General features: G+C 48.7%; 2 protein-coding genes across 2 annotated transcripts; one reads left to right on the forward strand and one right to left on the reverse strand.

The window, feature by feature from the left end:
- Positions 1-9,631: 9,631 nt before the first annotated feature.
- Mrpl41 (mitochondrial ribosomal protein L41) lies at positions 9,632-31,759 on the forward strand. Its single transcript, XM_077708104.1, has 4 exons — positions 9,632-9,903; positions 12,097-12,191; positions 14,815-14,948; positions 31,574-31,759. Exons 1-4 carry the CDS (start codon positions 9,741-9,743, stop codon positions 31,686-31,688), a joined length of 507 nt encoding a protein of 168 aa, XP_077564230.1. The 5' UTR covers positions 9,632-9,740; the 3' UTR covers positions 31,689-31,759.
- Positions 31,760-39,866: 8,107 nt separating this feature from the next.
- On the reverse strand, positions 39,867-52,439 carry LOC144178089 (uncharacterized). The gene is made up of 2 exons (XM_077705617.1): positions 50,939-52,439; positions 39,867-40,611 (listed from the first exon to the last, which is right to left on the reverse strand). The coding sequence occupies exons 1-2, from the start codon at positions 51,866-51,868 to the stop codon at positions 39,982-39,984; spliced, it is 1,560 nt and encodes a 519-aa protein (XP_077561743.1). The 5' UTR covers positions 51,869-52,439; the 3' UTR covers positions 39,867-39,981.
- Positions 52,440-71,489: the final 19,050 nt, after the last annotated feature.

A 71,489-nucleotide genomic window follows, 5' to 3' on the forward strand; every position in this document is an offset into this window, starting at 1 on the left:
CGAAGTTGATGGTACGTGAAAGAAAAAAAGACCTGAATTGCATTGACTGTGCAATATCAACAACAAAAGGTCGAACCGTTTCGGCATGAACCGGTAACCGTTATTTCTTTTTCCGGTTCAGTTCCGGTTCGGGTTCAGCGTGCTCAAAAAATAACGGTTCGGGTTCTGGTTCAGTTCCGGAAAAAATACCGGTTCGGTTCCGGTTTTCGGTTCGGTTCGGTTCCGGTTCGACACCCTGATATATATATATATATATATATATATATATATATATATATATATATATATATATATATATATATATATATATATATATATATATATATATATATATATATATATATATATAGGAAATGAGGGGCTCGTTGAAAATAACACAGAAATAAGGGTTGGCAGTCGAGAAAACCTCGGAAAGCAAAGGGGAGGATGTGGTAGATCATTGAAACAGATTAAGAATTTGGAAAGAAAGAAAGAAAGTGAAGAAAAAATGCCCGCCAGGTGGGATCCGAACCAGGTGGGATTCGCTACATGCATAGCGAGGGCCTCTGTTCTGGCAGTCTTGTTGCCAAAGGGAGCTTAAGAGGGTTCAAAGCTGGTCGACCACTCTGGACATGTCGTAGACACTCGAGTCACGACCCGGGGGTTAAAAAAGAAGGTCCCCTTCACCCCGATTAGTCCGAATGGCGCTGGCTACCACCCCCAAGCATAGGAAACAAACATACCTAACATAAATACCCCAGAAAGTGAATGGGAAAATCGCCCCGCCGGTAGCGTAGTGGTTATCGCACCAGACCGGTATTCTGGAGGTCGTGGGTTCGGATCCCACCTGGCGGGCATTTTTTCTTCACTTTCTTTCTTTCTTTCCAAATTCTTAATCTGTTTCAATGATCTACCACATCCTCCCCTTTGCTTTCCGAGGTTTTCTCGACTGCCAACCCTTATTTCTGTGTTATTTTCAACGAGCCCCTCATTTCCTATTCTGATTCGCTACATGCATAGCGAGGGCCTCTGTTCTGGCAGTCTTGTTGCCAAAGGGAGCTTAAGAGGGTTCAAAGCTGGTCGACCACTCTGGACATGTCGTAGACACTCGAGTCACGACCCGGGGGTTAAAAAAGAAGGTCCCCTTCACCCCGATTAGTCCGAATGGCGCTGGCTACCACCCCCAAGCATAGGAAACAAACATACCTAACATAAATACCCCAGAAAGTGAATGGGAAAATCGCCCCGCCGGTAGCGTAGTGGTTATCGCACCAGACCGGTATTCTGGAGGTCGTGGGTTCGGATCCCACCTGGCGGGCATTTTTTCTTCACTTTCTTTCTTTCTTTCCAAATTCTTAATCTGTTTCAATGATCTACCACATCCTCCCCTTTGCTTTCCGAGGTTTTCTCGACTGCCAACCCTTATTTCTGTGTTATTTTCAACGAGCCCCTCATTTCCTATTCTGATTCGCTACATGCATAGCGAGGGCCTCTGTTCTGGCAGTCTTGTTGCCAAAGGGAGCTTAAGAGGGTTCAAAGCTGGTCGACCACTCTGGACATGTCGTAGACACTCGAGTCACGACCCGGGGGTTAAAAAAGAAGGTCCCCTTCACCCCGATTAGTCCGAATGGCGCTGGCTACCACCCCCAAGCATAGGAAACAAACATACCTAACATAAATACCCCAGAAAGTGAATGGGAAAATCGCCCCGCCGGTAGCGTAGTGGTTATCGCACCAGACCGGTATTCTGGAGGTCGTGGGTTCGGATCCCACCTGGCGGGCATTTTTTCTTCACTTTCTTTCTTTCTTTCCAAATTCTTAATCTGTTTCAATGATCTACCACATCCTCCCCTTTGCTTTCCGAGGTTTTCTCGACTGCCAACCCTTATTTCTGTGTTATTTTCAACGAGCCCCTCATTTCCTATTCTGATTCGCTACATGCATAGCGAGGGCCTCTGTTCTGGCAGTCTTGTTGCCAAAGGGAGCTTAAGAGGGTTCAAAGCTGGTCGACCACTCTGGACATGTCGTAGACACTCGAGTCACGACCCGGGGGTTAAAAAAGAAGGTCCCCTTCACCCCGATTAGTCCGAATGGCGCTGGCTACCACCCCCAAGCATAGGAAACAAACATACCTAACATAAATACCCCAGAAAGTGAATGGGAAAATCGCCCCGCCGGTAGCGTAGTGGTATCGCACCAGACCGGTATTCTGGAGGTCGTGGGTTCGGATCCCACCTGGCGGGCATTTTTTCTTCACTTTCTTTCTTTCTTTCCAAATTCTTAATCTGTTTCAATGATCTACCACATCCTCCCCTTTGCTTTCCGAGGTTTTCTCGACTGCCAACCCTTATTTCTGTGTTATTTTCAACGAGCCCCTCATTTCCTATTCTGATTCGCTACATGCATAGCGAGGGCCTCTGTTCTGGCAGTCTTGTTGCCAAAGGGAGCTTAAGAGGGTTCAAAGCTGGTCGACCACTCTGGACATGTCGTAGACACTCGAGTCACGACCCGGGGGTTAAAAAAGAAGGTCCCCTTCACCCCGATTAGTCCGAATGGCGCTGGCTACCACCCCCAAGCATAGGAAACAAACATACCTAACATAAATACCCCAGAAAGTGAATGGGAAAATCGCCCCGCCGGTAGCGTAGTGGTTATCGCACCAGACCGGTATTCTGGAGGTCGTGGGTTCGGATCCCACCTGGCGGGCATTTTTTCTTCACTTTCTTTCTTTCTTTCCAAATTCTTAATCTGTTTCAATGATCTACCACATCCTCCCCTTTGCTTTCCGAGGTTTTCTCGACTGCCAACCCTTATTTCTGTGTTATATATATATATATATATATATATATATATATATATATATATATATATATATATATATATATATATACACAGGGTGTCCCAGCTATCATGCACCAAGATTTAAAAAAAGAGTAAAGGCGTAACTCGAAGAAAACCTAGTGCATAATGTTCGCAGTACTGTGAAGAAGCGGAGAGTAATTTTTTCGTTAATGAGACTTAATTAATTAAGTGTAATTAAATATCTAACTCGAAAAATACTGTCCTAATCCCTAAAGTGTCAATGAGGCACTTGTAGGTAACCATGAGGGGCATCTAACTGCGCTATTTTCAGCAACGAACTAATTGCGTACTCATTTATTCTGACTGATAAAGGAAACCCGCGAAATATGAAAAATACCACGTGACGACGCTTACGCGCGCATTGTGAAGCAGCGTCCCCAAACAAAGCTGATTGAAAGCAACTGCTTTGCGTGTTACCCGCCCGAAGAGACAGCGCATCACCTTGATAATAGCATGCATGGAAGGAGCAGCAGCAGCAAGATTCGCGGGACGCGTGTGCAGATAAGGAACAAACTCGGTCGCGATTTCTTCTTTCTTTCTTTTATCTATTTCATTCTGGCTAACTCAGAGGCAGCCTGTTTGAGGGCGTTGCTTTACGGTGCGCGCGGAGGCGCCGTCACGTGGTATTTTTCATATTTCGCGGGTTTTCTTTATCAGTCAGAATAAATGTGTACGCAATTAGTTCATCGCTGAAAATACCGCAGTTAGATGCCCCTCGTGGTTACCTACAAGTGCCTCATTGACACTTTAGTGATTAGGACAGTATTTCTCGAGTTAGATAATTAATTACAATTAGTTAATTAAGTCTCATTAACGAAAAAATTACTCTCCGCTTCTTCACAGTACTGCGAACATTATGCACTAGGTTTTCTTCGAGTTACGCCTTTACTCTTTTTTTAAATCTTGGTGCATGATAGCTGGGACACCCTGTATATATATATATATATATATATATATATATATATATATATATATATATATATATATATATATATATATGTATATATATATACATATATATAGTGCTTTTTGATAACGCTGGCGATGCTAAGCCGGATAAAAAAACGCTTAGCTCGCTGCAGCCCTTCAGGTGTTCGCCAAGGGGATTTTCGCAACACACGGCCTTGCCCTTGAGCTACTCCGCGGAGAACGGGTTTGCACGACTTCCCTTTCTACCGGCACAGCCTCGCTGATGTGGAGTACAAATGCGGCGACAAAGGTCTACGGGACGCCGGACCTGCAGCTACAGACGTTAATTAATCCGCAAACTGGTGGCGTACGATTGCTAAACCAGCAAGGAAAAAATGGAGACAGCTGATGGCTGACAGCGTAGACATGTCAATCAGACGTACGTGTGTGAATTTGGGGGGTATGCACATATCGACGTAGCATTTTTATTCTATGAACCCAAATGAAACACTATACCACGCTCAGGTTTTGCAAGAGTCGCTACAAAACTATAAAAGTGGGCGACCAAGCTATGCGAGATGGAGGCACACGATACGGTCGAACCCGCCGCGGTGGCTCAGTGGCTAAGGCGTTGCGCTGCTGAGCACGAGGTCGCGGGTTCGATTCCCGGCCGCGGCGGCCGCTTTTCTGATGGAGGCGAAAAGCAAAAACGCCCGTGTGTACGAGATTTCGGCGCACGATAAAGATCCCCAGGTGGTCAAAATTAATCCGGAGCCCTCCACTACGGCGAGCCTCATCGCCTGCGTTGCGTCGGCGCGTTAAACCCCACAATCAATCAATCAACGATACGGTCGATCTGTTCAGCCCTCTAAGTAAGGCGGTTCTGTGCACATTAACTCGGAACCAGGCGTTTTTGAACACAAGAAATTATCATACGCCACTTTTTTTCTCTCTCTCTATCACAGATCTATGAGCTCTTCCTTACCTCGTTTTAACTATACACTGTGCTAAGACTCTAATCATCCGCCCTTGTTCTGCGCAACAAACTATGAGTGCACGAATTATGTCAATTTCTACTGCCCCGCCATTCACAGGCGTCTTTTACTACCGACTATATGTATGCCTTTGTTAAGGGCACTAACAGGCCGACATGAGGATGATAATGCCCCGCTCGCAGCAAAAGTGTGTTTGTATACTGAGCTCGATCACGATGATGAACAACTTTATTTGGCACAAAACTAAGAAAGGGAGGACAAAGAGTGGGAGATGGAAACGCCTCTCCTCCTTAGACGGCGGCCGGCCCGTAGCCCTTGACTATTTGTACGAGCAAGCTTTTAAGTTTCACGTCGAAGCTGAGCAGGCATGTCTCACAGGCGATCTAAGTGTGGATGGTTTAGAAGAACATTTCCACATATTATGACTAAGGGATGCACGGTTCTCGCTCTATTTGCACGATTCTTTAACTTGGTATACCTCGTGACGGATCGTGAGGACACACTCCACGGCTGGTATCCCCAAAACGTAGATCAGTAGCAAGATATCCTGCTCCCATGGCGCAAGCGACGAGCGGATCGTATACCCGCGAGAGACAGGGGCAGATGAGTAAACGGAGTAAAACGACACCCCTCGTAAGGGGTATAAATCACTCCTCGCGAGTGTCGTGTGTCAACGCGACGGGCGCATCCAGGTGAAATGTGCGGGTGTACGATTACGCGCCTATGAATATACAAACCATCGAATATCGTCGCTTGTTCTTACCAGTCACCTCGAAATTGGATTAAGACCCGATTTTTTACGATACTATGTTTCATAGAGTATGACAGTGTAATTTACTTGCACTAATTTCTTGGCTTACACAACGACATAGTAAACTTGTCAGAAGCTTTAAACTTCTCCAAGCATTACAGGTACGTTATAGTAAACATTGCTGCAGCAATGTCTATACAGTTTAACATCGTTATAACAAACATTGATATAGCGAATTATCTGCTACGGTGAACTAAATACGAGCTTAGGTTGCTCACGCTTTATTGCAGTGACACTTTTTATAACAAAAACGAAACCATAAGAGCTGCGCCCGAAGTCGGCTCTAAAGAAGAAATTTTTTGTTCGCGCGAGGCTGCAAACTCGAAAGCTAGCGCCGCAGACGAAGATTCCATACTAAATAAATAAGAATACAGAACTGTAATGTCAAACAAACGAGATTTATTGTGTAGTAATTTCACGTTCTCATGTACCGGTCCATTTAGTTTGAAATGCCATTAGGAGACAGGTAAGGATTCCCTCGTTTAGGGGGGGTTCGAAGAATAGGATAATGAGTTTTTGTTTGAGCAAGCCAGATTGCCGATAAGAGTCGATTTTCCCCTCTACGGTTACAACGAATATCGGATATAACGAACTAATTTACTGCCACGATACTACTTCGCTACAACGAGGTTCGGCTGTACTCAGTCCCCTCACTCATACAGCTGAGCAGCACAGCCACGAATTTCCTCCTCCGGTTCAGCCCCTGATCGTCCCTATAAACCCCTCTCGTCCGCGCACTCCGCAGAAATGAATACATGAAGTTGGCAGTAATCCAGCCGCCGGTCCTCGGATTTAAACGCCTCCCGCGGAGCCAACTTCTGTGACCCGCAGGATGGCACGTGTAGCATGAACCGCAGCACGCAGGGCTTGTCATAAACAGCGCTTGCAGCGGCCCCACTGTCTAGCAACCTCGACATTGCAACGTCCAAAACTGCGGGTCGGTTTTCCTCCTTTTGAGGATGAATGGTTAGAGCGCGGAATATGACGACACAGCCGTATTCCTTCACGCATGCGCACAAGGGGGGTTCACCGACCTCCTGGGGATGACATACCCCGATCGATCAATCGACGCTGAATGGAGATGAATCTTAGTTGGCGCTGTCGACTCCCGTTAATACGAAGTACACGGGGACCGCGAAACACTTCAAATGAACCGAACTTTCAATTAAACAAAAAGCACAACAGCAGCATTGTAATTAGACCGCAGCACGTTTCCCTTCGTGACTTCGTTTGGAATCTAGACTTTCGCCGCCAAGTCGAGCGTACCACACGGGTTGCCGTGATAGTTGAGACTTATCACTAAAAGCGAAGCTGAATCGTCGAAACTGCTTACACGGCGCTCTGCTCAATAAAGAAGGTTGCGAGCCTCAAAACAGGGAGATGTGTACTCTCACGCGAGTGTCAACTGGCCTGCTGCTCCGTCAACTGTGCGCTGCGTCAGTTGCGACGGCGCCGCCATAGTAGAAAGCTCTGCGCTGTTTTTTCGTTTAAAAACTTTCAATTTCATCCAGAAAGCATGGTCGCCTCGATCTTCTTTTTTTTTTATCTTCCAATTTCGATTGCATGTAAAATTTCTGGGACCCTCGCATCCCTTCCAATTAACCGAAAATTCCCATTAAGCGACTTCGAATTATTGAGAGTCGACCGTATTTGTCAATTGTCTAACCTTTTACCGCGATTCCAGTCATCCTCTTGCCACTAACGTTTGCCAGGCTCGGTACCTACGGATTGAAGTTCACTTTGTGCATCGAAGCCTATGATAAGTTGTAGTAAGCACCTCCTTATAAAGAAGTCCGCGAAATACCACAAAAAAAAACTTCGTTACAAGCGATACTTTGTCAAAAGTGGACATTGGATCTCAGCGCACAGCAGTGGAGACAATGAAAAACTTCGAATAAAGCAGGATTTCGTTATGGCCATGCATAGCATTCGAATATAAAATGTGATTTCTCTTCTGGCGTGAGCTTGCTGCAATCGTTTGACAACCAATTGCAACTCGATGAGCTGGGTCACTTTGTTGAAGATAGAAAACACCGCCTCCTCCTGGCTATACCTGGATATCCTTGAGATACCTCCTTTTTGTTCGTATTCAAAGCTGATTTCAAGTATGTTCCGAAACTCTGTTTGTAAGGCTGGATTCCACAACGACCGCAAATTGCTTCATTATTCACAGTTTCTTGTTTTGTTCGGGTGTTTTCCACGCCGGTCACGAGCGCAGCACACCCTGGCTTTCGGGTTTCATGACAGAGCGCACGCAACGGCATTGAAACACCGGCGCGCACGAAGTTTCACCACTTTCGTCACATATGTTCGCTGAAATGCGTGCCGAATTGAGCCCGAAAACATGTTGATAATTTCGCACTGGTCTTTTAAACAACACCTCGCTCCTCCGCAAGAACACGATCGTCTCCAGCGAATTAACTACCGCCCCTCGAGGTTCAGACGAAGTTGTTACATTCCGACCTGTGTTCAAACACGCAGTTGGCACGCGGCCCAAGGTAACCCCTGGCCAACGCGCTTCTTTGCGGGGGCAACAAAAGCAAGCCTGGTGTTTGATTTACGACGAAAATGCACCAAACATCAGCACTGCCGCCACTACCGTTGGTCAGCACTGTGACCGGCGGGTTTCGCCGTTATCGCCGCGACTTCGATAGCGGTCGACTGTCTCACGGACCCTTCCGAACACAGTGTATGCTCCGATGGAAGGGCACGAAAAACCAGCCACGCCATAGCTTAGCCAGACAGACGCGTCGAACTGGGCCGTCCGCGCGACTGCTTGTAAGCCAAGGACGTGAGCGACCGGTCAGCTGGCGGCCGTTCGCGGAGCCCGCGTGCGCCCTTGGCAGCCGTCGCACGTGCGCTGACGATCGACGTCGTCCCAGCTGCCGCTGCCGCAGCTCACCGCGGCTCGTTCACCCCAGCCGCGGTCGCGGTACTTGGAAGCCGTTGTACCCCCGACACGGGTGCCGAACACTCACGTTTCCTGCGCGATGCGCTTGAGAGGGTGGCCGCCACTGCCGCTGCTGCTGCTGCTCTCGGATGACCGGTCGCCGCCGCCTCCTCGGGGAGCCATCACTTCGGCCGCAGACATGGCCCCGTCGCCGATCACAAGCCGCTCATGATCGCCGCACGACACACTGTGGAAAACAATCAGCTCCGAAGCGAGTGACCGCGGTCCGAACAGGCACCGCGATTCAGACTTCGCTGGATGATAGACGTACCGCTTGCCACAACGCTAGCCGCGCAGCGAGTGCTCGAATGGCAAATTCAAATTCCCCATACTAGGGAAAATAAATCCCTGTGTTAGTCGGGCTCGCGCATTCAGTCTGCTGCGACTTCGTTTGTCTGATTGTGTCGATGCTCCTCAATTTGCTGGACCGAGGTAGCAGAATAGTAACACTGTTTGAGCCAAAACTATCTCGTGACAGCTAAAACAATAAAAAAAAACTTAACGGCAAGTATTTAACGATTGGACGGGAAGGACTGGTCTTTGATTCATGTGTAGCTGTTCTCCCTCAGCCTGTTATACCGTTATTTTCACCACGAAATGACACGCTCCGAAACGGTATTAGGAAGCCTTGTAACTTCCTTGGTTCCGCTCTGATGACGTGACAATGCCCTTCTAACAATTGTACTTTCTTTCTCTCGCTCTCTCCCGTCTGCTTCAAATCCTAGGGAATGCAAGGCTACTCTAGGGACATTATTATTCGAAAAAAAAATGAATGAATAGTGTTCCTCCATGGAATAGTGTACGTGATAGCCTCTATTACTTTAGGAATAAGCTGAGCTTAGCAATAAACTGTTTTTTTAATCAAATTTGGAGAAAAAAAAGTATTAGCTTACACTTTCAAATTAGTTTTCTTTTGTATTTTGATCAACACTTATTTCATATAATTTATTGTTGCTTTTATTTTTTGAAGCTAAGTAGTTTTTAACTTATTTTGAAGGCTTTTTGTTATTGTTTTTGGCAGGACTCTAATTCGCCAGGAATAGCCATTTATCTATTTCATGTCGGGTACACTGGTTGAAACAGGGTGCGAATTACTGGAATTTGCGGCGGTTGATGGTAGCTTTTAGTTGCTACTTTTATTTTGTGCTAGCCCGTCACAATTTTCGCATAGCAAACTGTATGAAATAGCTCCTTAATATACGTTCACTGGCGCGTGTGTTCAAGAATCCTCGCAATGAATTCATCGTTGAAGCAGGCTGCCAGCGTCGCCCTATCACAAATCCGTTGTCTCTCCACAACGGGACCATGTGCAGGGAAGAGGAACTTCCGCAAGTTTCCAGTCCATAACATCCGAGGGACGTTCAGTGACCGTGCGCGCAAAGATCGGGTGATTGAGAGTGAGTCTCTCTGTTCCGTCCCGTCCTGCGTCTCCACTGCGTGGCTTGCCAGAGTTTGTATTCGGGGTCAACTCTGTGTCGCCCTTGAAGACTAGAACGTCGCACGCTGTGTGGGAGAATGAGTTGCACTGCGTAGCACGAGTGTTGTATTCGTAGGGCGTAGACTGCGCACCCAATCGCATTGTGGCACTCACTCTTACAACCGAGCCATTGCAACTTCGAAACGCCTGAACTTGTAGAACGAGTAACGGAGCTCAGTTCAAGCGGTGACTACCCGTGCTACACGAGCGTTTCGAAGTCTTTGAGTCGAATGTCATTTGACTGAAATGACACCTTTGAGCTGTCACAAGACGTTTCTCAAAGGCCTTTGGTTGAAATGTCCTTTGATTCAAAAGAGCACCACCTTTGAGGTTCTCAAAGGCCTCTGAAACTTAAACGGTCGTACTCTCTGGCGCTGTTTCTGTATGCACTAATTACAAAACAATTATTTGCGAGTAAAACAAGGTGTTGAAGTGCACGATCTTCATAATTTTTAACTTGTTTTTGTTTTCTATCACTCGTTGTACGATTACAAGGTAACTTGGTACTCTCAAACACCGGCCGTGAAAAATGAATAAATAAATAAATAAAATACTGGCTGTTAGTGCATGATTTGTGTGCTTGTAGTTGCCTATTTTACCTATAAAATTGTTTTTTTTTTTTGTTACAGAACAAAACAAGGCAGCAGTAGCGACACAAAAACATGACACGCGAATGCAGAAACTTTCAACTGCCCTTGAGAATTGTCGTGTATATCGACAGAGGTCATTCCAGTTCGAATGGCATTTGAAATTTTGAAGACCATTCGGCTCAAATTTCCTTTCAAACGCTCGTGTAGCACAGGTACACTTGCAGTATGTGTTCAAATGCTAGTCGCTTTGATCGCCCACAGAAGCCCTACTGAGTGTGTTTGGGTTATAGGGTTTTACCGTAACGTTCCTAATAGCTGCACTGTTTTGCTGACACAGAGGGAATTCGAAGAAGCAGTTAAGTGTGTCTTTAGGTGCATACTCCAGGCTGGTTGAATCTGGAGCATCTGTGCGCTGTGCCAGTATCCCTGTCAGCGCTCACATTAATGCAAAGCCTTTTCACCTCAAAAAGTGGTGCATCTCGTGTGCACCTTTCGTTGGGCTCTGCCGTAGAATGGCAGTGCTTCGTTGTGAACAGTTACGTAAGTGTTTCTTGCGCGAACACCTGAGGCAGTACTCGCTTGATTGATCACCTCAAAGGCAACAGTGTGGGACTGAACAAGCACCCATAGTCCAAACCGGCAGTTAATGTGCCAGAAAAGGCTATGTGGGGTTCAGACATAATTGCGATTAAAATATCCTTTTATCGTAGTACAGGATGTGTTATTGTCTTCAAGCCAAAATTTGTGTGTATGTATGTATGTTTGAATGCACATACATCCAAGCTCTTTACTCGCTGTCCAATGATTGCTACTAACTGACGGGAAGAGTCGTATGTCAAGTGAGGTCTTGCTCCTTATAAAAGAGAGTTCCAGGTCATCCGGGGTGACAGTATTGAATGAGCAGACATCACAGTAGAGTGACGCACCCCTGTGTCTCTTGAAACGACGGTGTCGTGATCTACCTGATCATGAGGAAGGGATGTGGCCTCTGGTGGAATAGAATCATGATTGGTGTCTGTGAAATGGGCTGTTGTCGGTCACTCACGCTAATGAGGAATGTATGCTTTCGTATGAACACAGCATTTGTCGTCACGCTGAAACACCGAGGGTAGCTACTTTGGATAAGCCCGCAGGGTGCAAAGCTGCCCTATGTACAGTCTTTGTCAAAATTCTCTAGGCCATAGGCCACAAAAACATCAAAATACAAGGTTACCCCTCAAGTGGGGCCAAAACATTTTATGCCAAAGCCAAAAAAAAAGAAAAGCGAAGACACCTTTCTTTCTTACTGTCATGAAATTGTTTAGTCACAGTTAAACATGAAGCTTGCATTTTCATTTCTGTTTGGCTTGTCCTAGAAAATTTCAACGAAGGCTATATGTGCACTTTTCGCAGCAGGTGAATCAAACTAGCTGGCTTAACACGGCTGCTCTGTTTGTTCAGTCAAGGTTGTGCATCCGCGCTCGATTTGTGTGCTTCGCAATCAGAGTGAGCCGCGGTTGTCTGATGCTGAGACGTGCGTGCAGCGTACGGTCTGCGGCCTCCCCGTGTGGCTCCAAGGGGACCCCCGATTCCCGAGATGATCCCCGAGCTGGTGGTGCCTGACCTGACTGACTGCCAGGTGAGCCCCCCGGTCGTCTGGAGTGTGAAGGGACGAATGCGGGAAGAAAGTCTAACACCTATTCAAAGGTTATTGAGACGAAAGCCCCAAGTTCCCCACCGTGCAGAGAAAGAAACAAAACAATGTTGTTGTCATTATCTGGTACAGTACCAGTCCGGCATCATACCTTACCGGTCTGGTACCAGTACGTTACCCGGTATGTTATCCCCTGTGAAGAGTAAAAAAAGTTAGAAAAGCATATTTGAGTTCATGTGGGAATCGAACCCCAATCTCCAGAGTAGGAGCCAAGTGTGTTACCACCATGGCAGCTCAGCATGTTGCCAATGCTAGAACAAGGGTCGGCATAGTGTGCAGAGTGCTGTCAAGTGAGCTTGAGTGTACATGAGAAGCCATGGAGAACTTTGTTTCTTGGGCAGCTGTGGTGTACAGTGACGCCAGTCTGCCTTTCGAAGTAATTTCCCCCAAAAGACAAAGAAGAAAACCGAAAGAAGGCGGGCAAACATGATGTAGAAATCTGATCCGTATCCCCAGGGGAAGCCGTAAGGCACTCAGAACACATAAGCAGACCTAGATGCCCTGGGGAATCGGTCACGGGAGTAGCTCTGCTAATGTCCTCCTATAGCCAATGCCCTCCTTTCTGTGGGAGGTTGGTGCCTAGGGCATTGCTGAAATGGTGAAAATATGGGAACCTTTGCTGCTCCGTTTGGTACTGTCACTCGAGACCCGTAGTTTGAGTGCGTTATTAGTCTGCCATTGCAATGCCATCGTCGCATCTCACTACTCTGGTGTCATCACTCTGCGGATACCCGCTGTGGTAGTTCAGCGGCTAAGGCGTTGTGCTTGGGACATGAGGGTATAGGTTCCATCCTGACTACGGGGGCTGCTTTTCTGATGGGGGAGGAAAACAGAAACGCCCATCTGTCGGTATTGAAGCGCTCATTAAAGACCCCGTTTGCGTAGATTCCCTCATGCTGCACACCTCGTTACCCTGGTCTAGGTTAGGCATGTAATCCCCCAATTTATTTTTTTGACCCGTCTTCAAAAGAGAAGTCTAGGCAATGGTACGCGCGAGACAAGTAAAACTTAAGGGCAACATAGGAAGAAGATATCTATATTAAGGATGTATCAGGCTTCGATGTCGTTGCATATATTTTGTGCAGTGATGAATTTCCTCATTAAAACGCCTCCTTCGTGTTTGTTTATCTTTTGTGCTTCATTTTGTCCCGTAATATGTTCGGAGCTCTTTTATCGAAAATTCCTATCTGTATCGTCATCAGCAGCAGCCGCAGCCTGTTGAAGTCCACTGCAGGACGAAGGCGGCCTCCCCCAGTGGCCTCCAGCCACTCCTGTCCTGGGCTGATCGACTCCTATCCCTGCCTCTGAATTTCCTTATTTCGTCTTTCAGTGTGTCATTTTGTCGCACTACATGGCCAGCCCAAGTCCCTGTCTTTTTTAAAGCGAAGATCTAGGGTTCTCACCGATGCCGCTGTACGCCATTGCGCCCTGCAGGAAAGCCAGCTTTCTCTGACGATGATGATGAATGATTGGGGGTGAAGGGAAAAAAGAAAACGCTTCCCGTCACCGGAACTGAACCTGGGTCTCTCACATTATAAAGCAGGCGTCTATCTGATTACTCCATTTCGACATGCTCCAAGTGAACGCCAAGCAGCAGGTACCGATTTGCGCCATACACCCCAAGCCCAGACGTTAGGCCGTATACGGAGTGCAGTGCCTGCCCGAGAGTTGCCGTGGGTATTCGAGAAAAGTTGTGCGTACCTCCAGAATAGCACGTACTCGCAGTGTGGGATTGGCTAAACAAAGAATCCACTGCGAGAAATCTCCACGTTTAACCATTGTAGTCATTAGACGGAGGGGTGCATGATTTCTTTATATGAAACTCCCGTGACTGACCAGTGCAACCATGGGGATCAGCTTGTTTTGTATTACTGAACAGAAGGTCGGCAAGAGAGAGAAAGGCGCCTGACTTTATTCGAACCGGAATACAGTGTGATGATAACTGGTGCACCAGTAGCGTAGTAACACAAAGGTTAGCGATCGAATGCGCTTGTTAGCTGACAGACTGTGGCTGATTTATATACAGCGTTGCATGTTCACTGTGGAGATGTATTGGCTGGGACGTAACTGCTGCACTACTCACCCAGTGTTTGCCGACTTTGTCCTTTGCCTCTTGTGTTGTTTAACCTTTGCTCTGCTGTTGATTGCAAGTCCCAAAGGGGCGTATGTGCATCTTTCTCCTTGCTGCCATTGGCACATTTGGATTGTAGCCTTCAGTGCTTACGGAGGATGCTCCCTTAGAGTTTTAAGTTCCCTTTTTTTGATAAAATATGCTCTTGGCAAGTGGCTTCATACTTTAAAAAGAAGTGCCACAAAGGAAAGGGTGAGAGATGTGGATGGGACTGGTGCTCAGTTGAAACTAATTTCGTTCAGAAAAACCATACAGTATGCTTACTGGCCAAAGGCAGGGCAGAAAAATTCGTGGGTAATCCTGAATTTCCGCAATTGCTCTTGCCATGGTGGGTTCTTGATGTTGTTTGCCATGTAGGGTAAAAGAGTGTGCCGCAAACTGACGGACTCGCATTTGCCCCGCTACCCTCGCCCGCAGCTGCGGCCGTACGTGTCGTACCGTGCCCCCGAAGTGACCCAGGGCCCCTTCACGGCAAGGGACCTGTTCGATGCCTGCTACTCGGAAGCCATTGCCAAGGACTTCCAGGCCAAAGAACATGCCAACAGCATCAGGTAGTACCGGTGTCAGCGGCGTCTGCCGGGAATTTCGGGGGGAGAGAAAATTTTACCGTGGTTAAATGAAGTTTGTCGAGCGATAGTGCATCTGTGTCTCAGCGAGAGAGCAATGCACATAGTGCAATAGCGCGTTTGTGCCTCAGCGCGTGTAGAGCGCCGTGAACGCACACACAATTGCACCACACCGCTGCTTGGCGCAGTCGACGATGTAGGCAGTAGCTCACAATGAACGTCAATGCGCCCCCTTGTGTGATTTTCCGGTGGCACGCGCCCGGACTCTTCCTCCTAGTCCACTTTCTACACCTCTCACTTTGGAACAAATAAGTGCTTAGACAATTTTACTGCATAAGCACACGAGGTGCTGGCTTGACCTTGTCTGAGCTTGAAGGTCAGGTTGACCCTACCGCGAACGATCCATTTTCTGGGTGTGTACCTGGATTAATAGAGCTTTTGTCCTAAAAGCAAGAGCAATCAGGCTATGGGAACGTCCTCTACTTTGCATGAGAGGAGGGTGAGAATTTTTTTTTTTTTTTTACTGCTTCGCAGCAGCACTCTGTTTCAGGATGTACGACGTCTCAATTGTTTGTCTCTGTGAACAGGACTTCTTAGCATTGCACAAGACTAACAAAAACTTTCAGAGGTCCCTTCGTGGTTTGCTTGAGTAGGTCCGGATTTATAACAGAGTACAGCTGGAGGGAAGTAACGGCTTTGGGTTCCAGCAGGTACGTTTTGCAGCGCTGTCACCAGTAATTTTTCTTTTTGCTTTGGAAGAGGCAAATTAATATGACCAACAGACCTTTGTCATTCCAAAACAGCATTAGCAGTGGGGCAAGAAGTGAGAGCACACTGCACTGACTAGCAATGGAAAGTTTATTTCACAGGCTTGTGTAATATACTGAGGCAGGGCGGAAGCAAAAAAGATGAAAGCGCGAAATATAAAACACTGCATGTTGCAGGGAACATTGGGGGCGGGGGGGGGGGGGGGGGGGGGTTGCACTAAAAGCAGTCACATGCAGCTAAATCAAGGGGTAAAGTCGCCCTATGCCCTAATATTACGTGGGCAATAGATGGGGCATATTGGCAAAATTTTTGTATCTTCCTGTGTCACTCTGTAACGAAGTTTTACATTGGTGAAGGCATCCCTTAACCAACCTCCGTTGCCTCCATCATCTAGTGGTAGCGTGGTGGATGAGCGGCAGGCAGATGAGCTGCCTCGTTTCCAGACAATGAAGAGCCGGGAGGAGAACTTAACCATTTAATGCATGGAAATATGAGAGTAGCGATGATACAGTAACAGCAGCCCACTGTCAAGCTTACAAGAAGACTCGGACGTAGCAGCGTTTTTTACAAGAGCTTGAAGCGATCTCTTCTGGGTCACTGAAAGGGCGATATTTATAACCAGAGTCTCCCCAACGGCCAGCAGCCTTTCAGCGCTTTGCGCACCACCGTAAGAAAGTAACATCCTCGACGGATCTTGTAATAGCTGTCATCCGTAGCCGGCCGACGGCATCCGGATCCGGCCGGTTTGCAACCGCCGCAGGGTGAATCATCGGCTCGAGGGCTTGTGTGATAAAGGGGCTCCGTCGTGTCGACACCGTTATGATGTGCTGGCTTCACCACAATACACATGAAACTTCTTGGCCACCCACACCGGCATGCCACGCACGCACACAGTGGCGGGGAATTGCACCGAATTGTAGCAGAAGCAAATGACAGAAAACGCTGACCAATGGAGCGGGAAGAGTGGGTAGAGAGAGTTGCCTTTGAGAGTGGAGAGAGTGAGTGACGTTGCCCGGGAGGCATCAGTTGCAGTGTGGCTGGGTCTCTGCCAACACGCCGATTCAGTCATGCGATGTTGCGATGGGTCTCATGACTCCTGCCACAGCTTGTGCGGGTTGTAGAAGAGAGTGTGCAGCCAGGGGAGGGTAGCAAAAGTGGAAGGAATGGGACGGACAGCGATGAACTGCCGGTACTGGTGGACAGCAAAAGGAGTGACAGGGCAGCCAATACTGCTGCAAAAGCGAGCAGATGGGACCACCGAAGTGGTTTGGGTGCTAAACACGATTGATACGGTGTACGGAGGGGCAACATACTTGTCTATAATACAGTTTTTATATTTCCAGCCTTGTCCTGCCTTGCCTGGGAAGGGTTTTGAAGAGAGCTACTGTGGCATTCTGAAGTCTAAGTGCACTCCTGTGGTCCCCAACATTTTTGTAAAGAGGCAGTTTTAAAATGTAACTAGTTGAAGTTAAACTTGCCGTTGTAAACAAGTGTGACGGGCACTGTACAAGGGGTGTGCAAGAAATGCTGCAGTGTAGGAATTTTGAAGCCAGAGCAAGGCGGGTGCATTGGGCGTAGCCTCAAGTTTACGAGGAAGACAGACAAAATGTTCACGCATTCTGTAGATCCACCAATGTATCTTCAGATTATTCTTTTTTTTTTTTTTTTTTCAAGTTTATAGACGCATGCTTACAAAAGTGTCTCCTGTTTTATGTAAAACGTCACGTATTTATCACTCACACTGCCCTTTGTACACATTTGCAGCTTGCGTGTTTTGAAGATAAGTGAGCAACTGTACTCTGCTTGGGCCAGTTTTGAGGGAGCTTACATGCTCAAGCAAACGATCGTTTAAGCAACGCCCTACCTCACCTGCATGGGTCTTTCACACTGGTGTGCAGATTGTTGTACACAACACCACACTGGCAGCAAAAACAAAGGGTTCTGTGTGGTTTTTCGCACAAATGGTGCCTCTCGGCTTTTCAGGGTTCATGTGTTGGCCAGGACCGCAAAGTTTTTCGGCGCAGTGAACAACACGCAGGAGCTGGCATCATGCCGCCTTTTTGAGCATGTGGGACAACCTTTGTACATACTGAATAACAGCTGTGGAAACAGGATTTCGTAGTTGACTCGCTGGCATTTGCCTTTGTGAAGTTCACTGAGCGAAGCCTCTGCCAAGTCATTTAGCGAGGCATAAAAAAAAAAACCTGCCGATCAGAGCTGCTGGAATTACAACACGAAACTCGAATTACAAGGAAGGCTTTTTTCAAAGCATTTCTTAAAACGGCCAGGGAAATGTTCCGTTTCATGATTTCCGAGTGTGCGGTTGTTAATGGAAGCAGGCGCATGCTGCTTCCAACACACATGGGTTGGGTAAAAAATGTGAAGTAGGTCCAAAAACCGAAGTTGCTAGCAGCATCAGACCGGCAAAGGCAGACTTAAAGGCATGCAAAAAAAAACTGGCCAAGCTTGCGCTAAGTCGTGCAAGGCTTGAACCATAGCAAAGCTGGGATTTCTTTCTATGTAAGCACTGAAGGACACACCACCACGCATTGCATTAGGTTTGAAATTGTTTATTTACATGTTTCGTCGTCGCTATCCGCTGTGGTAGTAATAGTCATCGTCATATCGATCTATATCGTCGTCTCCGTCATGCACAACTGGCGAGCCCGGATCGTTTTGTCCGTAGGCTTTCACATTTCTTCAAAGTGGAGCGCGTTAGCACATGCTGGAACCAGCAGCAACTGGCTTCACGAACTGTGCATCTGTAGCGCGAGGTGTCTTGTGCTCCCCCGTTGAAGCGCGGATGCATGTGAACTGTTTTCTTGCTATTTTTCACGAGCGTTACGCACTAGCCTGGATGATGCAGAGCACTCCTTGTAAGGCGCATGCTCAAAAATGTGGTAAACGGCAGAAGTAACTGTGGCCAGGTTTTTTGGTGATGCCGCACACATTGCAGCCAGCAGCAACAGCTCTGCTGTTAAAAAATGAAATGGGTTGCATTTTCTCATTGACATCCCTTTGTGCATGCACTCCATAATAATAGAAAAAAGAAGTAGCAAAAGACTCGCACATTCTTGGTGACAAAGGACGACCTCAAGCTTCCTGGGATGGCATGCCAACTGTAGGTCACCTATAATAGGTGTCGGGCTATAAACTCCCCAACTTCTCTCCCCTCCTTTGAACAAAAAACTCACTCTTGAATTGTACGAGCAAAATATGGAGGTATAGGTTTAGAAGACCGAAGAAAGTGCCAGTGGACATTCTGCAGGCATTCTCAATGTGTTTGGGTCTGTAGCAGTCTATTCCCTCAGTGTTGACTTCCGTGAGCACGGTGTGTAATAGAAAATAGCAGACATTCTCAGCACCTTTAAAGGAACCCTGCTACGCTTCTCGTGCAGGTACTTTTCTGGCCCTAGATCAGTTCTTCGTGTCGTTCAGATACAGACGCAGAAATAATTATCAGGATCGGTGAACAAATAAGAAAGTTATCCAATATCTAATGTCTACAAATACAAGCAAATGCGGCACTGGCTACTTCACGCCTGAAGCCTCCGGGCATGACAATGCAATGCGGGGACCCTACGCACCCTACGATTGGCTTAGCTTCCAATATTTTGTATATGCCATTGTATCGACCAAGTGAGCCTGCATTTTTTTTTTTTTCTTAAAAGAAGCATAAAACTTTAACCACGGATAGTAACAAGTGCGTACACTACTCCCCGCTTCGAGCGCTTGTGTACCCTTTCAAGCCGTGTTGCGATGAGGCACTTTCTATGCTCTCAGCATCGCCCGATGCCTGGCGTCTGTGCGCTTCGCTAAAGTGCATGTCAAATTGTCTGTCTGTGTTCCATATGACGATGTCTATGGTGGCCGGATATCAGTGTCAATGCCAGGAGCGGCACTGTTGGTGAGCTTTGCGAAGTGGACGGCAGACTCGGTGTTTACAGTCCGGCTTGAGCGTCTAGACGTTCAGGGACGTGCGCTCGCACAGGAAGCGCCATTCCGTTCACCGAAAAGCAGACACACCGTGTTCTTTTCTGTAGCAGCAATCGGCTGCCATGGGACAAATGCAACCAAGCTATTACCCGCCGCGGTGGCTCAGTGGCTAAGGTGTTGCGCTGCTGAGCACGAGGTCGCAGGTGTGATTCCCGACCGCGGCGGCCGCTTTTCTGATGGAGGCGAAAAGCAAAAACGCCCGTGTGTACAAGATATCGGCGCACGTTAAAGATCCCCAGGTGGTCAAATTTAATGCGGAGCCCTCCACTACGGCGCGCCTCATCGCCTGCGTTGCGTTGGTGCGTTAAACCCTACAATCAATCAATCAAAACCAAGCTATTTTTGTTGGAAAGCTGTTACCAAAGACAACTGCAATTCTATAGTGGGGCCTGCTTTGGTAATATCATGACCATGCGATGGCTTTTTATGAGTTAAACAAGGGAGTTCCCTCCTTCATTTCTTGTAGCATCAGCATGACGGGGCTCATCTGCAAGATCAGTTTGGGATGAACAAACGTTATCATAGCCAGAATGTCTGAAAAACGACCAGAACTACGTCACACATAGATAGTTGACGCCCAGGCATTGCATGCCAAGTGCTCGCACCTTTCCCACTGCTGGAATGGCTGAGTGGTTAGCACATCAGACTTTGCTTTTTAAGGTCGATAGCTCGACCCCACAGAAGCTTAGTTTCTTTTTTTTTTTTTTTGCATCATTTCACAAGTTTTTTTTTTTTTTTTTAAAGCAGTATATGCAACTGTTTCTTGCCCTTCTGTGAATCTACAAATGGCGATCACATCAAGCCTCAGTGGCAAGGTGGCGCAGAATCACCCAGGGCATTCTTCATGGTTGCTCTTGTTAAGAACAGTGTCACTGTTAACCAAACATAGCTCGAACAGTATGGTAGAGTTCAGAAAAGTAAGCCTAGAACACACATCAACGCAGCGACAGGCAGGCGACTTCGGCGGTCTCCACTTTCTACTTGTTGGCGCTGTATCGGCGCGGTTGTCACGGCGCCGCCGAACAACACCGTCAAGAAGTCTGGAAAGGAGCTTCCCAGGACAGACAACCGTGGCTTTGAAACTTCCGGGGTGTGGTGTTTTTCGCTGCCCTCATTTGTCCCGTAATGCATCGTCATCGGGGAGAGTATGAAGCGCGCAGCAAGCCTAGAACACACATCAACGCAGCGACAGGCAGGCGACTTCGGCGGTCTCCACTTTCTACTTGTTGGCGCTGTATCGGCGCGGTTGTCACGGCGCCGCCGAACAACACCGTCAAGAAGTCTGGAAAGGAGCTTCCCAGGACAGACAACCGTGGCTTTGAAACTTCCGGGGTGTGGTGTTTTTCGCTGCCCTCATTTGTCCCGTAATGCATCGTCATCGGGGAGAGTATGAAGCGCGCAGCAGTCCCCTGTTTTTTGAGAAAGAGCAACCTTGCATATGCTTGTATTTATAAATTTAATAATGGAATAACTTGCTCATTTCTGCACGGATCTGGATCATTCTTTTTGCGTCTATCTCTGCGTGACACGAAGAACAGATGTAAAGCCTGAAAAGTACCTCAATGAAAGCATTGCAAGGGTCCTTTAATGGAAACACAAGTTCCCAATGCATCACTCTTTTCATATCGAGCCAACTACTTCCATGTGCATTATACTAATTACATGAATGATAAAAATGTCATGTATTTATTACTTTGTGAAAAACTGTCGACAAGAGTCCCCCTTAATTACTTGCTTGTGGCATTGCCTTCTTGTAATATCTCAAGTATTATTTCATAACCCATGCACTCCATAAAAAGACAGTACCTTGTGTGATATACAGTGGAATCTTGTTGATACGAGAGAGAGAGAGAGAATAAACGTTTATTTAAATCAACAGGGAGGGATTGTACTGAAGCTTGAAGGAGGCGTCCTCAGTCCAGGATGCCTTGAGCGCGGGCAGCATCGACAGCCCTTTGAGCCAGCCGAAGCTGGTCGTCCAGGCTGGTGCTCGTCAAGGCGCTCTCCCAAAGCTCGACAGTGGAAAGTTGCAGGTTGGGAGGAATCAGTGGAGATTGGTCACATCCTCCGACCATATGGCGTAGCGTTCCGGGTTCTCCGCAAAATCGGCAAAGCGGGGACTTCTGTCGGTCGAAAAGGTGAAGCCGGATAGGATGGGGGAATGTATTAGTCTGGAGAGCACGTAAATGACGTTCGTGCTCTCGGGGTAGAGATTTATGGGGGGGAGCGAGTGTCTGACGCGACAGCCTGTAGTGCTGCGTGATCTCTGCGTAAGATGTCAAGGGCTGCATGCGCTCGGGTTCGGCAACGCTGCTCTCGGCGCCCGCTCGGTGGGTCAATTCTCGAGCGATGGCGTCCGCCGCCTCATTTCCAGGGATGCCGTGATGTGCGGGAGCCCATACAATCCTGATTAGCCTCTTCAGGGGCTGCTGCTGAATGATGCGTAGAGTTGTTGTGTGAAGGCGTCCCCTAGCGAAATTCCGACAAGCCTGCTGCGAGTCGGTGACAATGACCGCTGCATTAGTTTGTACGACGGCGAGGGCGATTGCTACTTCCTCTGCTTGTATAGTATTGTCGCCGGCAAGCGAGAGGCTGCTACGGGGCTTGTTTTCGACGACTACGGTGGAAACCGCCGCGGACCTACCCGGATAAGACGCCGCGTCCGTATACGCTGTTGTTGGTTGATTGCCATAGATCTTGTATATGGCTTTTGCTCTGGCTTCCCTCCTGTCGACGTGGTACACGGGGTGCATATTACGGGGCAGGGGGTTTACCGTGATGTTCTTACGGACTTCGTGCGGTAGGTTTCCCGTGAGTGCAGGCGGGTGGTCGAGTGGAGCCGAGAGCCTCAGGCGTGAGAGGATCGCCCTCCCCGTTTCCGTAACCCCCAGCCTCGCTCTTTGGTTGGTTAGATGAGCCTCAATTAGCTCCTCGGCAGTGTTGTGAATGTCGAGCCGAAGAAGTCTTTCGGTGGAGGTGGAGACCGGAAGTCCAAGGGCTTGTTTATAGGCCTTGCGGATCATCGTGTTGACCTTCTGTGTCTCGGTGATGTTGAGCAGAGCGTATGGCAACACGTATATCATCCTCGACACGACAAAGGCCTGGACGAGCCGAAGCAAGTCCACCTCTCCCATGCCACGGGTTTTCGTGGCAATCCGGCGTATCATGTGAGTCACCTGATCCGTCATTGTCTTGAGTTTGGCAATGAGTAATGAGTTGGTCTTGTTTGCTTGAAAGGTCATTCCGAGAATCTTTATATGCTGTGATGGAGTGATGGTGTGGCCATCCAACTTGAGGCAGATGGTGGGTGTGCCTGGGACATGTTTCTGGTGTGGCGAAACGACTAGCAACTCCGATTTTTGCGGAGCGCAGCAGAGGCCGCAAGACTTCGCATATTCGCTTACCACATCCGCTGCTTCTTGCAAGCGATCCTGCATTGCCCCAATTGACCCCGTGGACGTCCAGATGGTAATGTCATCCGCCCTAATACGTTTTTCTTTTCGTTCTTGGCCAACGTCCAATAGAATTAATGCATTTTCATGCGTTTATTACGATCACGTTTTTGCCGAAGATTGGATAATACGATCGCGAAAGCAGATCTCAACCGATTCGCTCAAACCGCATTCCAACAAGCCACGACCTGCACGTTGCAGAGACCCCGAGGGAGCGGAAGCACCAGTTCTGCGGGAAATACGTTACTGCAGCGCGTGGCCGTTCCGTGCAAGGCTGATGATAAGTCAGGTGATGCGCTCCGCCATGTAGCAAATCGTATCATAATCAAGGAAGAAGGCGTGCAATGCTCATGGCAGGCGCGACTTCCCTTCCTGACTTCTCCCATTGACCATGCGCAGTGATTTGTTCTCTTTTTGCCTTGTTGCTCACTGACGTGTTTCCGGGCTTGTGACAGCGTCAAAGAAATGCAAGGCGCAAGTGGAAATTGTGCGCCAACTCAATTGTACACCAATTCAAAGGAAGCGCGTGGAACGGGTAGACGAGCTTACTTTGCTAGTGTCAATGCCCAACACTATTGTATGTCAGCAAGAGTAACTCCTAAAAAAGATGCAAATTTTTGGACATGGTTTAAAACAAACACGAGTTGCGAAGCATGAGTAAAAGGAAAACATCCTGCTTACATGGTTCAAGGAAGTTAGAGCGACAGGAGTGAACTTCAAGGGGTCAGTTTTACGCGAAGCAGTTGAAAACATTGCACTATCCTCAGGTATTCAAAACTTCCAAGAATCCGGAGGCTGCCTTCACCGATTTACGGCACGACGCGGATTGTCCTACAAGGCAGTGTCTGGCAAAGCAACAAATACTGGCAGCTTCTTTTTAAACGTTTTAGAAGAATTTACTCCTAGAAATTTAGAAGAAGAAAGGGCAGCCCAAATTGAGCAGTTACGTCAATGTTGCTCCGTAAAAGTGAGTTGCTGACAGAGCGTGCGTATTTTTCTTCTTTTTTTTAAACCTATTTGGGTAATGCGATTTTCCGATAATACGTTTTATTTTCCGGTTCCTGTAAAAAAAAACGTACATACGAGATTTCACTGTACACTGCGTGGTGTACTTCTTAGCAGTGTATCAGAAATCCCTTTCAATGTGCATGTAGCTTACTGCTTCTGTTCGTTATTTTTGACAATTCACAGTTACCGTTGGGCTATAAAGCTTTACTGAAAGTGGTCACTCAAAATGGAAGAAAAGCTCTAACACAAAACTTCACGAAACAGCGCTATTCAGGGATTGCTCCGCTTGCTCACAGGCATAAGATTGGCACATTGCCCTTGTCACTTGCTTTTCACTGGAGAAATAAAGTTTAAAGGTAGGAGGGCGGGGAAGTCTAGTAGCTGAAGTCAGTTGAGCCCAAGTCGATTACAGAAACGTTCCTGCTTGGTGGTCCTCTTGGGGCAAAAACAAAAACAAAAAACAAGAAAAAAGGGGTGACCCAAAGGTTCCCAAAGGTTTTGCTTTTTTTTTTTTATCAGAATGGTCGCTGTATGCTCACGTTTGCGCTTTCATTTCATTTGAATAGTGGAGCTATTGTTGTTGGCCGTAATGTGCGCGATGTCATAAAAAAATCTCTACGTCATAGTTACCGTATTTACTCGATTCTAAGCACCCCCTTTTTTTCAAGGTCCCGGTACTCAAAGTGAGGGGGGGCTTAGATTCAAAAAATCCAAAAACCCACCTCCTTTCGGCGGCAATATTTCGACAAAATTGGCATGGGAAGTAACATTTTATTTGACATTTACGAAAAGAAAACTAAAGGGTAACCACATGGACCCTTTTAGACAGCGAACCCACCGTTTGGGTCCGATAGTCCCTCACTCGCTCTCCCCATCGCTCTCACTTGAGTCCATGGCACTACGCGAGCCGCCACTCTCTGTGTCCCACAGCAAATCGTTCTCCATTCCACCCATGGTGTTTGTGATAGAACACTTCTTGAACGACTTCGTGATGGTGTCCACTTCAATTCGCTTCCACGCATTGGAAATCCAGGTTGCTATCATCGACGGGGACGCTTTCTGAAACTTTCCCGTTGGCGTCTTCTTCCGGTCGGGGTCCCGCACCCACTCTTCCTACTCCTGGCGAAGGTACGCCTTAAACGGTTTATTCACCGAGACATCCAGGGGTTGCAACACTGGCGTCATTCCACCTGGAATGACGACTTGGAATCGTCATTCGTCACTCCAAGTCGTCACTCCAAGTCGTCATTCGTCACTCTGTTGCGCCTCCCTCGCCATCTCTCCCCTACGTCCGTTCAAAGAGCAGCTGATAAAAGTTGGCGCGCGCGAACGCCGAAAATCAGCCGTAGTCGCCTTTTTCCGTGCCCATTTTATTCACACTCAGAACTACTTGCTAGTGGCCTCTTTGATGCCCGAACTAGATACTAGTGGCATCTTTGGAGCAAGCGCGCTTGGCGGCATTGGCTATGCGTGCGTCCTTGAAAACAAAGGGGTGCCTAGATTCGCAGGCAAACTTTTTTTTCTGAATTTTTTCCCCCGTACGCCCGACGACTTCTGAAGAACATGTCCAACACGTCAGAAACAACCCCCAAATTTTACAGAAGATTACAGAATTCGGTCTCAAAACAGGTCTCTATAAAGTAGTATGATGGCGGATCGTTCACCCTCTCTCTAGATGTACCCCCAAACACACCCCTTGTGGCTCCTGAACGGCTCCTTTTGGATACCCCAATCATGGTCGTAGTAGAGTGCCCTCGTCACAACTTCACCTGTGCATATCGTGCTAAGTGAACGCTCACAGTGCAGTGCAGACTTTATATGAACAATCTTCCCCTCCCCTTTTCCCCGTCCCCCACACCAGGGCCTATTGGCCTCCTCCTGTAATAAAGTCATCCATTCCATTCCCCAATGTTAGGGGGGGGGGGGGGGTGCTTAGAATCGCGAAAATACGGTACTCCTGCATTCACCAGGAATGTGAGCACGTGTTTTATGAGGAGCACACGGCGTCGTTAGGCTTGCGTGTGGCGCTCACAAAAAATAGAAAGACAACAGTTCACGTGCGTCCACGCTTCAAGGGAGGAGCACAGGACACCTCGCGCAACAGACGCCCGGTTCGCAAAGCCGGTTGCCACTGCTTCTAGCTCGTGCTGACGAGTTCCACTTTGGGAGAAATGTGAAAGCCTGCGGACAAAATCAGTCATGCATGGGGAAGATGACGATATAGATGGATATGACGATGACCACTACTACCGCAGTGGAACTGGAAAGCGACGATGGAACATGTAAATAAACAATTTCAAACCTAATGCAATGCGTGGTGGTGCGTCCTTCAGTGCTTACATAGAAAAAAATCATCCAGCATCGCTGTGGTTCAAGCTTGGGCGACTTAGTGCAAGCTTCACCAATTTTTATTGCATTCCTTCCTACCTTCCTTCCTTCCTTCCTTTGTACACCTCCCAATCTTTTTGTACACCATTGTGCACCTCCCCGGACTAGAAGAAGAATGTGAGAGTGAGAGATTAGGCAAGATCCTGTGTGAGCCTCGGTAGTGCTGACAACAGCTCTCCCTTATGATAATAGCATTCCACTTGAGCATGCGACGCTGCACTAGGACCAATGAGGCTGTCGGGGTTCAATGGCGCAGTGTTGGTCGGAAGGAAGCTTGTTCCGTCAAACGGAATTGCATATTGCACGTCCTTCCCGATCATTGGAATTGAGTCAACCCTGCCGCAGAGGGAGGGAGGGAGGGAGGGAGGGAGGGAGGAGAGAGAGAGAGAGAGAGAGAGAGAGAGAGAGAGAGAGAGAGAGAGAGAGAGAGAGAGAGAGAGAGAGAGAGAGAGAGAGAGAGTTTTTTTTCAAGATAGCTAGAAGGGGAAGGGGTAAAAGTACCCTGACCCTTGTTTCAGTCATCGGCCAGGAGTGCTTGGCGTCTGGTGGCTTCTCCAGTTTCTTGGATCACAAGTTGCTGTAGTAGTTCTTGGGACACTGCCATGGAAAAGCTGGCTCTGCTGCACTACCTGCAAGCTTTCGAGCTTCCCCACACGGCATGCTCCCGCGGGTTGGCTTTGTTACACGACGCTGAAGCTATGCAAGAAAGCCGAGTGCGAGTGTAGCGCGAATCAACTGTATGCTAACTCTGGTTAGCTGGAGTGGAACACTACTTGAGTAAAATTGATAAGCCAAAAGGAAGTTTGCAATGATATCGTGGCATGAGGTAGGAAGTGCTATTACTTGTTGGCTAGAAGTAAGGGCCGTACCATCCACTACCATGCCTGACGTCTTTAATGAGTGGAGGGACCAGTCGTATACTTCATGTTGAGGCACGCGCACTTCTTCATGGCACCGTATGCCAAATTGTTGTGCACAAAAACTGGTGGCTGCTACTGTGGTTTCATGCCGGCGTTGTAACCGAGTGAACGATGGGAAGAAAGAACACTGAAAGAAAATGGAGGTGGAGAGAGCCGCGAAATTGTGAGGGGAACGGCCGTTTGTGGGGGCAGCGCGAGACGCTCCTCTGAAAGTGTGAGGGGTAGGGCATTTGCCAAACCCGTGCCAGCCAAGTGTGGGAGAACCGCCTTTGGCAACTAGTGGCGCCCAAGAAAGGAAACGGAAAACCAGGCATCCATGAAAGCAAGCATCTCGTTCTTTCGAGTTCTTTGTCCTGCACGTTTATCGGTCGTTCGGGTCCTCCGTCTTCGTTCTCAATGCGTGGTCATCTGAACCGCGTGACATTGGCGCAATAGGTTCAAACACTATTTACAGTACATGCCTGGAAGCGCTGACGTGCTGCGAGATTACAGAAGAGTAGCGCACGCCACTGTGCGTTCACTGATCACGCGATCGCTTCCTGAGACACAGCAGCTATGTGCCACGACCGAGATGACTGCAGTTTGCGCCGTGTGCAAAATTTCGCCTTAGGGAGTGCTAATCGTCAGGTATTTTTTTCCTATCACTGCTTTCCCAGGTTGTCTTAATCCTTCATTTTTAGTTCTTTGTACCCCTTCCTTATCGAGGACTAGTACATGAACACTCAGCTGTCTTAACTCACTCCTGACATTTATTTTTGTAGCCATGCTTTTGAAACCCTGTATACATGAAAATGAAGATATTCCCATTTAAAAATATTCGGTTCAATTCACAGTCACTTTTTCTATTGCTATTTGATTTGCCGTCCCAGAATTGCTAGTCGTACACCTCTACTGATGTCTCATTTGCAGAGTTTTTTGATAAGCGAAACAGTCTCTTTTGCGCTAGAAAGGACCTCTATGCCACCAGCAGTGTTGCTTTTACCTTCGTTTGCTACACTTTACGCTGGTTCCACTGCATTCGCGCTGGATTTCCTCACAAAGTGTAACATATGCAAGTAAAAAAAATCAATGTATGCAGTCATAAAAATGATACACTTCCAGTCCTGCAGACCTTTGGCTGTCCCACTGCGTCGCATTATCGTTTTCATCTTTGAGGCCCTGCAACTCAGGTTTGGGTCGAAGCATGCAGTGGGCACGGGAGGGGGATTGAAGTGTGTAGAGGGCAGGGGATTGGTCGTTAGGAGTCTCCAGACGACAGAGCTACTCAATATACACCAGAAGCGAAACTGCCCACAGGCCCCCTGTATCAGAAACCAGTCCACAGTTGGCGCCCGTGTGCCGGGGGGGCAAGCACAGGGCAAGTTGAGTAGCCCTCCATCTGTTGAGAAAAAATTGGCCGCGTATCTGCTCCTTTCGTTGCAAATGTCGATAAAAGACGATAGTCGACTGGCACCCCGGGCAAGTAAATGCCTACCTTCTCTCTTTCTGCTCACCTCTTACGCTGTTCCTCTCCCGTCTCGCTCCTCCCAAGATAAACACGCTAGAGGTTTGCTCAAGTCTATTTAAATTTACCGCGTTATACTGCTCCAAGTCTAGTGCCTCAATGCCAGCGCTGCCGTACGGCGGTGAAGCACGTTAATCGAGGCACCCTAATACAGTGTTTATAGAACCACATTGTCCTGCTCCGCGTGTGTTCCAAGTGGAACGTGGAACCTATCTAGTAAAACCTTTCGTAACTGTTGCCGTTTGATTTCTTAAAATTTTGCCAGAAGCTATGGTGGCGTGGGCGACAGCGGGCGGCAGAGTGAATTTTTTTCAACAGTGAGTCTATCGCAAAAATCAATCTACCATGAATTTTTTTAATAAAGGAGCAGTGCAAATATTACTTTTGTAAGGATTTTATGCCCTGCATTTGTGTGTTCAACAAAGTTGACAAGTATGAACATTGCCTCCGGACTTAGACGTTTAGATTTGGCAGTGGGCATTGTGCAGGTCCGGTTTCCCTTTGGCAGGGCGGCTGAATGGAGTGACAGACATACAGGTATACAGACAGACAGACCAAACTTTTCGCATTCAGGTAGCTCAAGAAAGTCTCTACTTGAAAAAGGCGCTAAAAAATACACAACACGAGCACGAAGAAGGACGGGACGGATGCGCATCCGTCCCGTCCTTCTTCGTGCTCGTGTTGTGTATTTTTTAGCGCCTTTTTCAAGTAGAGACATGCACCAACTAGCCCAACAACGTACTTTACTGAAGCTCAAGAAAGAATGTCTCATATGCTCTTTAAAAGTTGAGGTTGTACTGAAGCGCTCGTGGCCGCTGCCGTGAATCAAAAGAAAAACCATGGAAATATAAGCAAGTGCCTAATTCAATGTTTTCTAATTTGAAAAGCAAGGTTCAGTTTATGAAGTTGTGTTGATAAGTGAATGTCTAGCAAAGTTCAATTCTTGTCCCCTATCGGGGTGCTGCACCAATGCACTTTTCCCTCAGCTTCAAAGAAGCTCAAATGCTTGCTCAGCCCAGATTGTGAAGCGGAGTTTCAAAACTGATGTATATCAAAGAACTGTGGTCAAAAAGTGTTTCTATTAAGCGTGTTGTGTGTGGTCTCGCATCATGGTTAGATTATGATCACGCTAGGTTGTGGTGGGAGTGGAGTTGAGGTGAGACAGGGAAGATGGAAAGTACCTGCTTCCCCCACCATGTGTGTGGAATGTAAGAAGGGGCTGTGAGGATGTGGGTGGGAATGTGTACTCTCACTTACAGGGGTGTTTCACATTATGTGAGGTGGACAAGAACTTCGGGTAGACTAATTTTCTGCCATTATCTATGGGCGGGTCATCTCGATGCATTCTGTAATTGTTTATTAAGGGGGGAGGCGGAGATCAAGTCACGGAAATCGCCGAAAAAAATTAATTTTTGGAAACTGCCTGCTTCGGCTTCCAGAACGTTTATTCTATGCTGTATTAAAATATCGTGCTGAAAAACAGCCTCTAAAGGCGCTAAAAAAATTATGTTGTCAGCGGAGGCGGGAGCGAAACCGATCGCAGTGACCGAAAAACACCCATTGACGCGATGCCACATAAGATCAAAGGGAAAAAGCCCAAGAGATACTTCTCTAGCAAGAACAGCAAGGGCTATGTGTCCGCTGCCTTTTGAGGTACATGAAGTGCTCCGCAAACTTTGAGAGCCGTTTTCTGAAAAGCTTGTTTCGCACAGACAGCTCAACAATATGCCAACCTAAAAAATGTAGTATGTGGCAAGTCGTCTAGTTATGTGGTCAGCTAGGTAAGTGCTTTTGCATAAACAAATGTGTAATTTTGCTAGAGTAGTAGCTTTGGTCTATCCTTTTATGTATAAAATATGCAGGCAACACGCCCGCATCTATGTATCGTTTATTCGTCCATGGAAAGGGAGGTGTGGGTTATAACAGGCGCGGGTTATGCGTGCGAAAATACAGTATGCATCGAGGCTTCTCAATTCGGCTTGTTTTTTTGGAGGGGCACCTCACAGGTTTACAGTTGACCGAATTTCAGCTGAAGTGGCTCGTTAAATTATGGCTACATATAATCTGTTCCATATTTTTCAGTTAGGAACGAGATGTGTGCTTTTCATTCTTCGTGTTGTTCAAAAGACATGTCCTCAGCAACTAAGTCGTTGTGCTGCAGAGCCCAAAGATATGTGGGTTCAATCCAGGCTGTGGCGGCAACTTTTCATATGGATGTAAAAAGTGGAAACACCCGTGCGTAAAGATTCTGGCACCCCTTAGAGATCTCCAGGTGGTTGGGAGTGATCCGGAGCCTTTTACTATGGCATGCCTGTAATTCCAGGTGTAGCTTTGATGAAACTCCGCAATCAATCAATCAAGAGACGTTTCACGGTTGATATCAGATAGATGCTCATTAACAATGGCTTAGCTCTTGTGAGTTTTTGAACCAGAAGGAAGAAAGAGGTGCCTCCAGACTCATGCGCATTTCTTCCTGCATTAGTTGAGCATGGTACTTGAGTGGGAGGGTACCGAATTTGGCCTCAAGCTTAGGTGCGGTGCTACCCGCTAAGTGTTGTGCGCTCTTTGTTGCAGGCACCTGGAGGCACAGCCCAGCCCTGAAGAAGCCCGCCTGCGCGCTCGCCAGACTGGCAGCGACATCTTCCCGCCAGAGTGGCGGGCTCGCAAAATGGAGGACGAGCCGCAGTAGCCGCCTGCCCGCTGCCAGATTGACAGGCATAGGTTTATTTAGTCTTGCGTTTATTAAACTGTTAGCACTTACTAAGCCTTGTGGTGTGATTTTGGCTGCTGAGTGGAGTTTCAGTCATTGTGGACTGGGGACTTAAGAAACGTGTGCCTTTTTACTCGAAAGGACGCAAACATATGGCTATTGTCTTCACCGTCAAAGCACATGCTTCCAGGTGCAGCTCTCTTAAAGACATTCTCGTTAGAGCGTTCCCCTGATCTACAATCCAGTGGAGTCCGCCTTTTGTTTGCCTTCTTGCATTTTCCAGTGAAGCTGTATATTTCTACCCATTAACGGTTTCATCTATGTGGGCAAAAACGCCAAGGTGCCAAGGCCTAAGACACCGAGCGCATGTGCCTGGCTATTAAGGCATACGACATAAAGCGTGGAATTCATTTAAGGAAACCACAAAACAAGCATTGAAACCGCATTATGGATGATAAGGCACCTGTGAACAATGCCCCCCCCATGTGGTCCTGGTAAAGATTGTTTGCAGACTATCTGTAATGGCTAGGCAGTACTCGTGTGACTAAATACAGCAGTTCTTGCCCAAGACACCGAGTGCATGCGTCGGGTTAGGCAGAACCCAGCATTTGCCGCCAGACACTCATTCCCTCTGACCCGCATTCGGAACGACGTCAGTCGAGCGCAGTCGCATAGCAGGGAGGGCAAGCTAAGCCTACCAGAGTTGATGACCGACTGTAACCCATAAATCACAAAATGGCGGCGCCGATGAACCATCGCACTGTAAACAAATGCCACGCAATGCGAGCTCACCAATGAACATGGCGGCGGCACAGAACAGTAGGAGAAAAGAGTGCCGATACTCTTATACCCTCCTCCATTACCATTTCTAGTGGTTTACAACAGCTTTGCTGGACATCCACTTTTGCAGGCGGGATGGCAACCATTTCTTTTCTTCCACCGTAACCTGTGGACACTCGCTTGTTGCTTGTCTCATATGCTCCTTTTGCGTTTGCTTTTATGCGGTAACTTGTGGAGACGTGGACATAGTTGAAATTCGTCATGCCTGGGAGGTGCACTTTTCAGCAGTCGTGGCTGCTCAAGGACCCGTACAAATACAGGGCTTCGCCAGACCCAAAGAAACGCAAACAATGCTGAAAAATGACATTTCGTCAATGGGAGAGCTTGCGCTATAAAGACATGGCAACGTGAAGACAGCAGGTCGTGCTGTGCTTGAGTGCCCGACACGTCCAAGCAGTCCCAGCAGAGTCGTCGTGAGCAAAGGGCATGAGTTGGTGACAGATGCCGCGATTTTGTAAATGTTCAATGTGGTAACGTCTCGCTCCTCCCATTGGTTGTTGTCGCACAAGAATTACCTCTTTAATAAAATGTTCTCAAATAGCAAAGTTTCAAGGGCTATTCGTTGTAGAGCGATACAGTGTGCTTACATGGCATGCCATAGCCTCGGGCTATTTTAGGCGCAGAGCACTTTAGGGTCGCGCCTTGTCGTCGTAACTCTCTCCTCGCTGGACCCCGGTAGAGCTGGCATTCCGTCGTAGCCGCTGTCGTCGCGGCGTAACCCAGAGGCTTCAAAGCCAAGCAGTTTATATAGTCATAAGCGTTTGAAACACACAAACCGCTGGTGCTTGTCCTACATCTCCCCGTTGTTTAGCGCAAAGAAGAGTATAGGTTCATTTGAGGCAAAATGTGTGTAATTGACCGGCAGCGCCCGCATTCATTTAGTTAGGAACGCCCGTTGGGTTTGTTATTATGATAGTAAACGAAAAAAAGTGGCAGTGCAATGCCAGCACGTGCGGGAGAAAAAGCAAGCACAAAAAGGGCAGAACTCCCACTGGCACAGTTTTAGGCAGGGGGCGTGCAAGCACTGAGAAGGCGGGAAATTTGTATTGGATTGGGTGGTAGCAGTGAGCGGATAACGGCACTACAGCCCGTTATGGCCAATCACTGCTCTGCACTTCCAACAGCTTTCACATTGAGTGGAACGGCTTTAATTTTTTTCTTTCAATCGTGCAGTGGGAGATTGAAAAATGTGACTGTTACGGCGTCCTGTTTTACGGGTCTGCTTTGATTACTTAGATTGAAGCAAATAGATATTCCAAAATCTGAAGTCTCAGAAAAACAGCATCTTGCAAGCAAGGCTGCTGAAAGACATTGTCGAGGGGGAGATTGACAACATGAGAAAAACAAAGGCAAAGCTTGCGGAACAGTTTTGATTTGATGTTTGAAGCTGATAAATTTGGTGACAAAGCAGAAGGTGCAGGCGACATCACCTGCATCAAAGAGCTTGAGAAGAACAGCTAAAACAAAGAATAAAGCTTGGGGAACTTCCATGAACTCATAGCAGCTATATTTGAGGATTGTGCGCTAGTGTTCTTATATATTGTGCAATGGAGAACTTTTTCAGTGTGTTGAAAAAGTTGTAAATTATTCCAGATAAAACATTAGAAGGAATCATCGAAAATGTATTTTCAGGTTCTTGAAAGACCTTGAAAACCCTTTATTTCTTGCCTTGAAGCCTCTGTGAACCTTGTGTACGCGGCGCTTCCGCTGGATGACGCCACCGAGCCAGCCGAGCTGCTCCAGGTGCGATCGTGTAACGTGAGCAGGCGAGCGGAAGCCGTGCCCGCGCACCGCCGCCTCAGAGAGCAAGAAGAGGGCTCCCCGATGGGCCGTGCGAGCCACCGTTGTAAAGAGAATCAGTTAAATAAAAACGAGTTGTTTCAGTTCAGCCAACGGCTCTCAATAATAGATAACACTTGAGGCAGGCTAGTAATCATATATTCGAGGAAATGGAAGGCGAGTTACATGTGTGAACACACTGGTATGGGAAATAACAAAAAACCTTGCCACTAACGGTGTCAAAGAAACAAAAAATACAAACTACGTATCTGAAGCAGTCAAAAAATGTTTTCATTTATCTGATGTGCATAGGACAGCCGTAATATTTCGCCCAGATGTTTTGCGGCCACCTAATAAGGAGTGCTTTTTTATTTATTCACCATGTTCTAAATGTGTTTGATATATTCATAAAGTGTGTGAGGGACTTAGAGAAGCTGTGAACAGGGATCGCACAGGTCCTTGAAAACCTTGAAAACCCTTGAATTTAGACGTGTGAATTTCAAGGCCTGGAAAGTCCTGGAATTTTTAAAGGGTCCTTGAAAACCCTTTATTTTTCTGGAGAGAACCAATGGCCGTATCTTTTCACAAGAATTTAACGTGTTTGTCGTAAATTTTAGGTGTTAAAAATGTAAAGAAACATTGTAACAATCAAGTTTCAGTGTATTGCGTGAAATTACGAGTTGTGGATTCTCATTATTACGAGGCAACATTGGGAGCAGCACTCCTCAATAGAATTCATGTCATGATACAATCCCGTGAAAGCCGGCTTCTGTTCTCTATCTTGCATGTTCCATCTAGTCTGTGGACGGCCTTTCATTGCATGTTTGCTGTGCCTCATATGCTCCATCGGCGTTTGCTTTTACGTGGAAATGGTGGACGTGTACATAGTTCATCCGGCCTTGCAGCAACACTTGCTGAGTTAATTTTAGCTGGTATTTTTGCTGACAAAGCAGGAGATGCAGGCAACATTAACTAAGGTTTGAAATCAAACAGCCTAAGCAAAACACCAAGAAAAAAGAAAAACCTCTAAATACAAACTATGAAATAAAAAATAAAGCTGGGACAGCATTCATGAACCCATAGTGCCTATCTGAATGTGCAGTAATGTTCTTAGTTTTTGGGCAATAACAGAATTTTGCATTGTGTTGAAAAAGTTATAAATAATCCCAGATAAAACATACGCTGGGAACCTTGAAAATGTGTTTTCTGGTCCTTGAAAGTCCTTGAAAACCCTTGAATTTTTGCTTTTGAAGTCCGTACGAACCCTGTGTGAAGCGAAATTTGCGTTTGAGGTTTTGCAAGGTGGCCATGTCGAGTAACAGTCGCACCAATCTCGACACAAACTTCAATGCTCAACGAAAAAGCACCGGATTAACAGCCACTGTGTCGATTTCTCAAATTTCATCTGATTGGCAGTGACAACAGCTACTACAGAAAATAACAGAGCTTAGTCATGCCACTTGATTTCTAGCACGAAGTTAGCACAATGCTTACTCTGTTACTGTTGTCAATATTTCCCTGGTGAAATAACTTCTGACGTTGTGCATTGTAAAATTTCAAAGTTTGTCAACATTTATTTAGATGTGCAGATATTCAAAACTAAAAATACTTCACGTACAATGGTTGTGCTGCAACTAGATTTGCAGCAAGTTTTTACCATTCGAGGTTCTCAAAGTTGTCGTACATTTGAAACATACTAGTGAAATATCCGAGTGAAATAACACGGTTATAAATGTTGCCTCTGCACACAAGCAGACTTGTGGGCTTCACTGCAAGGCATGGCTTTTTGCAGAACACCTACGCAGTGCAAGAAAGCCTAATACGTGCATGCCTCGCGCGAAACCAGTGTATTCCAACTCCGGTGTATGTCATCTGAAATGGAATGGCACCTGTGCAAAATTGTGCGTTGTAGCGTTGATCACCATGTGCTGTCCAGAAATGCCCCCATCACCCACAGCTCCTGCCTTCCATTCCCCAGAGCGAGCGGTCTGACCAGCTCGCGGCCTGAGAAGCAGCAATACCTTGTTGATGGGACCTGAGCAGCGGCGCTAGTAGAGTGTACTAGAAGTTTTAGAGTGGCCCGACCGGCCGCCCGGAGAGGTGCTCGTTTCGCGCAGAAAATAGCGGCGGCGCTGTAGTCAACGACAACTGAAAGCGAAAGCGGCGGCTGGCCGCGCGCACGGCCGCGCGCGGTCCAGGAAACGCTGCTGCTTCACGCGCGGAGCGCTCGAAATTTGTTCTGGGGGTAGTCCAATTGTTTAAATATACTGTAGGTACAGTGGACTGTGGGTAACGAAATGAAAAATAAACACTGCAGCTCATTTTGCGTTAGTTTTGCCTTTCCCGCTCGACAACAACAAGGAAAATTACTTATTTTCCTTTGCAGCATTCGTAGCGGATTGTAAATAAAGTAATTGCAGCGACATTTTTGCTTTTTCAATTTCCCACAAAAAGGTATTTTGCGTGAAATTACCTGGTATGATCCAGTTCATGATTGCTTTATGATTGTGTCCTTATTGTGCTGCTTGATGGACATAGTTGGTCGACGCAAAGGACGTCGACGCAAAGGACATGAAAAAATATATGAGGACTGGGATGATAGCTTCTCAGATGAATTTTTTATTTATTGTGTTGCAATTTACGCTTGGACTGCAGTTATGTGGGTTAATATCATAAGTTGCGTTTGTTTTTTATTGCGTGAGTTGTTATTATAGCAGTATTTAAGCAGTGGCCCGCTTGGGGTAATTACGGGTCACCATGGTGGCCGATCAGAAAATGACACGCGCAAGCGAGGTATCCTTTTAACTAAAAAGGGGTTAGCCCAGCGGTTAGCTCAGTTGTCCCAATGACCGTCTTTCATAGAACTATTCCCGCAACGTTCTATTAATCGCACCACCTTTCACCTGATTAGGTCAAGAAAGGAGTTGAATCAAATTAACACAAATTTAATTCAAGTATGCTGATGGTACAATTACACGCACATAAAACAAATGCAAAACATAGATCAGAAAATATATTGACCGCGACAACAATGAACTCCCAGATGGCGCGTGACAACAGCGTTCTTGACAACAACGATGACAACAGCGTTCTTGAACCTCTATAGGTTCACGAACGCTAACATGGAGGTTCAAATAAACGGAACTGGAACAAAATACACATTTTGTTTTCATTTTCGATAGCCCATAAAATGAAATGTAACGTGGGAAATCATGCACAAAGTCTACACAGGTAAAGGTTTTGGAATAACGCTAACATGGAGGTTTAAATTGACATTTTTGGCAAACGCATTTTCATAACTCACCCTCGATCATTAGCGACGGCTAAGTTTAAGGTGTTGCTCCCACCTTGGCATGTAATCACGGAACTTGATTAAACCTTTTATATAGAAATGAATCCGTGCCGCAATGTATACAGAACCTAACCAAATTTGCTGTCAAGGTCTCACGTGCTGGTCGCAACCAACGCCGTTAAGGTGTTTGCTGTGAATAAGGGCTGCGGCACATCCATAACGCTGTCATGGTGGAGGTCCTTGTTGCTGAAGCAACTGGTAAAAACGTCCTAGAGATCGCTAATAAACTTTCAAAAATGCACGGAAGGATTCGCCCCCCCCCCTCCTCCCCTCCCCCCCAAAATACAAGAGGTAGTAAACACAGCGGCATCTTCCCCTGGCATGCAGGATTGGTCATGCAGACTTGACACTTCGTTTTCAGTACACACTTCCTTACCAAGTGCCTGCAATATGCGACATAGCAGGTTAATAAAATAATTAAGAAAGCCCACTAACGACAGTACAAGCATCAACGGCAGGGGAAGCCCAGAAGAAGGCTCTTGGTATTTTTGTTCCAAATGAGAACGTAAAAAAACGTAAAAAAAGGCAGCCTATATAGAATGTGCGCCCGCCGCTTTTGCTTCATGTGCATAGTCAAGAAGGGGAAGGGAAAAGCATTCCTGGTGCCTGTCCGTCAAATTAATCCCTCGTTAACTCGAACTCTGCTATCTCCAAATATCTTCTCGAAACTTTTTTCTCACCGTGTGTTTACCTCCCATAGGCGCTACGCATTTTACCGCTTTATCTCCAAACGTTTTTTCAGAGGGCCACGGATGTCTCGAAATACTGGCAGAGAGGACACAAGGCAAAGTCCGCTGCAGGCAGCTGATAAGGTTCCCGTTCGAATGATTACTCCCACTACTCACCGAACGCGATCGTGAAGTGCAAGTTTACGCGGACTACGCGTCCCCGTTACCGGAATTAATGCTGTCTGGCGCGTACATCATTAAGATAGCTGTGGAGGACACAGCTGATCATGCGGACGAGGAGGAGCCTCCAGAAGTGCCTGCAACGGCAGAAACAACATACATGCTGCGTCTGCTTTGTAACAAGGTAGAATGTAGCGGTGGCGACCACCAATTCACGCGATGCATTGAGAAGCTCGGGTACGCTTTTCTGGGGTGCAGACGCGAACGCGAAACAGCCGAGCGCAACACAGTTCTTTCTTCTGCAATAATAAAAGTTTCTTTTTCCTGCGAATTATTTTGCCTTCATTACGAAATCTCCCCTGTGCAATAGTGCTTTTGTTAGCACCACTAGCTGTTATTTCAGGGACCTGGCTACAAATTTTCTGTATTTGACTTGACTAGAAATTCTGCGCTTATCTCAAAATTTTCTGCTAATTTTACGACTTTGAGTTAACGAGAGGTTACCGTATATCAACAATTAACGTTTTCAGAAAACGCATAAAGAATGAGAAAGTATCGTTCAAGCGGAGTCATAACGTTTCTGCGTCTACTTTCTAAATCAGCTGACCGAAGGTGCAGGTTCGATTCCCGGCGGCGGCGGTGCCGCTTTTGTGATGGAGGATAAAAGCGAAAAACGCGCGTGTCTTCGAGATTTCGGCGCACGTTAAAGATCCCCAGGTGGTTAAAATTAATCCGAAGCCCCCCAGTACCGCTTGCCTCATCGCCTGTGTAACGCCGGCGCGTCAAACTTCATAATCCAAAATAAATCATCTTCGCAAGCGCAAAACACCGCCGCGAGCAACGCAAATTTTGCCGCGCGCAGGCTTGGAGCTGGTGCCGAGGAGCGCCGGCTGTTCAGTTGTCGACGACAGCAGCGCCGCCGCTACACTGGTTTTATTTTCTGCGCGAAAGTCGACCCGGCGGAGCAATGGGAGAGGCCGCCGCTCGGGCCACTCTAAAACTTCTAGTACACTCTAGCGCTAGTTCGCAGCCTTCTAGAATGAAGATGATGATGATGAGGTCGTTTATTTCATTTTTGAAACAGGACAAAAAGTCTGGGTTTTGTCCTGTGGCTGGCAGCCACCAGAAGCAAAAAAAAAAAAAAAACGATGCAAAACAATAGAACAGGAAATTCTGGAAACTGAACTGTATGCGTAAAAATGCATTGCAAATGCACACGGGGAAGGATTCCGTAGTAGTATAATTTGATAACTATTTCTCGAAAAATTTGTTCAGATACCACCCGCCTTTCTTCTTTTAATAACCTCGATAAACGTTTTTTTTTTTTTTTTCCCTCGTCATCAGTGGCATGATTAGACGATATTAGCAGCGTTACCGCTGCACATAAGAACGTTCACGAATCACATGTACAAAAGAAACCCCAAATAATCGATGATGCATTCTGAGATGATCGTCAATTCGTCTGGTAGCGTCCCTGCCGAGGGCATTTGAAGGCGTGCCTGAACGCCGGCAGCGGCATCACGGCACCGTTGCAGCGGCGTCTAGCCGGCTGGGTTCGCTCCGGCGACCCCTCGCTGCCCACGCAAAGCAGGAGGCACGAGGCGACGAAGAAGAGTCTCTCCACGGTGGCCGGACCGGGAGCCTTCATGCGCAGGGCCGACAGGGCCACCAGCACGGCTTCCCGGTCACGCGTGGACTCTTCCGCTCCGGACTTGTGCTCCGGTAGGAGTCTACGGGCGGCCTCGCCCCCGAGCCCGGCGAAGTTTACGGCTGCGGGAAGCTCCTCGTGGAAGAAGGGGAAGAGCCACGCGTGCGGCTTGAGGAGCGGCGGCTCTGCAGAGCCGCGCCTCGCCACTGCGCGGGCCCCGGTCAGGGCGAGCCAGCTGGACAGGAAGTTGGCCGCCGAGTGCCGCCCGGACTCCGGAAGTGGAAGAAGCTCGGACGCGTTCGGGAAACTCAGCGACGGGATGTGGTGGCGGGACTTGGTCGCCTCGAGCACGTCCCTCACGGCTTCGACGATCCCGTGGTCGTCGCGAGGCATGACCAGGAGTTCGTACCAGGCGGGCCCGACCAAGTCCTGCACCTGTTATGCGGGGTCAACAACGAAAGATCAGGGTTTCATTTCTACGTCGGAGGAATAATAATAATAATTTATTCACTGTACATATGCAAATGCATGATCCAGCCCGCATTAGCGTGTGGGGGTCGCTTGTGTGCGTGACTGTTACATGACATAAAGCACAACGAGCAGCCAAGGAGTAAATTTATACGTCTTTTTTCGCAAAACTACTCAAATTAACGAATTTCTCACGATGTTACATTTAAAAAAATTGTTGGTACCTCTGTCGTAGGAGTAAGTAAAACACGAAAGTGACATGTGCAGCGAAATCTGCAGCTGAGCACCATTTGCGGATCGGTGGCTGTCTTAAGGGTGTGCTTGCCAAGCGACGTCCTGATGGGTCGCTTCGGCATGGTGTACAGGCGTCATTTCCGTGACGGATATGACGTCAGTGAAATATTTCTGTATCCCGGCATAAAACACTTTCGCGTTAAAATATAAAACCCGAAAACGAAAACAATAAGTGTGACGTACTATTTAGTACTAAAGGTTTCTTCCCCGCAAGAAGACCTGTGTGCAGGGGGTCATCCTTTACAGGCCGCTTGCTCCGTTGCACTGGCGTCACTACCGTGACGGATATGACGTCAGCGAAATCTTCGTGTATTCGAGAAAACACTCGTGATAAAATGGGGGTAAAATGGTTTCATTGCGGCTTTATTTCATTCTACATACGCAGGTGGCGTCCACTTTGCAGCTCTGAAGATCGCCAGGTCCGACCTCCGGATGTCAGTTTTGTTGCAACAGCTTTTCTTATTAGCCCAAAAGCCAACGTCACTGTGCCCCTGCATCGCCCGAAGTCTTGCTGACAGCGGCGTGATCGTATTAGCCGCGGGCAGGCGGTGTCATGTTTGCCACCGGTCGCGGTGGCTCACTGGCGCGAACACTGGGATCCTGAACCAAAGGCGGCGGTTCGATCCTGGCAGCGGCGTCCTTCCTTCTGATGCAGGCGAAAAAAGAAAACGTCTGTGTGATTAAATATCGGCGCGGGTTAAAGAACCCGAGGTGGTCTAAACTGTTCCGGAGCCCTCCACTACACCGCGCGTGAAACTTGAAGTGCAGCTTCGGTACGTGAGTGGGAGTTTTAGCATAGAGGGTCATCATCTCCATCATCATCATCAGCCTATCTACGCCCACTGAAGGCCAAAGGCCTCTCCCGTTAATCTCCAATTATCCCGGTCCTGTGCTAACGGCATAGAGGGTAGCGTCCGCTAACGCTACGGCGGTGGGTACCGGGACTCGATTTTGGCAGTTGCAGATTCGTTCCAGTAGGGTGGATTAGTTCCGCGGGCCGATCCTCGTCATGCCCGCGCATTCGCTCCGCTGAGGGGCTACCTCCTCGCACTCCCCGCGCACGCATGCGGAGTCGGGTCCCGGTAAAGGGGTATTCACACGAGAGAGAAATCCGCCGTTTCGCTCCTAGGAGTGCGCACCACGTGACCCCTACGTCACGGTTTCTCTCCGGCGCACCGCCTCCGATGGGAGATCGGAGCTTCTGCTCGCGAGCTACAAACCCTCCGACGCTCCGCGGCGGAGGCGGCGGGATTTCGTCTGCTCGTCGGGCAGCTGGCCGCGACTGAAGTTCTAGAGCGGTTGCAGGCACTTTATTTTTATCGCTTCTTAACACATTGGACGCGAAAATGCGTGGCGCACATGACAGGCGCACTGAGGGAGCCGCGTATACCACCAGCACGGGCGCTTGGCGAGCGGCGGCCGCGGCTTCGAAGTGGCGCAGGCCGGCGCCGGTAGCTCGAGCGACAGCTTGTTATTGCTCCCCAAGGCGCAAACAAAGCTGCGTATACGAGAAATGGGGTAATGATGTGATGGAAAGTTGCTTTAAAAATCGTCACCTGAGCCGCTTGCCAGAGCGGCGATCGAATATTCGCCGCAGTGTTAAGCCTAACATCAGTATGCGGGTCTGTAGGTGGGCCGGTCGGCTGCTACTACGTCGCGCGCCGTTTTCTCCGCGCGGCAGCACCTGCATCGCGTCGACGACCAATTTTTGGTCGGTTGACAAGATCAGTACGTATGCGCTTAACAGAAATTGCCGCCGTCGCGGAATCGGCGGTGCTACGGCAGCTATGCTTTCGAGACAGGCGGCTGCAAACAGTGATGTCCGTCCGAAAGTCGCATCCTCCGTGTGAGCGAAGGAGCTAGCCGAGCGGAGGTCCGCCTGCGGTGACGTCACGACCTCCCTCGGATTTCTCCGCTGAAACGCTCCGTCGTGTGAATACCCCTTAACCCGCCGCCGTAGCATGAGCCTCAGCTAGCCGCTATGCTAAAATTCTCTAATGTAAAGCAATACGACGCCATGCTTGCCTTCAGGCCTGGGGGGCTTCCGCTGGAGGGAGGTCTACTTCAGCCAACTGCACATGACTGAAGCATGACTAGGCAGCATTCATGAAATAAACGAATCCATCAGGTACGTTATCTCGGTTTTTTACTTAGTTCTCTTTTCGCATTGGTCGGAAATTACCAACCAACTGCATCTTAATGACGGCACGTGTTTACGATGTTCCCCAAGTAAGCAAACAAACTGAATTTTCCGCAGAAAGTTAGCTTGAAGATGTTTTTAAAACAAAATAATGATACTCTAATCATATGCTTCCACAACCGTGTGCGTCGCCATATCAACGGGGACCCGCAGGCTCCCGCATGGCGGCGCACGCGGTAGGAAGTACCTAGAGTTCCTGTATATAGCTCCCGCAAGTAGCTCCCTGCGGGAGCTATATACAGGAACTCTAGAAGTACCACCGGGCTATGGTGCCTAGAATATATATATAACCGTGCTCAAAAGCATTACCTCGACGTTAAAGGGGCCCCAGACAGGGTTTCAAAGGTTGCGATTTTACGTGCGCAATCGTTTGACTACTATTCAAGGAACGTCGTGCCGCAAAAATGGTTTAAAAGCATTCGGTATTAGCCGAGTTATCGTTCATCAAAAAAAATCCCCCAAAGTCCGGGGTTCTGAAAGGAAAATAAAAACATCCCCCTCGCGAGGGGCACGATCAAATGCAGAGCATTTCTGCGGGGGGGTGCGCCTGCAAGTCGTATGGATTACGTATTGGTTGTTGTTGTTGTAATTGTTGTCTTCCAGCGTAGACATTGTCGATGAAGTCGATGGTGAAACGTGCCGTGAACCCCCTGCCGCGGCTATGACGCAACGTGGCGCGGCCATGACGCAACACAATCCACTTTAATCCAATCGAATCCAATCCAATTCCCCTCGCGAGAGAGTGTTATTCGCCGCGAGCTCGACATGTAGGTGGCGACAGCGTCGCGCTGCTAGTGTGGATGCTCCGCTGAGCGGCCCGTAAGAATGCACACTGTGGGCGCGCTTCGTGCTTTTTTCTCGCCGTATGTGCGCACGAAAAGTGCAAACAAGAGTGGTTTGCTGTAGTTCGGTTCCTCAACGTTCAACGTATAGCATGGAAGCGGCAGTCAGTCTTCATTACTACGCCAAAAAAAGCGACGACTCATCGTGAATCTCAGAATGGCCGTAATTGTGACAATGAACTTGTACGCTGTGGCTCGTAGCAAGCTTGATCTTTCCAGACTATGGCTTTGAGCCTTCAATAAAAGCATAAATAGAAACAAATCAGGAAGCCTCGATCTCTGATATTCAGTTAACAACGGCAATCTCAATCGCTTTCACTCGTAGCATGGCACATTCTTGCATTTGTGGGAAGCCCTGAAATGGTAACACTACTTAACTGCCCCGAAATTCTTTCTAAGAGCTTACGATATTTTTTGTGTGTTCAAAAGGCAACATAAAATTACTGAATTTTGATCAGCGCAGAGATATAAATGTAACCGCTCTAACGGGTCTTTTAAATGAAATTTTAGCGAATCTGAAGGAAGGTTTGATGAATAACGGTTTCAGATCACTTATTTACGGCTTTCGTCGCAAGTGAACTTGCGAATTGAATTGTCAACGCACGCAGCACAATCAACATCTCATGTTTAGCTACGTTTTCGCAAAGTGACAAGCAGGTTTACAGAGAGCAAACCAAGCTCCCGGGACCTCACAGTGAGCACAAATTTTCTGTTACGGCTGCTCTGTTGACCATTTGCGTTCCTTTTAAAACCTAACAGGTGGCTGCAACAGCGAGATGTTTGCATTCTTGCGTTTAAGGTCGCTTACGAACCCAAAAGATGGCAATAAATGAAGTTGCGCTGTTGGAGATGTAGTAAAACATTTCCTTTTTATTTCCCGTTGCGAATCAGCGCAACGGGTTCCCGGTAACTACTGTGTTGTGTTGTAAACTGAATATCACCTTTGTCTTGGCATTTAATTCTTAGGATTGGTTAAAAAAGAAATTCTGTGCATTTCTTTTTTTTTTTCGAGAAGAGGGTGGGGGGGGGTGGGGGGGGGGGGAGTCCTGCCATCGTTGCAAGAGCAGGGAGAAGAGAACGGATGCAACGCGAAAAGCCAAACTATGGTTATCAGTATTACTTACAATCGAAACTACACTAGGCGTCGTGTTCTGTAGCGGTCAAAAAGCAGTACTTTAAACGTATTTTCAAAACTGACTAACCCCCCTTTGGTCCGAGATTGTCCAGGAATTGTGGCTCGCCTTTTTCAAAATTGTATTGAAAGCAAGCATTGTGGGAAAAAATTAAAAAAAAAACAGCGAGTCATGGCACCCACCCCTCACACCTGTGGGCAACAACGTGCATTATACTACGCATTTTCTTCTCTTTCTTTAAACTTAGGTCCATCTTAAGAGGTTAAGACGTGACCACATTAGGCATTTGGTTATGCTCAGTGAGGCACGTTTCTGGACAAGGTGATTCATGTCGGATTTGAAAATGATATATATGAAAATGACACATGAAATGCCACATGACAGACGCAAACCCACAACTGCTTAATTTTACCGAAAAATCCCCCTAAATACTCTTGCGTATCCATAGAAACGTATTTTAAATAATACGTAAAATTAGCAACTCGATACAGTTGAATAAATGTTTATTCCTCCTCCTCAGTATAAACAACGACTATCCAAAATGGTATTTATTTTAGAAAAGGTACCGGAAGGACACGATCACACAGGCACTTGCGGGTGTAAAATACGTGTCCGGTAATGTATGGGCGATAGCGCACGGGTCGTGTGCAGTGTAAATATTTTTGTTTGTTTCTTCTTTCTATAAGGACACAGCGCAATTTTACAAGGGTGTGGAATTTGCACGCGTATGCACAGGTCTTGTCGCTTCTTAGCCGTTTCGCGTACTAAAATTTTATCCTTTAAATAATCACCACGCCACCTTCAAAAAGCACCCTTCGACGTTCCCGAAACGGCAGACGACTGCACTCAACAATAGGAAAAGTGCAATGTGTGGAAGCAATGTTTATAACACGTTTCACACTCAAGCGGTGACCACGGCGAAGACGTTTCGTGGAATTAAACCAGCGCATTAACCCTCAACGGCCGCTGATTATTGCGTTTCTAGAGGAAATGCGCAAGCAGAGGTAACTATGTCATTGCTTACTGCCAAACAAGTGCACATATCCGTTATTTGTCGTGTGCAGCACGCGTCTTGCGCCGCACGCAACGTGAAAAAGCAGACGACGCGAGAGCGCCATCCACACTAGGAGCGGTTCGTCCCGCCGCCGCCAGGGGCCGACTGTGTTCGCGCTCGGAGCGAATAGCGCCGAAATCGCCACCACGCGAACGCGTGATGCTGACGTCACGATCACGCCACAGATGTTAGCGACCGCAGCGCGCGCGAACGACATATGTGGTTTAAGCGCGAACCGACCGCAGCGAGAGAGCGCGATGCGAGCGCCCCACCTGTTCTTGCGCGCGAACCTAACGCGGCGAGAGAGGGTGTTGCGCACGTCCCCACCTGTTGTGCGCCCGAACCGAACGCGGCGAGAGAGGGCGTTGCGAGCGGAGAGAAGGCGAGGAGGACGCGGGGGAGAGGGCGCACCTCTGGCCGACGGTTGAATGAGTCAAGGATATAAGGCACGTCGTAACCTTCCGTTCTGTGTCGGCTTTGTGGCTCAGTTGGTAGAGTACCGTGCACCTTGCGTTCCGCCCGCGGAGTCGTAGGATCGAAACCTGGCGCCGGCAAGTATTTATATAGTGTAGGGGGAGCGATGCGGACGCGGACTACGGACGCCAACGCGGGTGACATCGTGAGTTACTGAAATGCTCTGCATTTAAAAAGGGCCCGCAACAAGGCCTGGCGCATTTCCTCTTTCACCGCCCCTCCAAAGCACTGTGGAAACGGTGACGTTACCGACCAGGCGCAAGACCACGTAGACTAGCCATTGGCTCCGCTCGGCGGTACGTCACGCTCCACGCTTCTTTTTTTTAGCAGACGATGACCAAGCTCCGCCTACTACATCCTCTACCGTTCAGCGGGGTGGGTCGGTGGCCGGCCCGCATCGAACGGCTCTTCGCGCCCGCAGGGCCCGCGTCGGCACGTCAGTAGAAACGAGCATTTGAAGGCCATGGTGAGCGCCTTCTCTTTCGGCCGCTTGCCGATAGATTTCGCTTGTCTCCCAGCAAACTATGTGTGGTCTGCTACGCTGCCATGAACATTCACGCTGCGTTAACATTCACAGTTTCTTCGGAAGCATTATTTGGCTTTTGTACTGAGCGACTCCGCCGTGTGCAAATTAGTGCGGGCGCGCATGTGTCCAAATCCGTGTTCGCAGGCAACAGCGCTGCAACGTACGCATTTCGTGCGTCGTGCCGCATCGTTTTACTGCCGCGGCCCCATTATCCAGTGGTGATGCGGAGTTCTCTAAGGCAAGTAGAGGAGCACCACACAATGTCTGCCATTATTCATGTATGTTGACGTCACGGCCGAGAATCTGGTGGTAACGGCGCAGACGACGGACGGCGGGCCTGTTTTTTTTTTTTCTTCTTCTTCTGGGAGATGCGGGCGCATGCGCAGACGGGGTGGGCACCCTCATTGCGATTTTCAGTGCTGCCAAGAGAAGAAATCGCCCGCTAAAATTTTATGAGAACACCATTCATACGCTTTATGCGCCTTTTAAAAGCTGATTCAATGTTACTGCCAACATTCAATAGGTGTCATCACTATGCTGTTTGAAAGTGCATATTTGACTGTTTAGGGGTACTACCATATAGCGCCTTTTGCGGAGCGCCGACATCCATGCTGTTCTTTTAAATTCGCATCTTAGCGCTCTTCTATTTTACACGTGGCCATCGCTGCACGCCTGCTGACATATACTGTGCTTATCTGATAATACAGGGAAAACGCACACCGAGCACAACCTCGGTTAAAGTTCTCCGTGGCTGGGGGGCTCGTAGCTTTTCTACTCTCGTGCCATTGCGTTCTCCTGTATCGTGATATGACGTCAGCGGCGCAAACACTATGCTAACTCGTCTTCGCCACTTGAACATTCGGTTCCTACTCTAACGAACAGGGTTCGGTTCGCATACGAACTCTTATGTAACCATTTTCTTTCCAAATTACGAATTTACTTCATCTAACTTAACCTACACATGCACTTTGAATAAACTCCTACATTTTTGTGAGCCTTGCTCTATACGGCGGCGGTAATTTTCTGTAACAAAAACGGCGCTTCCTCGCACTTCAGGCTTTCGCCGTAAAAACACAACGCGAGCGCGAGCCCCTCGTGGCTTCATAGCTCGCCAGGGGGAGCCGCCAGTCTGCCAATGTTTTGCGGGAGCTGCCGTAGTGACACGCGCAGTGTGTCGGTACGGAAAGTCATTCGATGCCGGATACTCCACCGTTTGTGCGTCGGCTAAGCGCGGTCGACCACCCAGTATGCCAGCAGGGGCAAAATACAGTTGGCGTACACTGCCAGCGTATACCATGGTGCCTTTGCATTCAATCACCGCTCAAATACCTCGCGGAATTTGCAGAGGCGCAGCACCAAGAAACGGCGAGGCCTGTCAATAAATAAATAAATAAATAAACGATTGGCGAAGCTTGCACTATACTCGGGAACAAGTTAAAAACGGCAATAGCTCATGTACGGTATCACTCCGCCTAAGCGACGGACCCGGATGTCAACGGGAGCGCGCGTTTTGAAAGGAGACTGCCACGAATGCGTGATAGCGTCTGCCTTTTCTCACGTAGTCTGTTTGCTGTCGCTGCAGTAGTTTACAAGCATATTAGGTCCAAAAAGATACAAAAACAGCTCGTGCCATGTTCAAAATATTCCCAGTAACGCGCTACTTGTGCTGCGCGGAGTGACATCCGGCTGCCGTGATGAGGCACAGCGGCAACTTCGGTGCCGTTCTTAAGTTGTAACCGAGTATAGTGATGCAAGGCTGAAGAAACAGCGAAGCTGGGGGTCGACTTTGCTTCTTCCGGTTTTGCAAAGTTTTGCTAGGCTTTGCTGATTTGTGTTAGGTTTTGGGATGTTCTTGCTAGGCTAGGGTTTTGAGGGGTGAGGCCAAGTTTAGCCAGATTTTACAAAGCCGTTCCGGTCGGTCCCCCACAAGCCTTGAAGCAGGGAGTCCTGGCACGTCTTGCAAATGTTCATTTGTTCGGGGTCGAACTCGCGTAGCACTTGCATCGCAATATTCGGCTTGTCGTAGGCTGTCCCTGGTACTCTGAGTCCTTCCCCTAATCGACCCTCCAGTAGAGGAGATCCTTGAAATCGATTTGCCCATGCATAAGCATTGTGGAATCCTCCCCTCAGCCGAGTCTAGGAAGCAAATGGAGTGGAGGAGGGATTCAGAATACGACCCTAAGTGTTGAAGGGTGGGGCCAAGTTTAGCCGAATTTTACAAGGCTGATCCGGTCGGTCCTCGAAATCCTTGAAGCAGGCAGTCTAGACACGTCTTGCAAATGTTTATTTGTTCGTGGTCGGATTCGCGTAGAACCTGCATCGCAATATTTCGCTTCTCGTAGGTTAAGTTATTTGAGGGGTGAGGCCAAGTTTAGCCGGGTTTTACAAGGCCGTCTCTTGATTTGATTGATTGTATGGTTTAACGCAGGCGATGAGGCGCGCCGTAGTGGAGGGCTCCGGATTAATTTTGACCACCTGGGGATCTTTATCGTGCGCCGAAATCTCGTACACACGGGCGTTTTTGCTTTTCGCCTCCATCATTAAAGCGACCGCCGTGGCCGGGAATCGAACCCGCGACCTCGTGCTCAGCAGCGCAACGCCTTAGCCACTGAGCCACCGCGGCGGGTACAAGGCCGTCACGGTCGGTTCCCCATACGCGTTGGAGTCCTGGCACGTCTTGCAAATGTCCATTTGTTCGTGGTCGGACTCTGTGAGAAAACGCCTCGTGCAGTACTTGCATCGCAATCTTCCGCTTCTCGCAGTCGCGAACGGAACTCAACGTAGACGAGTAGGCGTCAAACCCCGACCTATCGCATACGCGACAGCTGTAGCCAAAACTGGGTCCTCAATAATTCGCGCAGGAACCGGCTGTTCACGCCACCCATAGATTTGCGGGCTTGTCGTTGGAAGTACTCCGTCATTGAATATCCGGCGTCATTCTGCCGGCGATTCCGCTTCTTCTGCACATCACGATCGCAGTACTCGGGATCTTCCGCTGTGCGCTGCCGTTCTGGCGCGGCGCCTTCGGCGCGATACACGGAGTTGGACGCAGCCGTCTCATACGTTCTCGAGCAGCGACAAGGCGACGTTCGGGCGGCGCTTCTTCCTGGGGAGTTACATAGTTCCTCGGCCGGCCCATGCTTTGCGGGAGTCTAAACGATGTGCTCGGCGGGGAGTCGCAAGGCGCCGAGTGTCGCCGATGTACCCGCCGCGGTGGCTCAGCGGCTAAGACGTTGTGCTGTTGAGCCCAATGACGCGGGTTCGATCCCCGTCCGCGGCGGCTTCTTTTCTGACGAAGGCGAAAAGCGAAAACGCCCGTTTGTTGGAGATTTCGGCGTACGTTAAAGATCGCCAGGTGGTCAAAACTATCCGGAGGCCTTCACTACAGCGCGTACTCATCACCTGTGTAGCGTCGGTGCGTTAAACCTCTTAATTAAGAGTCGCCAACGCGGCGACACGAAGTCGCCGCGTCGGCGCAGTGACATCATAGCGAGGTGAGCCTTGGCTCCGCTCACACAGCTGGGCGAGGTTATGCGGGACTCTACGCGGCGTTCGTGCCAGGCGGCTCGCGCTGGAGGAGTATTTTTCTTGGTATTTTTTTGCCAACGCCAACGACCAAACTGACGCTTAAGCAGGTATTAAAAGCTTAAAACACCCAAAAAGGTACAGATAGCGCAGAAGGATAAAACAGGCTCCAACACGATCGAGTACATCTGTTTGTCGTGACTTATCCAGCGACCACTTTGTTTTCCCGAAACAAGGGTTGCTTACCTTTGACAAGCAGCGCAGGGTCCTGCGGTCGTTGTCCCACGCCGGCGGAGTTTCGAGTCTCCTGTCCACCATCCATCCAAGCGTCTCCACGATGCGAAAACCCACACTCAACGCTAAGCCTGTCACCGTCTCCGAGTCCAACTGGGCCAAGTGCACGCTGACCCGGATCACGTCCTGGTCGTAGAGACTTACGCTATCTTCCTCCGTGAACGACGTGCCCTTTGTCAAGCGCTCGTTCAATATATTCAGCCACCGCGCGGTTCCCGTGTATCGGGAGAGGCCGCTCAGCGTGGTTCCTATCGGCTGTTGCGGCGACGGCTCGCGAGCCGCGGCGCCCAAAAGGGAAGCGATCAGGCTGTTCATAGCCTTGGCCAAGACCACCATGTCCCCTATTTTGTGTCCGGGAGCGTTGAACAACTCCAGTGCCTTCCTCATCCACCGCTCGTATTCGGCACCGCGCCTGACACTCTGCGCGCCAGTCCACGACAGAATACTCGGACTCTTGCGCAGCACCACGGCAGGGCGGGTGCCGTCACCGGCAACGATGTCCAGCTGGAACCAGAGATGCATGTTCCAGTTTACCGACAGGTCCACAAGCACTTCAAGTAGGGGGCGCGTTAGTTTGTGCGGCCAGTGGAGCCCCCGTTCCGCCAGGAAGCGACTGAGCTTGTTCAGGCCACCGCCGACAGCCCGGTGGCGTCTCAAGCAGGAGCGCACCAGGGCGCCCACCGCACCACCGCCACGGCTGGCGGATAGGAGTGCCTGTCGGTGGGCGCTGTGCTCGGCAAGCACGCTCACGGAACCATTGCGGCCGCACACGAATCCGTACAGATCGTCGCAGGGATTCCGTTTCCAGTTGAGGGAGCTACGAAGCTCGTGCAAGTAGCGCCGGCAGGCGGCCGACGGACAACGCTCGAGAGAAGACATCATTGCGCCCCGCCGAGGACGTTTGTGGGCGTTGGTGCCGAGGACAGCGACGGCTGCCACAAGCGCCAGGACGAGGAAGCAACAGCAGCAACAGCAGGAGTAGACCAGGACCTTCCCCCATGAGCTGAGGCTGAAAGTTTGGACGCGCACTGGCCCTTGGACCGACACCTGTTATGGCAATGGGAAAGGTTAGGCAGACCTTACGCCCGTGTTCGGAACGCTACTTTCGAAGCGCTTAGCAAACGCAATGCATTCAAATCGGGTGCGTGATGCCCTTTCTGTAGAGATATCTCCGATAATTTCCGCATTGTTTGGAAGATCTTTGCAGTGAAGCAAGCAAAACGCGGCCAGTTGTTCTCTGATGGTCCTAGATATTTAAAAAAACGAGCATGTTGCACAGAAACGTTAAACCAATGGCATCCTCAAGTTTCTGTGAAGTCAACTAATAATTAATTTATAGGGCTGCTGTGGCCAAAAAGATCTCCCATCTCACTGGCATACTTTGATACTTCGATGCTCATCGCTGCCTCCTTGCCTACAGATATATTGATATCAACGTTTCATTTTTGGCGTGATTTAGGCTTCCATTTTTCCACCTTGTATTCTAAGAACTGTGGCTTGTAAACAGTTCTTGTGTTTAATACGCGAACGGAATATCGTAAAAAAAACTGTGGTGGTGCTGGGACTGCGCGCTCGTGTCGCAGACCGGATGTCTCTGGTTCGAATACCATGAAGAATCGAGTTCTCCCGACTTTTTTTCTATACTCCGCTTTGTTTACAGGAGCTTTTATGGAACACGCGCCCTAACGGCGAGCATTCTCCCACCTGTTCTATATTCCTTGAGCCGTTGTCTATTGCGTGTGCCATCTGCATGCCAGGGACACCGGGTAACAGGCCGTTGAAGTTAGGTTTCCTGAGGGTGTAGTGCGTAGTTTTTAATGCAAAGGTTTACTAGTTTCGTCAAGCGGTTTTGCGGAGGACGCGGAAGTTAGCCTTTCGACCTCAGACACACCCTCGGCGACACACCCCTCGAAGCGCATCGCCTGATTCGCCGGGCCCGCTGTCGGCGCTGCGCACAAGGCCCCGTATTCGGTCGTTCTGCTCACGTAGCGGCGGCGGTCGCGGCGGGAGCTGCCGCTCAGCTGATCTCGGCAGCCGACCAAACCTGCAGCCTACCACGCATGCGGCGATGGGTTGTTGCGAGTTGTTGCGAGTTGTAGCGACCGCAGTCTGCTGGTAGCGGGGCCGGTCGCCGTCGAGCCAGGACTAGGGGAGAGCTTAGAGCAAACTCAACGCGTTTATTTACATGTTTACAGTGAGTTGTCGAGATGAAGACAGATCTTGGCGGGCCGCAGCACGCCCTTTTTGTTGACCCCCGATCTCTAGTTCCCTAGGTTGGGGATCCCCATACAAAACAGTGCGGACCAATGGTGATGTGTAAGTTCCTCGCTGTGAAGCACCGCCCTCGGGTAGGGACACGCCTTTCAGGTATGTCGGCAGATGCACGGCACACACACATACACACACACCCTTGCCACTCGTCAGGAGCCTGCAGTAGAGGGGAAGAACGGAAGACGCGCGGGCGCCGCGTATCCTTTTGGTGTCCGCCGCGCGCTGCGTTCCCACGGTGGGGTTCTCGCACGTACTTCCCAGGGAGCCTAACAGCACAGATTAACAAGGTTCGTGGAATCACTCCGGGAAGAGTTAATGGCTTGACCATTGCCACTGCCTTCTTCGCGGTGCTCCCGCCGCCACTGGGGTGTCCGGTCGTCGCCGTCTGGGCTTTCACGCGCACACGCGTTCAGTTGCTTAGGCAGGGGGAAGAGCGGCGGCTCCTTAATCCCTTTGGGGCAACAACACTCAACCCCGCTCAAAAGCCGCTGTCAATCAGTGGCCGCCGCCGCGTCTTGTCGGCCTCCTTTCGTTTCCGCCGACAAGCGGTGGGGTGGTCGACCGGCGGGCGACTGACCCGCGCAAACATGGCGCCAGTGAGTCATAACAGGGTATTCTCGGGCTATGTGACTCATCTTGCGCCGCTTTCGCTGTGAAAAAAAAACGTCTCGTTCGCCGAGAATGAAAGTTAGGCCAGGCCTCCTTCTCTAAGCATTGCACGGGACCGAACCGCTTTGATCCGTGGAACCAAGCGAAACCAAGACTCAACCAGACTAAGCCTAGCTTTTTCTTTGTATATGCAAGGTTATCTGCGCTAAATTACGCAACCATTTTTTGGGGGTTAACAGAGCTGGTAGCCCTCGTCTCGGCACACCTCTCCTTCGACCCCCTTCCCCTCTATTCCCCTCCCCTACTACTCGAACAGCGTAACTGCGAAGCCGCCAGGCGTCGCGATATGTCCATCACTATGGGTAAATTAATCGCCACATGAAGGGTTTTTTATTGAAAGGAAAGAAATAAGCGGTATTTGGCAACAGGGAAGTCGTCGGCTGCCCGTCGCTGTTCATTTCGCTGTGATGGGAGACTCATACATCAACCTTTGGCGACAGGCCGTATACTCTTCGGTGGAGGAAACGGCAACCCAACGAGATTGTGTACACTCACTGACGAAGTTGACGGAGGCCGCTGCGTGCCCGCTTTTGGGTCGCCGCAACGGTTGCCATGAAAGTAATGCCACCGGTGGTGCAGGCACCGGGATCGTTGGAATTTTGAGTCAAGATCTTACGGCAGAAAAACAGACACCGTTTTTCTGCCATAAGATCTTGGCTGCAAAGTGCAGAGAAACTAAGGGCAAAGTGCCACGTGGCGCTTTGCCCTTAGTTTCTCTGCACTTTCTCTTAAACGAGCACAGCCACAAGCATCCAAATTCGATTGCCTAGTGGCTCAAATATCAGAACAGGTAGGTAGAAATGGCCAGCCTTTCTATTGCATTCATCCCACTCACCGATAATTCATAAGCGATCTCGGCAAAAACGCTAGTTCTGAAGCATGAACCACGATTCTGAGAAACCATAGGGTCTTGCGTAGCGAATCCGGTTGGGTCCAACCGGATTCGCTACGCAAGACCCCTACGGTTTCTCGGCGGAAATAAGCAGATGAAATATTGCCTCAAAAGAACTAGTTGCTGGAAAAGCCGAAAAAACTGGCACTGTCGCTGTTGTTTGCCACAACCAAGCGACGCGGCAAGCGGCAGCGACGTCGCGCATTCGCGGCAGTATACTACCAGAATACTTCAGTTCTTTTATCTGATAATACCCTGTCACTCGTCGCTCTCGCCAATACTACGTCACTGCACCCATTGGGTTTCGCTTATCCCGTCGCTTGCCGAAATAACTGGAAGTGGTCAACTCTTTAGGAATACCAATTGGGGATAACGCCGGCTCACCCGCTTGGCACCAGAGGACCTCCTTCGGGCTCCGTCGACTAAGGGGTCGCCGACGTCGACACTGCACTGCTCGATCTCCTCCATCTTGTTCTCCGCTGCCGGACGCACCCTGCTGCCGCCGTGTGGCCAACTAGGCCTACCGGCGTGTATTTATTTCACAGCGGCGCATCAGTTCACTTTCAGCGCTGCAGATGCATATTTTATTCGTGGTTATCGAGAAAGCAAAAACTGTAAAGTTTGCACAGCGTGCATGCATCGTTATTAAAGAACCACGCAAACACAGTGAGTAAGGGGGATTGCCAATGAACACCGCTCATCGTATGATGCATGCTTATCTCCAAGCAAACATAATTCATTGGAACAAGGGGCGGCGCTATCTCGTCGTGAGAGACAGCGGAGGATGGGCGCATGGCACTGACCTTTGTGGGGAGAGGGACTGATTCACCGGGTAGAATGGGGAAGGCAATCTCTTTCCTTTGGCAGAGGGACGCGTTATCCCTTCTAGGGAATAACAATTGGGCAATCCCGTAAGTCAGTATGAGCCATTTCACAGGCACCACTCCACCACCGACCATTTTGCAGGAGTATCTGTATGTGCGTGTGTCAGCGTCTGGTGCCGTCTTCAATCTTAACGATTTCGGCAAAAATATGTGAAGTAAAACCGAAGTTTGTTTTTACGCTGGCCATATCAACTTTGCTGAAGATAAGCACTACATTACAATTGGGCAAAGAAGGTCGGCTTGTTGGTGTATGGCTGTCTGGAACCTGTGGTAGTGGTGTTCAAGATGTTCAGTATTTTTGTCCACGGAGAAAGCAAGAAACTCAGTGATCCGTGCTGCCCACTGCACAACAAAGGTGCGGGGAAGGGGCGCGGTGGATGAATATAGAGATGGACGAGCCCCCTGGCAATCTTGAGTGGCATAGTGCAGTTCCCGCCAGGAGCACATGAAACCACTTCCGTATCTTAGGATCCAGCGGCCGACTGGACGTATTGTTGACCTCTGGCCTCATTTCTGGCCAGGTGAAGAATTAATAGCTGTAGTAGTAGTGGAAGTAGTAGTGGTAGTAGTAGTACGGTGAAGTAGTACGGCGAACTGCGCATGCGCGGAGACAGGTCATAAGTCTGTCCACCCCATACGCTTCGCAGTTTGTGCTGTGATTTAGGCGTAACAAAAAAACTGGTAGCAAACACTTTTAACAAAAATGCTTTTAAATGTAATAACAGATTCTAATTACTAACTCCTTGCGAACTTTACTACCCTGAAAAGGGGTGTAACCCACCCCTTTACTACTGGAAAGGGGTAGGTTTTTTCAGAATTCACCCCTTTCCAGGTTTTTTTTTTTTTGCGCAGATAAAAATACCCGATATATCATTCTTGCGTTCTGACGTATCCGTATAGAATAAACTTGTGTGTGAGAGAGATAATATTTCATTCACAGGTAAAAAGTGAGGAAAAGTTGTAGGGAGCGCTGCGAGATTCAGAGGCCTCTGTCCAGGCTTCTGTTGACGGCTTCTTAAATGAAGTCAATCAGGCCGCGTTGCTCCTCTTCTATTCTAGGTGAGGTCAGCCACTCTATAGTGTATTGTTTTCTAGTTTGGATGCATTGAGGGCATTGCAAAAGAATGTGGTCTTGGTTATTTGTAATTTTGCACTGTGAACATGATGGTAAAGGTGTTGTTTTGCCATATCTAGCCTCGGAGGTGTTTCGATCGAGTGTTCCGGCTTGTGCCTGTCGGAACAGGGTTCGCTGCTGTCTTGTTAGGTTATGGTGAGGAGCTGGGAATACACGTTTTGCTGTTTTGTATTCTTTAAGGTAAAGTTGCCGGTGAGTTGGTTCCTGAGACGTCGGACTTTGTCAGCCGTTGCTGGGAGCCCGGATGTATGCGTCTCGGGGCAAGCTGATTAGCCTTTTCGTTTCCTAGTACACCGGCGTGGCCAGGAATCCAGTACAGCTTCACTGTTCCTTGAATATGCTTGAATAGGTGTGCCGCCGAAGTGGGATGTATGACCGGAGACTAAGAGTCGACATGTCCTCTTGTTTTCGCTATAGATATTGAGGGGACAGGCTGGTTGGGAGAGGAGGATAACAGCTTTGCCAATGGCGTATAGTTCCGCTTATTCTGCTGAGTTGAACTGTTTGTTCCCTTCTGTATAGGTTCTGTTGAGCACCGTCCAGTACGTGACAGCCCACTAGGTGCTTGTTCCAGCCGCGTCCATGTATACATGCATTTGCTGGGGTTCTCTTTCCTGTTTCTTATTGAAATATTTAGCCCTGATGGCTCTTCGTTCTGCGTGTATAGTGTCGTCCATATTACCGGAAATGGGTGCTATCTTTAGCTGCTGTCTGTCTATAGGCTCTGTCTTGCAGTACTTGTGCACCGCTGCTTGGGAATCATAACCGATCGATTGCAGGAGTTGAATCCCGGCCTTGTTTTGCCTCAGTCTCCTAAGTTGGTTGTATTTGTAGACTGAGACAATTTCCTTAATCGTGGCTGTGGTGCCCATGTCCTCGGTAGCCTTATTACAGGTGGTTATCGTAGAAGAAGTGACAACTGGGCTAGTTGGTAATGCATATGGGACATCTTGAAGGTAGCGCACTTAAAACACGGACACTAGGGAAGAAACTGTGGCTTGTGGTTTGTCGTTTCTTCCCTAGTGTCCGTGTTTTAAGTGCGCTACCTTCAAGATGTCCCAGGTGGTTATCGGTAGTCCTAAAGATATCTTTGAGGCTTTTCGTAGTAGAGCATCCAATTTCTGCAGTTGGGTCTTGTTGACGTGTGTATAAGGAATGGAGTATCTTATGCGAGATTTGATGAGTGCTTCCTCAAGTCGGAGTAGGTCTTTTTCTTTAAGTCCTCTCTGCCTATTGAAGACACGTTTCATAAGTTGTAGCAATTGTTCTTCTTGTTTTAGAATCATGTTTACTGTGGTGTGGCCCCACCATCCTTCTGAAAGTGTTGGCCAAGAATCTTGAGAGTTGGCGGGGTAGGAATGGCTGTGCCCTGTAGCGTAAGCTGAATGGGGGGTGGCTTCCATCGTCTGTTGGTGACCATGAGTACCCATAATTACTAAACAGCGCAACAAAAACACGGACTATAGCTGAGGTACACAGGACGAGCGCTGTATACCTCAGCTATAGTCCGTGTTTTTGTTGCGCTGTTTAGTAATGATGGATAACCAACTCGCCCAATACTGCACTTTGCTTGACCACTGCACTTTGCTTGACCCAATACTGCACTTTGCTTGACATACTGCACTTTGCTTGACCGTCTTTTCCGTGGAGCATGTCTGGCAAATTGTTTCGGCTGCTCCTTGGGTCTTATTAGGGCCTCTTGTAGTTGTGTTTGAATAGGGGAGCCTGTCTTGATACATATGGAGATGTCATCTGCGTACATGAGGTGATGTACGTCTTCCACCTGTCTTTGCGCCCTGTGAATTTTAAGGGCTGCAAGTTTGAACAGGGTAGGAGATAGTACTGCACCCTATGGTATGCCTTGTTGCGGATGGAAGAACTGTGGTGTCTCACGTTCACCTATGGAAATCACGAGAGAGCGTCCTCGTAAGAATTCCCTGACGTAGTTGTAAATGCTTGGTCCACAGTTGGTGGCGGCTAACTCCTCTAATATGACATCGTGGTCCACGCAATCAAATCCCTTCTTGAGGTCAACTGCGAGTATGGTCTTGAGTTGCGCCAGGCTTGGTTCAGCCATAACTTCTTCGTGGAGTACTAGGAGGGCATCTTGTGTTTTGACAGATGTCTAAATCCTAGCATGTTGTACGGAATGACATCAACTTCTTCAAGGTGATCGTGCAAGTGCTGTGGAAAATACCATCGCCATTGTTCTCCGGAGCATGCACGAAGACGAAGAAGACCCCTAGATACGACGGAGAAGCTGAGGGATAGCTCGCGGTCAGAGCTCGCTTCTCGTGGCACCCAGTGGTGTCTTCGTCGTTCGATTCCGCGAGAAGCGAGCTCTGAGCGCGAGCTATCCCTCAGCATCTCCGTCGCATCTAGGGGTCTTCTTCGTCTTCGTGCATGCTCTGGAGAACAATGGCGATGGTATTTTCCACACATTCCGGGCCACGAGAAAATGGCTTGGCGCTAATTTTGTATGGGTCTTTGTATGGGTATTTGTATGGGTCTGGTAGTCACAAGCCCATCTTGCAGCTTGATCTTGCAAAAACGGATGATACCATCGGTGCTTTTGTAGACCTCCTAAACTATGGCCAGTTTCCACATTTGGCGCGGTGTTTTTTTCTTGGTACACTAACACCACGTCTCCTACTTTGACTTCAGTGGCCGCTTTCTTCGTTGTGAAGTGTGCAGACCGAAGCTGCAACAGGTATTCTTTCATCCACCTAGCCCAGAAGTGTTCTGTCAAACGTTCTAGATACCGATACCGCCGCGCGGCATCAGTGCGCGAACAGGTGGTTGTAGCGTTTCCCGAGTCACTCTTGGTAGGCACACGCGTAAGTCTGCGACCAATGAGGAGATCGGCAGGAGTGAGAGCACATGGGTCCCCTATGTCCGACTCCACGAAAGTAAGAGGCCTGGAGTTCACAACGGCTTCTACTTCGGTGAGGACGGTAGCCAGTTCTTCAAACCCAAGCTTAGCTCTCCCCAGTACCTTCCTGAGTGCTTGCTTAACCGTCCTAACCAGCCGCTCCCACCAACCACCCGACCACGGGGCATTAGGTACGATGAAATTCCACCTGATCCCAGCATTGCTTAAATGCTCAGCGACTTCTTGATCGGAGAGGAATCGGCAGACTCGTTTTACGTCCACCGAGGCTTTCTTAAAAGTTCGGGCGTTGTCTGAGTACACGACCCTGGGTAAACCCCTGTGGGCCACGAATCTCCGAAAGCCGAGCAAGAAGTCCTCTGCTGTGATCGAAGAGACAACTCCAAGTGGAGCGCTCTTGATGTGGCGCACGTGAAGAGAGCGATGTAGCACTTGAAATCGCCGCTTGGCGATCGTACGTAGAGAGGCCCAGTAAAGTCCACTCCTACAACCTCAAACGCGTTTGTAGGAAACGCGTTTCGTTTCCACAAAACGCGTTTCGTGGCACCACTGGGTGCCACGAAAATAAACCCTCTGCTTCTGTTTGGAGAGCTTCATTTTTCGACTCCTGCCACACCTTGGCTCAACAAGCGCTGTAGGCTGTAGCGCCATACGTTCCATAAGCTTGCCGACGTTTGAGGTGAGCGTTATTGGACGTAGATTGCTTGCAGCGATGCTTTTGCCTGGTTTAGGTATGAAGATCATTAGTCCTTCTTTCCAGGCTGGATTCAGCAGTTTTTCCCCGTCCACACTTGGTTGATTTCTACCAGAAGTGACTGGTTGTCAATATCCCCTAAATTATACGTCGTATAAACAGGGTGTCGTCATCATGTCTGGTCCTGGTGCTTTGTTTCCTGCACATTTGCTAATAGCTGCGTTGAGCTCGGCAAGATTGAACAGGGACCATCATCCATACAAGGATTATTTGGGCCACTGTATTCCGTATATTTTGGTTGTACACAGGGCAGGATATAGGTCTCTTTTACGGTTTTAAGAAGTTCTTGGGGGTCGTCGTACTCTTGGATGAGTCGGTGTATTTTCTGTAGGGTCGAAGTTTTGGTGGTTGTTGGGTAAACAAGGGCTCGGAGTGGCGACCAAGTTTTCTTCGTACCCATCGTTCCGTCAAGTTGGTCGAAAGTTCGATGCCATTTTTCCGTATAGGCTTGCGTTGTATACTCTTGAATATGTTTGTTGAGCTTTGCGATGCGTTTCTTAAGATTGCGGTCGGTTTTGCATCGCTTCCACCGCTTGACGAGACCGTTGCTGGCTTCCCAGCAGTGGGCTAAGTGTTTGTCTATTGCTGGTTCGTCTTCGTATTGAGTGAAACTTTTGGTATGCTTCTGTACATCTTTAAAGGAGTACTGACACAAAATTTTCGTGTTACGTTTTTTTTTGCTGCTATGCGTGCCTATACCACCTCACTAATCATAGAATGACAGATTAGACTGTCGAGCGCAGCGTAAACATTCATTTACGGCGTCGTTTATTCGTGTCAGTTTCGATTTCGACAAAACGAACGCCGAGCGGCCGCCATGACAGGTGGTATCACGTGACGTCACCAATCTTGCCGTATCGCTGCCACTCTGGAAGCGCGCGCCCAGACCAGCCGAGGTCTCGCCGTCCCCACATGCCCGGGCAGCATGACGTCAGTCCCAAAACCATGACGTGTACACACGCCCGAGCAGCGCGCGCCAACCACAGTCAGCGCGTCGGCTTCGTCACGGGAGCCCCGACGTCGGCAGTTGGTGCAAGTAGTCGATGATGTCATGTCGGTCCGCTCTGGGCTTTTTCGTGCGGGCGAAGCATAAAATGGATTTTAAATATATTTCGCTGAACGCTTGCTGTTGAAACTTGCTGGGAGATATCTCCTGATAAAAAGGAAGCGTTTTACATAGTTATCTCAGCTTTGAAATTTCGTGTCAGTGGAGATATGTAGTCCACATTTGGATATAATCGTACGTTTTTCGGTACGCATGGCGCGTACCTTGTCCCATTCAGTGACACGTTCAGTTTTCCATTTTATGCGTTGTGGCGTGGTGGAGATTATTAGGCTGATAATTGCGTGATCGCTGTTAAGGTACTCTTGCGTGTGCTGCCATTGTATGTCAATGCCTTTTGATCAGAACGTGAGATCTGGGGTTGTATCGCTCTCCACGGAGTTGCCTAGTCGTGTGGGTTCTTTCAGGTCATTATGGAGAATATACTGGTGGTCTTGAATCATCGTCAGGAGGAGCTGACCTTTTCTGGTGTTCTTTGAATATCCCCACGCTGTATGTGACGCGTTAAAGTCGCCTATGAGAATGTGTTTTCGCTTCGGGTTGAGGGGGTGCAGACAGGTACCGAACGCGCTCAGATCGTCTTTTGGGGGACTATATACATTTAAATGCTCTTTTCCACTTCCTATCCTTAAGGTGATGCCAGAAGATCGTTTCGGGTAAAGGAGGCTGTTGTTGGACTTACTTGATGTGTAGTGTAGCTATACAGTTTCGGGTTCTTCCCTGGTTCTTGAAGGGCGATTATGTCTGGCCGGATTTGGAGCTTTTCTATCCAGGAGTGTAGTTCTCCTTGTTTTTGTCGGAAACCTCTGCAGTTACACTGTAGTACAGGTAGTGTATTGTTACTGTCCATTGAGTTTCTGCATGATGGCGTCGAGTTGGACCTTCAGTGCCTGCATTAGCTGTTGGATGGGTTGGAAGAGTTCCTTTGCATGAGTTTCTTTCCACAGTGGGATTGATTTCTGTTATTAGATGCGACGCATCTCTTGCTCTCGGGCATGTCCCTCCATCGGCGTTGTTGTTGTCATCGCGGCGTCCGCACGCTCACTGCACATGTGCAACTATCTCCCGTTCTTCTCTCCGACAGCTGCATGCAACACTCTCACTCCGTCTCATTAGCATAACAGCTGCGCATGTGCGCTTCGCTACACTCGCGTCTGCTCCGGCGCCGCAAGCACGCGCATGCGCGACTCTCCTCCGCTGTCTCCTCTCCTTCAGGCGCTGTGAATATAAAGCGGGTAGCGCGCTGCGGCGGTTCAGTCAAGCACTCGCTCTCGCTCGAAAAACGGCAACCGGTCTCTCTCTCAGTAAAATAATGAAAATTACGCCCATCTTCCCGCGTATGAGAACACCTGCATGTGATGGAATGCATCCTACGCGTTCACAACACGTTTCACCCGATTTACAGAATCAACCCAATGGAAACGCCAATTGAACCCCCCGATGCGTCGCATCACATTAGGGTTCCCTCGCAGGAAGATGGGCGTAATTTTTGTTGTTTCATAAGCTGCATTTCGTAATGCATTTCTTGCATGAATGCCTGGGAGGTGCGAGTCATCTCTTCGGAGGGTACTTGTGCTTCATCGTTCTCTGTACAACTGCGTTTGTTTTGGGGGGCGGTATCTTCTCTATACTCGGATGATGTATCCATAGAAGTGCTTTCCATGGGTTGTACGCTAGGGGGAGGTGCCGGTTGTGATCCTATGTGTTGCTGGTATGCTTGAGAGTTATATATTGGGGTTGTGGGAGTTGTACGTGGAGTAAGGGCGTCCCTGTATGTACGGTGAATATGTCTTTGAGAGAGCGGCTGACTCACCTTCTTTGGTGGGGAGGGCTTGTTGCGCCTGATTCCTTGTGTTGTGGTGGTGTATGTTCTCGCCAGGGAATGGGTCTTCAAGTTGTTTTCTGGATTCCTGTGGGCCGCGGCTAGGTACGTCCTTGTCCAGTGCAGACAAGTCCCCTCTGTGGCTAGCTGGCTCCTAGTTTGCATTTTTATGAGTATAAACCACATAACATGCACTGTAACTTGTATGCATACGGCATGCGCAGATGGGAAGCTCAGCTCGTGTGATCAAGTAACACTTCAAATGCTAAGCACGTTTAGCTGTGTGTGGCTAAGATGGGTATTTTTATTTGAAATTTAAGTAACATATGGACAGTTTAAAAGGCTGTTTTAAGTGTCGTCTTGGCACGGGTTAATTTGCGCAAAGTCGAGTGCATCCTGTTAGGAAAGCTCAACGTGAGCGCTTTGGAATGTTCTTTTCCTGTAAAAATAAGAAAAGAGAACTCGTTGAGATTTACGGAGCTCTTCTCGCGCCGCCAAGAGAAGCCGCGAGAAATGTGAACATTCGCATGGCGCAAGGGTGTGCTTGCGCATGCACGACCAGTGGGTATGCGTGGTGTTTCCTTGAGGCCATTCCTGCCGACCTGAATGGTTGGCTTTTGGAAGAGCTGGATAGACTTGACTAGGTCAATGAAATGTAGGGGTGCCCTGGGGTCCGCGGTCGTGTGAACCCAAGATCTGGCCTAATCATCATCATCTTCATCACAGCCTATCTACGGCAGTGTACTTCGGAACGGCGTTCCTGGAACTAGTTCTTTTTTGGAGGAACGGTGGAACGCCACCGTTCCATTAAGGGTCAGTGGAACTGTAACGGTAACTCGCTAGGTTTATGAAGGAACGGCAGGAACGGTGTTCCTTCTGCAAACGTTACATCGCTATGGTTTGGCTGTTTTTGATGCCAAGGCTCGAGTAGAAAAATCCACAAGTCGCTAATGTGTCCCTCTTTCTATAAGCTCACCAATGTGTCCGCCCTACAGCGGAACGTGCTTCCTCGAAGGTCAAGAGCAGAAGAATAACCACGCAGCGGGCCGCAGCTTGTGCGAGCTTTCATGCTGGTTAGCTTACGCGACGGCGTTCGAATGGTGAATAGCGGAGCCACGAGAATGCATTTCACCTTTCATAGTTTGTCTGGGGAGGCCAGGATGCGCGTCTGGTCGGTAGAGTTGTTCCCTGCCGGGGAAAGGTTGCCTCTGAGCGGCACCACAGGTCCCTTGCGAAACCATCGTATCTGTATATTGTCAGGGGTAATTACCGCATTAGTGCGCGCAAGGCGCGGGTGCGCTGTTGTCGGGGGAGTTGCGCTCCCTGTGAGGTCATTCGAAGGATCACCGGTTATGGGTCTCGGGATGTTGTACTGCTCGAAGGTGCAGAGTACGCGCGCATGGCTCGGTCTATCGCCGATCTGGCTGGAATGGGCCGACGGGAGTGCCAGGTCCTTTTGTATCGCACGCTTCGTGTCGACAAAGCACAGGAGTTTCGTCATTGTTGGGCTTAATTTCGCCGCGCGACGTATGGGCAATACATGAGAGAGGCCGCCCGAAGGTCGACCGCCAGCGTTCAGAGTTGCTTTAGTTGAGCGGTTTCAACCTGTGTTATACAATTGTGCTTCGGTGAATACCTGGGAGTGAGACTAACAGTGTGGATCACGTGATTATTTGTGTACAAATCTTTGGGTTTTGTTTACCTGGCCAATCAGCGGTCCAGTGTGTGTTACTAGGTCCTCGAGGTGTGGTTTTTGTGTAATTAAACGGAAGTGTTTAGTGTTCTTGGACAGTCAGAGCGAGAGCTAGAAAGTCGATTTAGGGAAGCTTGAGTTCGGTCATTTGACCGAACGAGCGTGAACGAGGAGCCCCTGAGCTGAGATCATTTAAAGGGACGGACAACCGATTTTTGTCGCATATATGTTCTCTAGTCCTCATATGAAAGCCAGCGTTTTATATAGCCCGGTAACCACAGGCAATTGGTAAACAAATTGGCGGAAATAATTTTAATTTGGCAGCAAACTTTCTGAAATCGGAAGGGGATGCGGTTCGTAGTGTCGAAACCTGACACTACAATATCTGTCCCGGTCACGTGACCTACAAACCTAGCAGCTACGGTAAACTGCTGAAACGTTTATTTACTTATTGAAAACCTTTTAACACACGTATTTGAATAAGTTTCAATTGTATATGTATTTTTAAACATTATTTCGAAAATTGTTAAGACACGCCGCCCGCCGTCGCTGGGTTGCTCTCAGTGTGGCTAACTGAGCCTCCATGCCCAGAATCAACGGTAGCGTTCAGTAAACTGAGTCAGACCCAGAGAAGGACCTTTGATGATTCAGCCTGAGTCAGGGGCGTATGTTCTGCCAAAATACTCGATTTCAGTTTTCAAATACGCCAATGGCAGCTTAAAAAAAAAGGTCGCGCCCGGGGAGAATCGAACTTCCCCCCTCCACAACGTGAAGCCAGATTCTACCTATCGGCCATCCCAACAGATGGCGCCTTCGTGCAAAATAGACTGTTGAATTTAAAAAAAAAACACATAAAAGAACAAGAAGGACTGCGATTCACACTTTTTTTTTGCTGGGGACAAGTTTTTAAATTGTTTTTATTTCCCATACAGACAAAAGTATGTTGCCGCGCTACTGCATGTCATGGTTGCCAGCATCATTTTTGGGGGGACACATGTGGCACGTAGATCTAAAATTTTCGATTTAAAAAGTTCTAGGGTCTTATCAGCAAAACCGTTTCTCGTTAAGGGGCTTTACGTGATGCACTTTCATTTGGGATATACTCGACAAAAATCGGTTGTCTGCCCCTTTAAGCAGTTCTCTGTTTTTTTTATGTGAACTTTGTATATCCGGTTCGCAGTTAGAAATGCCTGGAGTTTGTCCGGTGCTCCCTGAAAAAATTCGTCTAGGGGCGTTTCTTTGGATTCTTTTCATCTGCAGATAATCTGCTCCCGGCGGTGTTAATATTCATATAATATACGCAGTTCGATGTGAGTTTATTTTTTCACTTTATTTCCCCTCAGGATTATCCGGCACCGCATTTTAATTTTTAAAACTGAAATGTAACGTTAATGTAACGAAACGTTCCAATGTTCGAAGTGGAACTGAAACGCGTTCCTTTCTCAATAAAAGAACATGTAACGAGAACTCGTTTCAAAATTGGGAAGGAACGAGCTTTTGTTCCATTTTTAGAGGAACGTGTACAACACTGATCTACGCCAACTGCATGGCAAAGGCCTCTCCCATTAATCTCCAATTATCCCGGTCCTGCGCTAATTGCGACCAATTTATCCCCGCAAACGTCTTGATAGCATCTGCCCATCTGTCTTTCTGCCACCCCTGCCACGGTTGCCTTCTCTAGGGATCCACTCTGTTACCCTTAATGACCAACCGTTATATTGCCTTCGCATTACATGCCCTGCCCACGTCCATTTCTTCTTAATTTCTACTAATATGTCTAACACGCGTTTGTTCCTGACCGACTCCGCCCTCTTCTTGTCCCTTAACGTTACACCTACAATCTTCCGTTCCATTCTTCCCTGAGTCGTGCTCAATTTCAGTTGAAACATTTTAGTGAGCCTCCAAGTTCCTGCCCCGTAGGTGAGTTCCGGCAAGATGCAACTGTGCCTAATAATTACGTGCAATCACGTGACTACGTAATTAAGTTAAGCGCTCTCGCTTTCCATTATTGAAGGACTGGCACGCATTTCTTCGTGGCTGGCAGAAAAAAAAAACGGTGCCTTTCCACTCTGTGAAGAATGATGAGCAGCGAAGCTTTGGCGCGTAAAGGTAGAGTCTTCTTACCGGCTAATTGTCTTATAATTTGTTTCCGGATAGTTCCGGCGGAACAACAGTCACAGCCGCTTCCTAAAACCTGATACTTCCTCCGTAGATGACCATTGTTGCAACCGGGAGGGCCGACCCGAGCCGAGCTCCGTCGCCTCCGTCATACGTTTGGTAGCGTGGTGTGAAGCGAGCGGCCAGCCGCTGTTGCAGCCGTGAAGATGTCCAGAAGCCGTAGGCTAACGTAAATGTTTACTTCATAGCGAGAGATGAGCTGAAGCCAAAGAACAATGCCCCGACAGGTGAGGTAACAGTACAGGACTCGAGCTGAGTGACAGCATTGATTCACTGCTCAAACAGGAATGAAACTACAGCTCTTGGACGGGGTCTATTTATACCCAAAGCGCTAACGGTCAAAACAAGCGTTCCCTCTAGATTGTGCACACGCCACGAACGTCACAAACACACACAACGCTCTTTCCAGAGTTCGTGAGCAGTCGGTAGTAGCGGCGCACGCTAAGTCCGAGAGAGGGGAGAGAGGAGGACTCCGCTGCGGACGCGGGCCCTCCGTGTCCTTGGGACAGTTCCCTGCTTGTTGCGTCGGCACACACTGGAGACTTCGCCGCACAGCCGAGGAGTGCAGGAGAATACGGCGGCGGGCCGAATCGTAACACCATGTATCGACAGGATACAGTAATTCTGTGACGTTCTCAACTTCACTGTGAACTAACTATGACAACTAAATAAAACTAGCTGAAGTTGTAGAGTTGTCCTTCCGGCTTTGTCATGTTGTTTGTTTCTGATACTTTCGATAAGCACAAGATTTAGAGCCGTTTTTTGTAAACCTACTCCCTCGGTAGATAGGAGTATGATTCATGCTTCACCCTGCTTCACACTGTAACACGCAATGTGGAAAAGCCTGCTTACAGAGACCAAGCTTACATGAACTTGCTTTAAAGTCGCCGTCACGTCTTAAAGGGACCCAGAAAAGCCTTTTGCAAAAGTTACAAAAGGCCTTTATTATCGCGTATTATCAATATAGCGATGCAATGCCGTTGGAATTATTGATCTACATTCAGTATTAGCTGCGCCAGAAGCAATTAAGTGCATCTCTCCCCCCTTGCCGATCGATTCCTCCTCCCTCTCTGCTTCTTTCAAAGCAGCTGGAAACACTGGGAATAGCCATGTGACGTCGCGACGCTCGACTTCCGTTCTCTGCGGGCTACGTTCCTGCGTCTAGGCACGCGTCAATCGCTGCAGATCCGCTTTGCCTCGAGATCGCGCAGGAAGGAGGAAGAGCAACCGGAAGCCAATGGCAGTGACGTTGCCGGCGACCGACGATCGGCCGAATCAGGGGGGCGCCTCGCCATTGCGTCAGCCGCGGTCGGCGTTGCGTCAGCCGCGGTCGGCTCGCTGCGGCGGCGCGCTCATCGGCTGAGAAAGGCGATCTTCAAAAATTGTTTACAAATTATCCGTACAACGTATGGGGCTCACACTTGGTTCAAAAATCCCCCGTTATGTGTTCTACCACCTGAATGCATTTGATTGCCACCTTCACAAAGCTTTTCTGGGTCCCTTTAACACGAATGCATTGCTGCCAAGACATTTTTCAGGGGCAATCTAAGCCCTCTTGCATCAAAATATAAAGTCGCTAGGACCTGTTTCTGTATTTAAATATTTTTCCGTACGCTCACGGTATAGTGGTGGTGGTAGTGCTGGTAACCCACTTCTATTTACGCACTTTTACGATTATGAGAAAGCATTTGACTCGGTCGAAACCCTAGCAGTCATTCAGGCATTACGGAACCAGGGGGTAGATGAGCATTATGTAAGAATACTAGAGGATATCTACAATGGGTCTACAGCTACCATCATCCTCCACAGGGAGAGCAGTAAAATACCTATAGGGAAGGGTGTCAGGCAAGGAGACACAATCTCTCCAATGTTATTCACAGCATGCTTACAAGAAGTATTCAGAACGTTGGATTGGGAACAGGTGGGAGTAAGGGTTAATGGAGAATACCTCAGTAACCTCAGATTTGCTGATGACGTTGCCTTGCTAAGTAACTCGGGGGACGAATTGCAAAGCATGCTTTCGGCACTGGGCGAACAGAGTAGAACTGTGGGCCTGAAAATTAATATGCAGAAAACTAAAGTAATGATCAATAACCTCGGGACAGCACAGCAGTTTGAGATAGGTGGCGAGGCAGTGGAAGTGGTAAGCGAATATATCTACTTAGGACAAGTTGTGACCCCAGATCCCAACCATGAGGCAGAGATAATTAGAAGGATCAGAATGGGGTGGGGTGCATATGGCAGGCATTCTCAGATAATGGATAGCAGCCTACCATTGTCGCTGAAGAAGAAAGTGTATGACAGCTGCATCTTACCGGTACTCACCTACGGGGCAGAAACTTGGAGGCTCACTAAGAGGGTTCAACTTAAATTGAGAACCACTCAGCGGGCAATGGAGCGGAAAATGATAGGTGTAACATTAAGGGACAAGAAGAGAGCGGAGTGGGTCAGGGAGCAAACTGGTGTTAAAGACATATTAGTAGAAATTAAGAAGAAGAAATGGACGTGGGCAGAGCATGTAATGCGAAGGCAAGATAACCGCTGGTCATTAAGGGTAGCAGAGTGGATCCCTAGAGAAGGCAAGCGTTGCAGGGGGCGGCAGAAAGTTAGATGGGCAGATGAGATCAAGAAGTTTGCGGGGATAAATTGGTCACAGTTGGCACAGGACCGAGGTAATTGGAGAATAATGGGAGAGGCCTTTGCCCTGCAGTGGGCGTAGTTAGGCTGGTGCTGGTGATGATGATGATGATGATGATGATGATGGTGACGATTCCGGTGATTTGAGTTGGGGGCGCGAGGTGGCGCTACGCTCGCGTGCGATTCTCTTCTACATGCTCTGTTGCCTGAGATAATCTGCTGGGGCTGGCGAACCACGAACCCTTGGAATAAAATCTTGGCTGCGCCATTGGTTCGACGCTACGAATTCGTATTGTGTTAGCTCCATTTAACCAGCATTACGCGTGCGCGATGCAGCCGCGAATCATCACCAGAGGTAGCCATATTGCTTTCGCATACAATTCACATAACCACGCCTAAGGTACCTCAAAAGCCGTGTTCCGTGTGGCGTAGGTTATATCCTGGGTATGTTACCGTGCGGGTTTGTGTTTAATAGAAAGAATGTGAATTTCGCGGCCACCCGCGTCCCACAACACCGGTTTCTTTCCTTCTTTTTTATGGTGTTTTCGCATTAAAATCATCCACTCACACCACGTGGTTACCTCTTTCCGTGAAGCGGATTGTCACGGAGGGGTAAAATGCGATATTTTTGTACTTTGACGACCAAATGGGCCGGGGAATCCAAGGAATCGCTGTGAGGTATAGAAGTCGCAGTAGAACCCTCCAAACGGAATTTTTCACGGCATCTCACGACACCCTAACGGGATCTGCGACGCCGGTGCAATTATCACCCACGCCTCCATGCTCACAGAAGGGGAACCTTTCCTCCTCTGAAGTAAAGCGGATACGGTAAAACGGTAAAGCAAGGCGTGCGGATACGGATACGGTATCCGGATACTATAAAGCACACACACACACACACACACACACACACACACACACACACACACACACACACACACACACACACACACACACACACACACACACACACACACACACACACACACACACACACACACACACACACACACACACACACACACACACACACACACACACTCTCTCTCTCTCTCTCTCTCTCTCTCTCACACACACACACACACACGCGTGCACACACACACAAACGCGCGTGCGCACACACATGCACGCATGCACACGCCCGCACGCACACGCACGCACACGCACTCACACACACACGCAGACACGCTCACATGCACGCACACACGCACTCACACGCACACGCACGTGAAGACGCACAGACACACACACGCACACATGCACGCACACGCACGCGCACACGCACACACACACGCGCTCGCACACACTTAAGCACGCACGCACGCACGCACACACAGTGCCACAAGACTGCAAATAACACCAAGGAGCGTACATGGCGACGACTGACTGAATATTTGACGTTGGGGTAGATAAACCTCGGTGGTAGTTTGTGGTTCGTTTTTCGGCGACGGAAGCCCCTGGTGATGACGATAAAGCGGAAGACGAAAAGACGAGCATGATGATAGGATACGTTGTCAAAGAAAACTGCATTTACAATAATGAGGAAAATAATACAGAAGGTTGTTTGCCAAAATGGGCAACAGAACATTGCTGCTTTAGCGATCGCCTGAACTCA

The sequence above is a fragment of the Haemaphysalis longicornis genome, unplaced genomic scaffold (genome assembly GCF_048455015.1).
Source record: "Haemaphysalis longicornis isolate Haplotype H1 unplaced genomic scaffold, Haemaphysalis longicornis Haplotype H1 scaffold_4, whole genome shotgun sequence".
In the NCBI taxonomy this organism is placed as follows: domain Eukaryota; kingdom Metazoa; phylum Arthropoda; class Arachnida; order Ixodida; family Ixodidae; genus Haemaphysalis; species Haemaphysalis longicornis.

What these genes read in the sequence shown, in the direction of transcription:
- Mrpl41 (XM_077708104.1), top strand. Translation starts at nt 9,741, where the DNA reads ATGAATTCATCGTTGAAGCAGGCTGCCAGCGTCGCCCTATCACAAATC. An exon ending in CAAAGATCGGGTGATTGAGA is followed by an intron (nt 9,904 to 12,096) that starts GTGAGTCTCTCT and finishes ACGTGCGTGCAG; the next exon opens with CGTACGGTCTGCGGCCTCCC. An exon ending in CTGACCTGACTGACTGCCAG is followed by an intron (nt 12,192 to 14,814) that starts GTGAGCCCCCCG and finishes CCTCGCCCGCAG; the next exon opens with CTGCGGCCGTACGTGTCGTA.
- LOC144178089 (XM_077705617.1), bottom strand. Translation starts at nt 51,868, where the DNA reads ATGATGTCTTCTCTCGAGCGTTGTCCGTCGGCCGCCTGCCGGCGCTAC. An exon ending in CCCTGCGCTGCTTGTCAAAG is followed by an intron (nt 40,612 to 50,938) that starts GTAAGCAACCCT and finishes CCCGCATAACAG; the next exon opens with GTGCAGGACTTGGTCGGGCC.